Raw genomic sequence first — 60,948 nt, 5'->3', positions numbered from 1 at the left:
ATCCTGGAGAAATCAAAGGATAGATTGAATGGAAGTCCCTTAAAGGGAAATATAACCTCATTTTTATTTCCCAGCCCATTCATTGAAACATTCATATTACAAGCATGTGTAATGGATATCTACATTAGTACTTTTTATTTTCTGTTTAATTGAGGTATAACTGATGTACAACAAATTGCACATATTTAAAGTATACAACTTGATGAGTTTTGACCTGCCTATTAACTAGTGAAATCATCATCGCAATCAAGAACATGAACATATCCAAAACCCCCATAGCTTCCTCTTCCCTCTTTTGTAGTCTCTCTTCTGCTCATCTCCACTGCTCTTTCCATCTTCAAGAAACCACTGATGTGCTTTCTGTCACTATAAGTTAGTTTACATTTTCTAGAATTTTATATAAATGGAATTATACAGTACATATTTATTTTTGTCTGGCTTCTTTCACACAGTATAATTATTTTGAGACTCATTCATATTGCTTCGTGTATCAGTAGCTCATTATTTTTCATGCAGAATGGTATTCCACTGCATGGATATATCACAATTTGTTTATCCATTCACTAGTTAATGGACATTTGGGTTGTTTCAAGTTTTTGGCTGTTATAAATTAAGCCCCTATGAACACTTGTGTACAAATTCTTCTGTGTTTATATGCTCTCATTTTTCTTAAATACTTAGGTGTGGAATGACTAGATTGCAAGATAGATGTATGAGGAGACTTCAAAAAGTTTATAGAAAAATGGAATCAAAAGATAAAAACAAAGAATATAAGCTTTATTTCTCAACATAATCTCCATCAAGTTTAAGACAGTTTTGTAAGCTATTATACCAGCCATTTAGTTCATCCCTAAAGAACTGCAGTCTTTTTCACATTATCAAGTGAGGAAAAATGGGTACCCTTTAAAGATTTCTTAAGATTAGGAAACAAAAAGATGTCAGAAGGAGCCAAATCAGGACTGTAAGGTGGACGCCTAATGATGTCCCACTGAAACTCTGACAAGACTGTCCTTGTTTGATGAAAGGAACGAGCAGGAGCATTGTCCTGGTGGAGAAGGACTTCGTGGTGAAGCTTTCCTGGGTGTTTTTCCGCTAAAGCTTTGGCTAACTTTCTCTGTACACTCTCCCAGTAAGTAGATGTTATCATTCTTTGGCCCTCCAGAAAGTCAACAGGCATAATGCCTTGAGCATCCCCCCAAACGGTTGCCATGTCCTTTGCTCTTGATTGGTCTGCTTTTGCTTTGACTGGACCCTTCCACCTCTTGGTGGCCATGGCTTAGATTGTGCTTTGTCTTCAGGATGGTACTGGTAAGGCCATGTGTCATGACCTGCTAAAAGTCTTTGAAGAATTGCTTCAGGATCTTGATTCCACTTGCTTAAAATTTCCTTTGAAAGTCCTGCTCTTGTCTTTGGGTGATCCTGGTGCAACGGTTTTGGCACCCATGTAACAGGAAGTTTGCTCAACTTTAATTTTTCATTCAGAACTGTGTAAGCTGAACCAGTTGAGATGTCTGTGGTGCTGACTATTTTTTCCACTGTTAATCCTCAGTCCTCTTCAGTTAGTGCAGGAACAAGATTATTTTTTCCCTCACAAATGGATGTATTTGGCCTGTCACTGAAGGCTTTATCTTCATTGTTTCATTCCAGGTTAAAATGAGTTATCCATTTGTAAACTGCTGATTTATTTGAGCAATTGTCCCCATAAACTTTTCATAAAGAGTCATCATTCTTCCACCCAAGCTTCACCATAAATTTAGTGTTTGTTCTTGCTTTAATTTTAGTAGAATTCATGTTGCTCTGTTAAGGACTCTTTTCAAACTGATGTTTTATCCTTCTTAGTGACTCAAACTAGATACTCTTCATAATGGTATAACAAGTTAGTATGAGTTTATTTTGGTGCAAAAACATTTTGCAACCCATGTATAGTTTTTCTTAGCATGCATTTTCCACAAACTTTTTGAAGACCCCTCCTATGTTTGAAGAAACTTTCAATTTGTTTTCTATAGTAGTTGTACCATTTTACATTCCCATCAATGGTGTATGAGGGTTCCAATTGCTCCACATCTTTGCCAGAACTTGGAGTGATCAATCTTTTTAATTTTAACCATTCTAATATGTATACAGTGGCATCTGATTTTTGATTTTGATGTGCATCTCCCTGGTGACTAATGAGGTTGAGCATTGTAGTGGATTGAATTATGTTCCCCCAAAACTCATTGAAGCTTGAATTGTGTCCCCAAAGTTTTATGTATTAGAAACTTAGCCCCCACTGTGACTGTTAAAAGGGTGGAAAATCCTATTAAAATAATTGAAAGGTGCAACCTTGAAGAGGTGATCGGATTGTAGGACCCTGCAGTAGTGAATAGATTTAAAATGGTGGTCAGGGGCATGGTTCTGAGGGCTTTAAAAGAAGAGGAGAGTCTCTCTCTCTCTCTCTCTCTCTCTCTCTGCTCTGCCATTTTGTGATGTGATAATCTGCCATTACTGAAGTCACCACCAAAGAAAGCCTTCACCAGCTGTGTTCCTTGGACCGTGGACTTCCTAGCCTCTGAGACTGTAAGCAATAAATTTTGTTTTCTTACAAAGTACTCAGTTCCATGTATTTTGTTATAAGTGACAGAAACGGACTAATACAAGCACCTTTTTAAATGCTTAATTAGGGCCAGCCCATGGCTCACTCGGGAGAGTGTGGTGCTGATAACTCCAAGGCCACGGGTTTGGATCCCATATAGGGATGGCCGGTTCACTCACTGGGTGAGCGTGGTGCTGACAACACCAAGTCAAGGGTTAAGATCCCCTTACCAGTCATCTTAAAAAAAATAAAAAATAAATGCTTAATTAAAAGCTACATCTATATATGTTCTTTGGTTAAGTGTCTGTTCAAATCTTGTACCCATTTGTAATATATATGTATATATAATATTACATAATAATAATAATAAAATAATACATATATAAAAAATTCTCTCAAAAAATATAATTTTTTTTGCTAATTCACACTAGATCAATATGTTGAGGAGGATTACTACCTCCACCAACTTCTCTTCCCTACAGTTGCTAAATATACTTTATAAGCAGAAAATCTGAAAAAAATCTCAGCCTGTTTAAGAAGTAGGACAAAGAGTTCCAAAAGTTTCCATTACCTCAAGAATATTATAGTATGGAACTTAGATGGTCTTGGGGCAGGGGGTGGAAGAAGTCAACTGTTAGCTGTATACAGTTTCTAGGACCAGTATATGAAAGTGGCATCCAGAGAACTGAAAATCAAGGAGGTTAGAAAGTCAACCATTGTTTGTAAGTGGTTCTGGGATGGAGGGCAACATGAAGGTCTTTTGTTTTTGCCTGTGTTCTTTCCTTTGCTAACATGGCTCACAGGGGTATGCCACCTCTCATCTGGATGGCTGCACTGCATAGTAGCAGTGAGAGTCACATATGATTGATGATTGGGCCCCCAACAAATCCACTGGAGATTAAAGCCAGGGCTCCCCTGAGAATACCAATCTTAAAAGGATTCACAGAGGCCTAAAACTGAATAGATGGGCACACAGACTGGGAGGGGTGGTATGCTGGGAGAAAGGGGCTATGATTCAGTAGGTGTGATACTGCCCAGTGTGGCAGACAGAATTTTTCAAATATAGCTGCAATAACACTTTCAAACCATGTTTTCCTTAAATATGACCTTAATATTCCACCCATGAAGTAGTGGCTCTATATATCCTCTTGCCTTGAATTTGGGTGCACCGTTGTGATTGCCTTATCCAAGAAAATGCTGTAGAGGTGAAGTTGTGTGACTTCTAAGGCAAGATCATAAAAATGCCATCTTCAACTATACTCTCTTGGGGTGCTGGCCAGCTTGCTCAGCTGGTTATAACGTTGCCATGTAATGCCAAAGTCAAGGGTTCAGATCCCCATACTGATCAGCCACCAAAAAAACAATGTTGACAATTTTACTCTCTTGATTCTCAGAGACCATCTAACCCTACTATGAGAAATACTAAGCAATAATATGAAGAGTCTCCAATTATATTCCCACAAATAACATTATTTAAAAATGGAAAAATGAAAACCATACAGTGGGTAAACCCGGTGGACACCACCTTAACCAAGTTATCAACATTAACAACACTGATAATGGGGAAATAGATATCATGTGCCTCCTGACATGGTAAATTAAGATGAACACAGCATCACTTCTGTGGTATTTCTTTCAAAAATACAGACTAATAACAAGAAACATCAGATAAACACAAAGAGAAACACATTCTTAAAAAAAAAAAAAAAACTAGCCTATACTCTTCAAATGGTAAGGTCAAGAGGTCAAGAAAGACAGAGACAGGCTGAGGAATTGCTCCAGATTACAGTAGACTAAACAGACATCACAGGTAAGTGTAATACATGATCCTGGATTAGATCTGAAACTAGCAAAAACATTAGCTATGAAAAATGGTATTGGGATAGTTGTAGAAATTATAATATAGACTCTGGATTAGATAATGTATTATATAAATTTATCTCCTAACTTTGATAATTCTTTCTGGATATATCTGCATCTACATATCTCTCAGTTCTTAGGAAGTACACACTGAAATGTTTCCAATCTACTTTTAGCTGTTCAGGGAAAAAAATGTATATATGAATAATTGCTGAATCTGAGAAAAAGGTATACAATAGTTCTTCAAACTATCCTTGCAAGTGTTCTGAAAGTTTAAATTATATTAAAATAAAAAGTTTGCCCCAACCTCTTCTAAAAGAAGGTAAGGCCCTAAGCATTCATGGGATAGGGCTGGTTTGCACTCGGGCGATACTTGCTCCTAGAAGCTTCTCTGGATCTAGCGGTGCTCATAGGCTGGTTGTGTTTTGGAAAACAATGGGTGATTCTCAGGGGATGGGGATAAACTACAGAGAGATGTTATGGATATCTGGACAGGGGTTTGGACCAGCAAGAGTCTACCTGTAGCAGAGGTGGTCAATCTGCACAAGCTCTTCCTTCTGTGACACTTTTGGCAATAAAGAGCTATTGCAGACTTCAGTACCATAGCTGCCAGGATTGACGTTTGAACTCAGTCATCTCCCAGAGTTCTTGGACAATTTGGGAGAAAAGATGCTACAGAGGGGAGACTATGTTTTTATGAATATGGCATGTGAGTTTTCAAACTACAAATTAGAAAAATAAGAGATGTAACAATATTTGTTTCCTGAGTTTTTGAAGTAATGCCAACGATACCTCCTTATCTTTATATGCTCCTGTACAATTGTGTCAAAAACTATGCAACTGCTAAGAGAAGATGACAAAGTACCATTATGCAAGTTTTCCAGATGGATAAAGTACAATTGTAAAACAGTTAAGTAATAATCTCTACGCCTAATATGTGTTTTTTTAAAAGACAGAAATCAGCTCTACTAATAAGTGTTCTTGAAAAGCTGTGAGTAATTGAACTTTCATAATTGAAACCATATTTTCATTGTATCATGAGAAGAATTTAAGAGTATTATAAAATTTTGAAATGTGAAAACACACAAACTTCTTAGTGTTTTATTTATCCAAATTTTCAGTCTGAAAAAATAATGTTTTGCTTACAGTGCAGCACTCCTGCAAAGATATTTAGATAGGCAGACGCTAGTGATAAATCGTGTAAGCTTGAGAGCAGAATTCTGTTTTAAAATAGGAGACCACACATTAGAAAATGAAGGTGTGTATAGCTATTAAAATAATTTATTGATATGACTAGTGAATTTTTATTGTTTAGTTTTTATCTGTTCTATGTATTAATTAATAAAGGCTGTTTGGGTTTTAAGCGACAGAGATTCAAATCAACTAGTTGAAGCAGAAAATAGGAATTTATTGGCCCATATAACTGAGAAATCTAGAGGTAGTACTAGCCTTCAGGCATGGCTAGATTCAGAGGCTCAAATGTTATCTATCTAGCATTTATCACTTCTATACTTCCCTGTATATTTCTCTCTGTTGATCTTTGTACAAACAGGCCTCTCCTTAAGGCCAGGGAAGACAGCCAAGAGAAGATAGAATAAGTGTCTCCTATTTGCTCTATCAGCAATGCCTAGAAGGAATACTCTGGCTTAATTTGGTCTAATACTCTGGTCTAATTTGGAGCACATGCTTAGAATTAATTGGAGGATGGAGGCCATGTGATTTAACAACGCTACCAGGATCCTACGTTGGATGTACAGTTCAACTAAAGAACCAGAGGAAGAAGGAAGGAAAAAGAGAGATGTTAGACAGACAAAAACTATACTTAAAATTGTCCCCTAGGCTTCATAAAGGCACAGTTTTGTAATTCTAATGAACCTAAGCATAGTTAACTATATATCAAAAGCTTTTTAAAGTATATATTGAACAAATGCAAAAAGATGTAAATTTTTAAGGAAAACAGTTTATAAGAGCCAAATAATTTTTTAAAAAAATATAATAGGGTTAGTTTAAATAAATCTTACTTTATTCGTAAAATGGTTTTGCATTTATTTATATAGAAATTTATTATTAAAAGAGGAAAGGCAATTTAAAAACATATATTTGTAAGACAGTATATAAACAACAAGTCCCTATTTTTGTTTTATAATGCATTTTCTTACCTGCTTACTTAGATTCATATGTAATTAAGAAGTAGGAAAGCATATGCAACAAAATGTTATTAATGGCTGGGAAGAGATGTATGTAGATTATTTTTTCTTTTTGTCTATTTATATTTTCTTATTTTCCAATTAAATAACATAGAAAACAAAACTCACATTCTGTACAACTCAAAGTTATATGAATTCATCCTTAGTTACCAGTACTAATCCTTTTCAAACTAATGTGATGCTCGGTGGCAACAGGCAGGTGTCAGGCCCCACTAGCTTACATAGTTAACATGGACTAAATGATTCTGTTTGTAAGAGATCTTTGGCCAAATATCTCAGTGAAGCTGCATTGACCTGCAGAAAATGTTTGGATACCATGTGTTAGCAATGTTTCTCAGTGTGCGGCTCTTGGGCCACCTATATCATAATTACTTTGAGGAGCTTGTTAAAATGTAGATTCTCTGGTCTCATTCCAGATCTTCTGAATCAGAAATTCGAGGTGGGCTGAAGAACTAACATTTTCAATAAGTTCCCAGGGGATTTTTATGTACATTGAAGCATGAGAACTCCTGTTTCAGATTTCTTAAGATAGGAACAAGATAAGAAGAAAGTGATCGGGCTGCCAAGGGAGACTACTGTACATCGCAGTGCTCTTATATTGCAATCATTACTAACAGCACAGTTCTTTTGTCTAACATTTTGACTGTGAACACTAATCAGAAAATTGTCATTGTAAAATTGTCATTAAATATTTGAAAAAGAGAGTAATTTTATTACATGTAAGACTAACATTTTTTCCCAGTAGGATACACTCCAAATTTTTAGGGATCAAAATTCATAAAATTCACAAAATTTACATTATAGAAATATTCTAGGATCATATCTATGTTGTTAACAAAATAGTCTTGAAAGTACAAATCTGAAAGAAACAGGACAGGAAAGGAAGGAGGAAGGGAGAAGAAAGAAAAGAAAAATTCATCAGAATTTTGCTAAGCACAAAGGACAAGCATTTTTATAATCAAAAAATTCCATCAAGGTTATTTTCTAAATGATTTACTATATAATTTTAATATACTAAAGTTAAATTTACAAATTAACTTATGAGGAATCTACAATTTTAGGTGTTTCCTATTATCCTAAAATTTTAGTAGAATAATATAAAATGAAGAAATAAATGCAAGGTGAATAACTGACCTGCTTCAACTCTCTACCTAGCCAATGAGTGTTTGCAAGTACTGTAACAGAAAGCAGTGAGTAATAAAGGAAACAATTTAATAAAAATGTTTTGTTTAATAGAATAAAATGACTTCAGTTAAATTCTGTAAATCTTTATGATAAAGATACTGAATAACTTTCCATTGGGATGAGCAAAAATCATTATTGTCTGCTATAAGTAATTTTACAGTCTCTAGAAATACAGTGTAAAGGGAAATTCAGCAAAATATAAAAATTGAATTACTTATTCAGTTATTTCTGTCTTTAGTTTCTACGGTGTCCTAATAGTTGAAAGACAGCTTTAATATAGGAGACCTGTAGTGTACAGATTTCAGTTATGCAGCACACAGCATATTAAGTGTTAATATGATTCAGAGAAACAGAACCAATAGGATATGTATACATGTATGTACATATGTATATATGTGTTTGTGTGTATACATGTATACATTTATTTGTTTAATTATTTATTTTTTTAAAGGAATTGACTGGCCAGCCATCAAAAACAAACAAAAAAATAAAGGAATTAATTCACATGATTATGGAGGCTGGCACATCCAAAATCTGCAGGGTGAATTAGTATGCTGGAGACCCTGGAAAGAGCCAGTGTTATAGTTTATAAGTCCCAAAACTGTCTGCTGGCAGAATTCTCTCTTGCTAGGAGATCAGTCTTTTGTTCCAGTAAGGCCGTCAACTGATTGGATGAGGCCCACTGACATTATGGAGGACAATCTGCTTTACTCGATCTACAGATTCAGAAACACCCTCACAGACACACCCAGAATAATGTTTGACCAAATATCTGGGCACCCAGTGGCCCAGCTGAGTTGACACATAAAATTAACTACCACACAGAAACATCCAAAATACTGTCTTACTACATATCTGGGCACTGTTGCCCAGCCAAGTTGACACATAAAATTAAGTATCTCAGTGACCTAAACTGGATCTAATATCTATCAATAATGTTTCTTTACTTTATGCAGAAATTTTCTAGTTGAAAAATTTTTAAAAGGAATTAAATTTTCAAGTTATTTTATGAGAAGAAAGATAGGCCTTTCAGTATATTAAGACAGAGAAAACCATTATAGTTCATCATATCAGCCACTTGAATCAAGAGGCTGGACAACATCTCAACCCTCTTCTGTTTGGGCGGTCTTCCATTGGCATGTTAATAAAAGCTGGGTCCCATCTCCACCAAAAAGGCCAGTTGATTCCTGACAGCTGGAGCATATGACCTAAGAACTATTTATGGGATGCTCCTGCCCAGGACTTTTACCCTGAAATGAATGGCTGCATTGTTTGGCTCCCTCTTTCTATTCATATGTTGAAGCCATAGCCCCCCCCCCCATACTTCAGAATATGATTGTATTTGGAGATGCGACCCTTGAAGAGGTAATTAAGTTATAATGGAGTTGTTAAGGGTGGGTCTTGATCCAATGGAGTCCTTCAAAAAGAGATTAGGACACAGACAACAGAGACAGAGGAATGACCCTGTGAGAACACAGCAGTAAGGTGGCGAGCCAAGGAGGGAGGCCTTAGAAGAAACCAAACTTTCTGAAACCTTGATCTTGGACCTTTAGCCTCCAGATTTCTGAGAAAATAAATTTCTATCTACCAGAAATTCTGTCTACCCAGTCTGTGGTATTTTGTTATGGAAGCCTTAGCAAACTAACACACCTGTCTTCAGGGATTTTACAGTTTTGTAAAGGGAGACATTTATATGTGAATAAATATAAGAAAAAATATAGGTGCTAAAATATAAGTTGCATACAGGTTGGTAGAGGATAAATACAGAGAGTTAGGGAAGAGGGGTTAGGAAAATGCCATATAATTTGGATATTATTTATGTCTTATTTTTAGGTAAGATCTTTTCTTGAACCTCATAAATACTTGTTGTTTACCTTAAGAAGAAATGAAAATGTGTTTGGCTGATTAACCTACTGTCATGAATGAAAAGGAGATCTTTATACAGAATAAAAGCAAACTATCAAGCATCTGATGGGGGAAATAAGCCTCAACATCCTGCTTTTACAGTTTTATCTGAAAGATGCTTTCAAACATACTAATATACCAACAAATGTAAACATTTATTATGTCAACACAATATAAAACTAACGTCAAACTTTCCCCACAAAGCAAGGTGGCCAAATTATGGCGATACCAGGGCCATCACGAACATTCTGTGGAGAAAGATTGCTACTAGCACAAGTAGAGTCCACATTGAAAAGTTTAATGCCCTAGAAAGTACAAAAACTATGTTTTAGAAAAAAGAGTTAGTCGCACCAAAGAACACTCTAAAATTGTGCACACCTACACCTACGTAGAAGTTATTGTTTCCGAGATCTGATGAGATCGGGTGCGTTCAGGGTGGTATGGCCGTAGACAGAAGTTATTGTTATATTAAGGAAAGTATGGTAATCTCTGGGAGCACAGTCACAGAAAATTTGGATGAAAAGGAAAATAAGCTCAATTAGAAAAGAGAAAGTAGAAAAGGTCAGTTGGCATAGTCTAACCCCCACTGCTGCTGAGTAATATCTGTTCTGGAATATCAGTGTTCCCTGTCCATGTTCATATGAAAAAGATAACGTGCTTCCAATGAATACCTCAACTTTTTTTGTATTAACATTAGTACAAATGGGATGAGAGTATATCAGTTTTTCTCTGTTAACTACAAATCTGAAGTTTCCCAGTTAAACCTATCCAAAGCTTAAGTGCAATTTCCTAGAAATTTTGTTTTACATCCATGATCAGAAAGAATCTAGGATTCACTGGGTTGTATATAAAATATCTGTGTGTTCATGGTATAAGGAAAAATTTCTCAGTGTAAGCAGTGCTTTGGCATTATCTTGTCACGAACTGTGAAGCATTTTAGATTTTACTCTTCTTTCAAACTAATAAATTAATCTGCTACAGTTTCTTGGATACTGGCAGAAGTCATGAGAGCCCCAGGTCAGAGACAAAGTACTTCATTGTTCACAGCCCAGAAAGCAGCATGAGTATCAGCAGATGTGTGTCAGTTCTTGCCCCCAAGTCCCACAGGGAAAAGGGAATGGACCCAAATGACACCTGCACACTTTGTGGGCTGCATTGCAAAAAGAAACCCAGGTCCAACAGCCCAAACTTCTTAAGCAAGCAGCGAACAAGCTGATCTTCCTTACCCTGATAGTAAGCAGTTACATGATAGTCATGATAATCACCTTGACCTACTACTTGTTGTCTACATGTCTAACTACAGAAACTGCTCAGTTGCAGGAGACAAATAAGGCTTGCAGTCTGGCATACTCAGCAGGGACATTCAGAGTCAAGACAGATCTGCCACTTCTAACCATCAACCCCTCCACATTCTTGGCAGAAACCAAATTTTCACATGAACATGTGACTGTGGACCACTCCGATTAATCTGGCTGATGGAGATTTCATTCTGATTTCTCATATAGCACTTAATTAGGGCACTGACCTTGATTGTGACTTCCAGAGTTCTGAAATCCCATAAACCACCAGAGTCTACCTAGAAAGCCAGGGGCGTTCTCCTTAAGGCTCTCATTTGACCTTTCTGCTTGGTTTGCACCATTAATCCAGGAATAGCTGGATGTATTAAGTATGGTTCAGAATCTGCCATCTAGGGCGATTCTATCATCTAGAACAACTCTGGCCAGTGAATCACATGTGGAGCTGACTGTTTTCTAAGGCTCAGGTGGTATCACTGATCACTTTAGCTAAACTCAGCAACAAATTTCTTACCACCTTTTGTAATTAACTGACTCCCATCTTCAGACAAGCAACCACGCAGTGCATATAAATGAGTCACTTATCACTGTGGAGAGATCCTCCCAGTAACTAAGGGTGGCCCCATTTTGGAGAGATCTCCACAGTCATCTGAGGGCTAGGTGATCTATTTTGGGTTCCTTAAACACTTGAAAGTCTCTTAAGACCACACCTAGGGTATAAGTTACTGCGATCATGAAAGCAGAGATATTAATGCCTTGCTTTCTCACAGAGAAGTACAGTCCCGGGGGGTGAACAGGGTGTCCCTAGGAAGAAACTGTTCATTACAATTGTTGTAACTCCCTGGTGCGACCAACATAAGTCTGAAAGCACAGGTTGTAGTGCCTCCAACACAGGGAGAAAGTCCCTCCACCTGGAGGAGAGCTACAATAACCAGGACACTGTCTTTAAGCCCGCTTCCTAATACAGACTTCAAACTCCTCCCCAATTCCTCCTCAATAACAGGAAATAAAGTAGAGGACCATTTATTTTCCAGTTGCCCATAAAATATGGTCAACATGTTCCCTACCAATCCCCATGGCCTTCCCTCAAATTCTGTTAGCTGGTCGACAGAGCTCTCATTTTTCCTTTTTCAGATAGCCATGTCTCTGTTAGCATCCTATCCTTATTACCAAAAACTGCCAAGAGACATGAAGAGTCTGAAATTTTACTCTATTTGCAAGGTAACAAGCTAGCCAGCCACAGTGTCATCACGCTAGTATGACACAAGACTCCTGCATTAAAGACATACTTTATTAAAGAATAATTTATCACTCACAGCAACAGCAGTGACCCGAGTATCAGTATTACCTTTTGTGCTGCCATCCTGAACCCCAATTCCCATGGGCCAACATGAAGAGGGTCACATAATACCCGCACTTGCACTAGATTGCATTACAGGATATGTATTAGTTCATTTTCTATTTCTTATAACAGAATACCTGAAACTGGGTGATTTATAATAAAATGAAATTTATTTATCATAGTTTGAAGGCTGGGAAATCCATGGTCCAGGGGACACATTGGGTGAGGGGTTTCTTGGTGTGGACTTGTTGGAGTGAGCAGGACTGAAGCCACATTGGGACCTAAAACCACATAGGCTCTAAAAGATTTTTAAAGGACAGTTTTTTCCTTGGCATGCATTTCTCTGAGTTCCCTCTTTTCCCATGGTTATTTCATATTTTGAACCTTGGTTATGGGGCAAGATGACATTACTTACATAAGTATAAAGCTGTTTTCCAACCAGCCTGAAGCTGCAAACTTGCCACAAGCCACATACTATCCAGACCCTGAGATAACAGCAAGGGTGGGAGCAGAAACCAGATGGAGCCTTGGTGACACTTCACATCTGGCTCTTTGCATGGAGCCCTTACAGCTCATGTCTCCCCTGATCCTGCTTTTTCATTTCCCTCATTCCATTCTCTCAAGCCCCTCTTTAAAAACTTCTCAATAAATCTGAGTTTTTGATACAGCTTACGTCTGGCCATTCTCCTTCTGGTCTGCCAGAGAGATGGGATAGCCTAACATTCCTCCTCAGGTCACCCATATTCCTAAATAAAAGCTGATTTCCATTTTCACCTGACATTTGACTTTCAGTGGTTTACTTTTGAAAGAGGGAAGGCAGTGGGACCCACCTAGTAACAGACTCTCCAGAGTCCCATGGTGATGCAGGCAATCACATAACCAGAGTAGGGAGAGAGTGCTTGGTCACTTGCCCTCCTTATGAAGGCACCAGTCCACACCCATGATAACCCATTAAACCATTAATAGATTAATCCATTCATAAGAGCATATTTTGCATGATCCATTCACCTCTGAAAGGCCCTATATTTCAACACTGCCATGTTGAGAGTCAAGCTCCCACATGAGCTTTGGAAGGGACAAGCAATCATACCATAGTAGGAGAGGAACCTAGAACTTAGGGAAACTGACTTTTTTAATGGGTAGTAAGCATGCCTGCCCTTTGTTCCAGAGGGAGTTATTTTCTCTATCTTCCAAGGCTGTCCACTATACAAATATCCTTGAAAAGATAGTTTGGAACAAAGGGCAGTCAGTACCTCTGCTCTCATGATATTCAGAAACCCATGTCTACTAACAGAAACCTGTAGTTTCTTATTAGAAAATGCCACTAATTCATATTTTGCATTAATTAGGTTTGTATTCACCGGCATATAACAAAATCCCAACTACAGTGGTTTAACTAAATGTGTTTTTTGTTTGTTTCTTTTGTTTTTTTCCCTGCACATAATCAGATGTTTACAGGTGTACAGTAAGGTCTGGTACAGCTATAAATGAGGTCATCAAGGATCCAGGTCCCTATCCTTCTTCTCCACTCTTCTCAATCATTTGGCCTTCCACCTCAGGGTCAAAACACACATACTCTACTTCCATTTGTACAGTTCTGGTATAAGGTGGAGAGGAATGATCAGACTTAAAGGAAGGTTAAAAATATTGAGATCGGAAAGAGGAAGAATTAAGATACACATGTAAGGTGATTAGGAGACACTAAGAAGCTGATTTTCCCAGTCAATGTGGGTATAGGAATTTATTAGGAATTGTATACAAGTAGGTGGATTAGATCAAAGTGATAGTATGTCTTGAATGTCACAGTCAAAGCATTAATCAAATAACAAACTAACAGGAATGCCTTGGAAGGTTTAATGCAATTGAGTAACTTAGTAGATAAACTATGGTTCAAAAATACATTTTTAATGTAAATGGATAATCTGAAATTTTGTTACACAAATGCACAGTTCAAATAACATTATAATCTTTCAGTTTGGTGTTGCTGTTCAGGTTTATGAGTTATAGCTTGTAGCACTGTGTAAAAACAGGCACCATGCTTACAAGATCAGAATTTAGCTTGCGACTGTTATAGTTTGTTACAACACCCTAGTGTGCCACTATACTTTTCTACCTTCCGTATTACCATATGGAATTGCTACATAGAATTTAACACCAAGAAATCTAAATTTCCTTAGAGTAGAAATGAACTTATATAAATAACTTTCACAGCAACTAAAAATTAAAGTATCTGCTGCAGTTGTCAGCACAATCTTTAACTGTGCATTCTATGAACTATCCATTCTCTCAACTTGTTTCTTTCTACTGCTATTGTCTAAAACGTCCTATTTTAAAAGTTCGATAAGGACTAATTAGAATATGGTAATGAAGTTTGAAGCTTGTCAATGGGTTTCAATAACTGATTCTACTTTTAGCTCTGATTACCTAAAGTTCATCATAGATGTTTAGGGACATAATTCTCCCCGCCAGCTCTTATCACTGGAAAAAACTCCTTCTCCCTCCCCTTACTGGCCAGTTGCCAAAAAACCCAAACAAAAACAAAAACAAAAAACAACAAATAAACTTCTCCAATGCAGTTTCTAAGGGTAAAATAATTTGCTTCTATTAGTTTAAAATTGTTAAATAATGAATAATAAGCTCCTCAGGCAATCAAAAGATACATCCAGGCTCTTCTCACAAGTTCAAGGCTAAGTCCTGTGAATGCAAACAATAATAATCATCATTATTACCACTGTTATAACAGTAATAATAATAATCCCCTATGTTCATATAGTTCTTTGTTTTAAAACTATTCCATATTAATTTTCTTATTTGAACTTCTCAATATTCATACGAGAAATTACTCTCCAAGTAATACTGCCCTATCTTACAGATAAGGCAATTCAGACAAGAAAAAGTTTAAGTGACTTGCCAGAAGTCACATGCACTAGAGAAACAATTATGTGCAAGACAGACATGGTCCCTCCTCTTATGAAACTCTATTCCAGAGAGACATTCAGACAAGTTGTGGGCAACTGTAAGGCAGTAAGTGTTGAGCTAGAGCGTGGTACAAGCCATTACCACCAGACCTGGGGAGAGGGGGTCAGGGAAGTCTTCCTTAGGAAAATAAAGTCTTATTTCAGACTTCCTTGTATTGACTTTGGGGAAGAACATTAGTTTCTACTAAATTAACCTGTTCTGTTCTCAGAACCCTCCAAGTTGATTTTGGACTTGATAGAGCAAAATTTAGTCAATACCATGTAATTAACTTTACCTCTAGGCCAATGTTTCTACCACTGTGGTTCCTGTACCAACTGCAGTCACCTGGAGTCTTGTTAAAAATACAGATGGTGTTGGGGGTGCGGGAATTGGCACAGGCCAACCTGGACTGATTTTTTTCTAAATCTCTTGGGGGTGGGTCCAGGAAATTGCTGCTTTAACCATTAACAGCCTTGGAGATTTTGAAGTCAAATAGCAAATTAAAAAGGATATTTTTGGTAGTGTCTCTAAATGGTTTCTGCTTCATTATGCTGCCCCCCGGCCCCCGCCCCCTGCATTTTCTTTTGATGGGGGTGTGGGGGTGTGGTCATTTGGGGGGAACTGCAAATGATATAGTTGAGATAAGAGTGTTACATTACACACTGTCAGCCCCACCCCTCACCCGCAAGGTGTCTGGCTTATGGTAAGTGCTTGATAAATGGTGACTTATTGAACACAGGGACATAGGTATTTATATGCTTCTAACTGTTTTGAAAGTCCTTTCTCTTAGCTTCCTGCTCCAATCTTCCAGTATCTAGCCAGCAACAGAAGCAATATAGTGTCATAGCTAGGGTGCGTGGAGTTTAGAGAGAGATTTGAATTCAGCCCCCACAGATCATCAGTTAGTAGTTGATAGGACCAAGTTCCTTAATCTGATCCCATCTATAAAGAAGGAATAGAAATAGTACTTACATCCCATCGTTGCTGGGAGCCTTAAATAAGTATTTATTCTAAATAGATATCAATGAAATAGATTACGAGTATAAATGCAAATGCTTAGAGCGGTGCCTAATTCATAAATGAGTCCTATAAATGCTTATTCAAACCCAGGCCGTACACTTTCTCCCCTTAACAGGTTAGTACTTGCAGAGCAATTATCAGCAAAAAAAGACTACATGGAACAACCGAGAAAAAGAGGCAACCCCGCATGGGGGCAGTGGGCCGCAGCCGGGTGGTCTCGGGGACCAGAAAAGGGCGTAAGGGTGGGCTCGCACGGTACGGTTCGTGGCACGTGGTCGAGCCCGGCGGGAGCTTCGCGACAGTGGGGGAGGGGAACGCGTACGACGAGGCAGAGTGGTCCAGACGGCCAAGGCTACGGTTGAGGAGGCGCCGACTGCGCAGGCTCGGGATAGATGCAACCACTGTGCAAAGATCCGGGGGGGAGTGTCAACCAGGTTCCACGCTCCCTTTAACTACTTGGCGGAGCGAAAACTTGCCTTTTTTCTCATTTTAAGACTGTGTATGACGCCGCCCTCCGTTTGTTTTTTATCATTAGAAAGACTCTCATCCCAAGCTCCAAGCGGCCTCTTTCTCTAGTCATGCCCCTTCCTCCCCCGTGGAGGTGACAGTGGGCGCGCCCCACCTCCCCTCGGCCTCCGGAGGTGGTTTGGCGGCCCCCTCCCCCTCCCCAGTGTCGCGAGTTGGCGCCGCTGCCGCCCCCAGCTCCGCGCTCGCGGCCCTTCGGCCGGGCGGTACCGAGCCCTCTCGGCGCTCCCCTCCTGCCCTCCCTCCGACCTGCCCTTCCCCGCGGAACTGCTACCCCCACCTTTCCCCCCGTCCCCTTCCTCTCCCCGCCAAGTCGCGGCGGCAGCAGCAGCAGCAGCAGCAGCAGGAGGAGGAGCCGGAGCCGGGAGGCGGCGGTGGCCGGGGAGCCCATGGCGTACAGTCAAGGAGGCGGCAAGAAGAAAGTCTGCTACTACTACGACGGTGAGAACCCGGGCCGGCGGCAGGGTGGGCAGGAGGGCTGGGCCGCCAGGTTCCGCGGCCGCTGTCGCGAGTGGGCGCCGGTGCTGAGGGATGGGAAGGAGGAGGGACCGACGTTTGGCCGCATCTTAACCCATTCCCGTCCCGACACGGTCAGTGGGAGACCTTCCTTCCCGATCGGCTCCCGCCGACTCTGCGGGCAGGAATCGGGGGTCGCCCCCCTTGCCTCCTGCCTCTCTGCCTCCGGCCGCGCGGTCCTCCGCCACAGCGGTGGTGCCCTCCGGGGACGGCGTCGGCCTACCCGGCGAGGGGGTAGAGGGACGGCTCTCCCTCCCGCCTGCCACTCGTGGCAGCTCAGGTTCGGGGGTGCTCTGAGCCTGCCTCCGGCACCCGATTCCTACCCGCTGAGACAAAATTTTCCCCCGGCCCTGCCTCTACACAAAGCCCCGAGGCCGCGGGAGCTCCGCCCTCCAGCCCCCTCCGCTCCCCCATCCCCGCAGGCTCCCCTCCCCTCGGCCTAGGTCTTTCTGAGTGTCTTGGGTCTTTCTGAGTGTCTTCTTTCTCCTCTTCCAGTCTCACCCCGGCCCCCTGGAGCCGGGTCGGGGCTGGGCAGTAGTTGTGAGGGCGGCGGCCTTGGTCCGGCGGTGGCGCCCTCACACCCGTGTTTTGCGTGGACTCCATCTCTCCCCTTTGTTCGCTGGGCTCTTTGAGCGCCACTTTCTCAGGATTCAAATGGAAGGGCTTCGCTTCCTCAATAACAATTAGGGTTTTGGAGTTTGAGGTAGGTAGTCTTCGCGAGAAATAGGACGTGGAAGGGAAACGTGGATCTGTTGCTGCTTGTGTTGTAGATCAGACTCGATGGGTCCTGGCTTGCCTCTGTGGGAGGTGGTTACCAACCACTTCTTTGTTGCTCTTTGTTCGATCAGGAAATAGACCCTGGTTTGCAAGTTTAGGAGAGCGTTGGCATTTTGCTTGTGAAGGCTCTTCCTAGGTGGTGGGAGTCCTGGTGTAGGAAAACGTTGAGGACTAGTGCAGGAGTACTAAATATTCTCATCAGGTAAGCGTGAACCCACAGTACAGTGAATTACAAAAGTCAGATGACTTAATCTTAAGAGTTTTCTAATTTAGAGTATGAGCAGTAACATTAAATGTATGAATCCTTTTTCCTGTGCCAGTCTAAATTATACTCAATGGAGTAGTAACCTGTTTTACAGATTTCACGAAGACTTTAACTTCGTAAATAGTTTCTAGTAGGTTGCTCTTGAGAAAAGGAATTCCAGAATTTAGCAAAGAAGCTAGGCGCGATGACCTGAAAGTCCTATCTGATTTGTATGAAGTAATACATACTTTGGAAGCTGTTTCCTACATTTGAGGTATTGTGAATCACAATATCTTAGGTGGATAAGACCCTAGAAGACTAGGTCAAAATAAATCTGACTTCAACATGAAAATAGCTGTACTATTTCTTCTCAGTTAGCAAGGATTAGCCTTTATTGCCTTTTTATATAAAATAACCACCTGTGTCATTTGGGAAAAATCTCAAATCTAATAAAAGAAATCTAAATTGTCTGATCTGTGATAGCTAGGACAAAATAGTAACCGCCCTACTTAAAACATTTTTTTTAAGAGGACCACGTATATGTGTTTTATAAATTGATTTGAAATTATGCCATCGTGGAGGGGTGGAGATGGGAGTACATTTTAATTTTAACGTGAATTAGATCGTATAATTTTGGTTATAGGCAAAACCCTTGCCTTGCATTCCCTGATCTAATTGGAAAGGAAATAACCCTGTGTGTGAGCTAATATTTAAAATTATATTGTTTCTAAGGTTTGGAGATTCGTTCTTGTCAGGGCTTGGGGTTAGAGGGGAAAGTTTTAACAGGTTGGGGAAAATGGTGCTAAGGCTCTTCTTGCAGCTCTCAGTTGATGTTGGCAGTGATGGGCCCTGATGGAGTAAGCTGCTTGTCTTGTCACCAGGCTTGAACTGTGGAATCAGGAGGTACACTTGAGCAGCGCTTTTCTGAACAGCTGTTTGTTCATGGGCCCATTTATGATGAGCCTTTGTTGAGGGAGTGGAGGCAGGCACTGGTCCTGGGGCAAGATGCAGGCTTGATAGGTGGAGTGGAAATACCAAGAATCTCATGGTTGTGACTTAATACTTCATTATAGCCCATTCAGACTGCTTTACCTGATGGCCAACAAGCAGTTTGGAAATCTCTAGTGGGTTATCTGTCTTTTGTCTGTGGCTCTTATTTAACTTGTTTTTAAATGGAAGTTTTAGTTGCTTACATTTTGAATATTCTTTGGGTTTTTGTGGGAGGGAGCTAATAAAATATTTTGCAGAGATTATTAAGTTCATATAGGTATCATTATTACTAATTATGATGTGATAGCTGCTAAACTCTACACCATTAATTCCAACAATTTACATTTTTATTACCAAAAAACCCTGCTTTGTCAGCTTATGAAAGTAGCGATGATAATTTTTTCTTTCAGTTGTGATAAGAGAGGGTGCAAGTAAAGCAGCTTCTGCACCAAAGAATTGTAGGACTCTCGGGTATACAACACAGATTGGATCAGGAGTGGGGTATCAGTAGTAATAGTAATAGGGCCTGAATAATCTGCTAGCCTAAATCACCTCGTTTTAACTTGTTGGTAAAGGAAGTAGAGAGAAGAAAAGGAGGAAAGGAGTGAAGAAACAAATTTTATAACCACTGGAATCCTACCTTTAGGCTTACTGGGACCATTAGGTATACTGTAAGACTCGGCCACACAAGATACAATGTCTACCTTTGAGGCTGTGTGAGATTTTCCTATGCTTGAATCCTCTTCCCCCAATCTCAATGAAAGGGCCTTCTAAAGATATGTGTATTTGTATTAGTCCGTTAATGTTGCTTATAACAAAATACACGTAACTGGATGATTAATAAAGAAAATTAAATTTAGTGCTTATGGTTTCAGAGGCTGGGAAGTCCAGAATTCAGGGAACACAGCTGGTGAAGGCCTTGCCTTGGTGGTGGCGACAGTGATCCAGGTGTCTCACATTGCGAAAATCTCAGAGCAGAGAGACAGACAGACTCTTCTTGCTTCCCTTTTAAAGCCTGCAGAACTATACCCCTCAGCACCGTTATTAATTCATTCACTATGGCATGGTACTGCAATCTAATCACTTCTTTAAGTCCCCACTTTACAATGACCATAATAGGGTTCCCCACCCTGTTAACATTGTCACTTGGGGGTTAAGTTTTGGAGAGACACTTAATCCAAGACTATTGTCAGATTCTCTTAAACTTTATTTATAACAGCAGTACCAAAGTCTTTTGTTAGATAGCCTTTAATACAAGTGCATGGGTTCTTAGCTATATTATACATCTGTTATCCTTGAAACAGGTAATCATTTCTTTGGGGCATATCAGAGTGCTGAATGAATTACAGTAGCATTCATAAATAACAATGACATTAATTGCACATAGTTATTTAAATATAGTAGAATATAACTCTGAATAAGACTGAGATTTTCCTATGCTTGAAAACTCTTCTGCCAGAAATCCTTTATTCCTCACTTCCTTCAAATTTCATGTTTTCATAAAGGCTTTTCCCTATTACCTTAATCACCATTACTGCTTTATTTTTCTCCCTATCACTTGTTTTGTTTCTCTCCCCACTAGAATATAAGCTTCATGAGGACAGAGAGTCTGCTTTGCTTATGTATATAACTATCAAAATTTAAAGAACTTAAATAATTTTTGAACTATTGATGAATAAATGATTAATTCCTTATGTTTTTATAGATAGAACACTTTCATATAACATTCTTATTCTTACAACCACTTACATACAGGTAGGATAGGTGGCATTGTGTCTATATTATAGGTGAAAACAGATTAGTATTCGTGTTTGACTCAATCCACCACTTTTTCTTATTCACATTGACTCTAGTTTTAATGTCCAAGGAGGGGTCAGCACCCGGAATCTAAAGATTTTTCTTTTTTCGTTTCTATAGGGTTTTCTCTACTACCAAAAAAATAAAGGATTAGTAATTATTTTTTTTCCTTAATAAAAACTTTAAGTGCTTCTGTTGACAAATCCTTAAAGGAAAACAGTTGAAGGCGGGGGGAGGGGGGGCGTGGAACGAGTGGGTAATTTCTTAGAGAATGTCAAATAACATTGAAACATGAATGGGATCATATTTTAAAGTTCAAGTTTAAGGGTTTTGTCTGTACTGATTAATAAAGCTTACTCTTTTTCAATAGCAGTCTGCTTAAACTTGTTCATGAAGTCAGCTATGGGTTCAAAAGTATCAGATGGGCTTAAAGTGCCTCCTGTGTGCCAAGTAGACAAAAGATTTAAGTCCTAAAGACTGTATATTAAAGAGTTAAGAGAGGGGACCTTTGATAGTATAATCAGACAAGGGAAGGCCTTAAGGAAGAGATAATTAAGAGTTTCCTAATTAAGACATTGCAAACTGCAAAGGCCAGGTATAGTTAGAACAGACATGGGAGAACTATGTGGTGCTGGGCTGGATAGAAAGGCTGAGACCACATAAGACTTTGTAGTAAGAGAGTTTGACTTTATTCAGAGAGTGAAAAAGCCATTGAAGGTTTTTTAGGTAGAGAGCATTCTCTCAAAGAATTGATAAGGAGTGGTAGAATGTAGGCTGGAAGCAAGAATTGAATGCATATTGGTCTACATAAAATGTAATGGTTGCCTTTTAGATAGAAATGGACATATTTAAGAGGGGTTTGGGGAGTAAAACCAATAGAACTTGATTGATTAGAAATGGAGTTCTAGCTTTGGAGGAGTTGGTAAAGATTAAAGGATAACTACTAAATTTCTGGATTGAGCAGTTAGGTGGGGCATGGTACCACTCACTGAGATTGGGGAGACTAATATTTTGAACGTCTTATATTTGAGATCCTTACTGAGTGCAAATGAAAATACTGAGAAGAGAGTCAGCTCTGTGAGTCTGGAGCCCAAGGAGGAGAGACTAGACATAGAAATTTGGGATTCCTCTGCTTATAGCCGGCAGAGTACAATATTGAGACCACAAAAGAGACAGTGGAGATAGACAACAGGACTCAGGACTCATTCCTGAGTAAAGAGGATTTAAGGAAGAACTCTAATTTACTGAAGCACCCAAGCACCTAGAACAAGTGCCTGGCACACGGTAGGCTCTTGATTTGTTAAATGAATGAATGAATTTGGAAAAAACCCCTGAAATTTAAAGGTTGTTGGAGGAGTGGCCATGATGTAGGAGTAAAATCCAGAAGAATGGTATTATGGAAGCCAACACTCAAAACATTTGAAGGAGGAGTGACCAGTTGTGTTAAAAAGCTGCTAGTAGACTAGTAGTCTGTGGAAGACAAAAAAAAAAAAAAAAACCCAAAACAATAGCTTTTTCTTGCCTTTTTTCTTTTCTCCTGAATCTTTTTTATAGTCTTTAGAGGTAAAGGTACATTTCTCAGTCCTGAAATCCAAAATGATCTGAAAATTGAAAAAAAAATTTGTAACTCATTTGCAATCAGAAGCTTAACTTGAATTAATGTGGGGCTATTTATGATCTTTATTCCATGTATTATGAATATTCACACTTTTTTTGCTGCAGAATATTGTTTGATGATAGAATGTTTCCCAGACTGTAGGATATTACATAATATATGGCAGATGTACCCTATTACCTTTACAAAATCTGAAAAAGTCTAAAATTTGAAACTTACCTAGTTTAAGACTTTGTATAAGAGATTGTGGACCTTAGTAGTAACTTCCATGCTCACAGCTTCTTGAAGAGTGAGCAGTTACTAAAATTTTGCAGATAATTTTTATGGTAAGTTTTTCACATTGACAAAGTTTGTTGTGTTCAAGGAACCACCTTGAGATAATTTTTCTGGATGTTTCCTTGATTGGTAAAGTATTTTTAAGTAGTTTGATGAAAAGCAGTATAACATTTAAATTGCCCAAATTACATTACTGACCATTTAAATGAGAAAAATTAAAACTGTAGGTTCTTGAAACTAAGACATTTTATCTTTAGTAAAAAATGGATCTGTCTAGAGAATTGTGAGATATGGGATTAAGCAGGAATCCCTTTACATTTTGGAGGAATTCTTGACAAACCAAATAACTATCTGTAGCTTGGCCGCCCTTGTAGATGTGTCGTTTAAGTTGCATGCATGTTCTTGGTGGGACTGGGGCTGCTGAATTGTAGCAGAGAAACTTGTTGAAAGCTATGTGTATTTATATAAAATTTGAGGACCCTGTTAGTTAAAAAATAATTTACTTTGATTAATCAGGTAGTTAGTTTCTTGTGTTCATTTTCTTTAAAAAAAACAAAGAGTCTAAGCCTTTATTAAAAGTATTTGTATTGCATGGGACCTCCTTTTCTTGTTAGCCTTTCACCTACCATTTCCTTATAGTGACTATTAAGTGCCATTGCTCTCCTCCTACTACAGGGCATTGGCTGTGAGCTGCCCTGCCTGAGTCTGAGTCTAGCACCTCCACTTGGTAGCTGTGTGACTTTGGCAATATTACCTGACTTATCTGCATCTCACCCTTCACTGTCATGAAATAGGATTAATAGTGATAACACCTTACATCTTAGTGTTGTTGAAAAGATAAAGTGATAATACATGTGAAGTGCTTAGAATAGTGCCTTCTCATATACACTTCATAAATGTTAATTACTGCTGTCATTCTTTTTCTAATGCATTAGCTGAGAAATTGCCACATGGTCCCCTTTCTATAGATTATTGGGGCCTATGGCTTTCCAATGGATTTTCTGTATGCGCATAACTAGAATATAGTTGGCCCTCTGTATCTGTGAGTTACGTATCCATGGATTCAACCAACCATGGATTGAAAATATTCAAGGGGCCGAGCCCATGGCGCACTCGGGAGAGTGCAGCACTGTGAGCGCTGCAACGCTCCCGCCACAGGTTTGGATCCTATATAGGAATGGCCGGTGCACTCACTGGCTCACGAAAAAGACAAAAAAGAAAGAAAGAAAGAAAGAAAATATTCATGAAAAAAAATTGCATCTGTCCTGAACAGAGACTCTTTTTCTTGTCATTATTCCCTGAACAATACAATACAGTATGACTATTTATATAGCATTTACATTGTGTTAGGTATTAAAAGTAATCTAGAGATGATTTAAAGTATATGGGAGGATGTGCATAGGTTATATGCAAATACTACATCATTTTAAACCAGGGACTTGAGCATCCACAGATTTTAATATCCTCAGGAGTTCCTGGAACGAATCCTCCATGGATACAGAGGAATGACTGTGTTTGATCTTAAGATGTGGTAGTCATTGAGACATTTCATCTTGGTAATTCTTACACAGAGGCAGGTGGAAGTTTCGTAAGACTACACTTTATTTTTATTCTGATGATCTGCTTTGATAATTATGATAACTTAGAAATACCTTCCTTGCATTAACTTAGTTCATGATGCTTTGTATCTCTAGTGGGTTTTCCATATTTAAGAATTCAGTGAATTAGGCTGCTTTCAAGGAATTGTTATCATGTAGGTGTTGCTTTGCCTCACACTGGGCACCGTTTTGTTGCACTCTCTTTGCCCTCACATGGATTTGCCACCTCTCTCCCCTGGGTGACAGAGACGCAAAGGGATTACTCAAAGCCCATTTCCTCTGAGCAGTGAGACACCCCAAAGGGGTTAACTTCCCGGAACCCTCAAGAGAGAGGCATTCTTCCTTTGGGAAATTAACACTGAGCTGGGGTTCTGTCTCAGTATTTATTCTCCAGACCAGAAAGTTACAGAAAAACAACATGGATGGAGTTATGGCTAAGTATAGTTTAACAATAGAAGCTGGTAACATCAGTGAAATAACAAAGTGACATTCCATAATGCAATTTGCAAAAGGTTAAGTCAGTCCACCAACAAAAGCTTGTTCTTAGCAAATACTGTGTTTTCCTACAGCAGTTTCCTCAGTATTATTACATAACAATAAAGCATCTTTCTTAACATATTAATCAGTAGGTTAACCTGCTCTCAAGGACATCTGTCCTTGAGAGCCAGCAACTTTGCTGTGTTACAATTATATATCCACAACAGAGACTTTAGCCTGGGGAAAGTTTCTTGTCTTTTGTAAACTTAACATTTCTATATGTAATTTTAAAAGGTTAGGTTAAACCTGAAACTACAGGGCTTTGGAAACTAGGCCCTGTGAAATATATTTGCTTTATAAATGATAGTATACTCCACAGGTATGGCCAGAGCTTTATCCTTTCTTGATAGGTAGTTTGTTTTCTGCATTCATAGCCTTTCAGTTTTGAAACATGCAGAGAAATGTCAAATAATGCCGTAACCCTGCTTTGCTACTTGTCCGTATTTGTTTCCTCAGTTTTGTTGTTGGTGCCTGCATTTAAAAAGGTGGCCTTCCCTTTAAATGGCCATGTGCATATGAATTGTTTTCAGAAGAGAACTTGTGTTGAAAATGACATTAAAGTAAATTAGAGGTATGATACCAGCAAAATCAGGTATCTGTATTATTAAAAGCATGGATTTTATAAAAGTGAATGTTCATCCTGGACTATTATCAAATATATGGAAGAGAGAACAAAAGTTTTGGGGTTCTTGGTTTCCATTAAACATATCCCCCAAAAAGGTGTGTATTTAGGGAGGATTTTGAAATATTTATTGATCCTGAAGGTGGGTAAATGGCATTTTTTATCACAGCTTTTATTACATGAACCTACGCTGAAGTGATAGGCTTCAAGGCAGTAAAATCACCTTGACTGTCCTATCAAAATTTTGGAATTGTTTATTTAAACACTAGAATCAGTGCTAAAAGTAATTTCTAATTTGAAAAAGACTGTTGTAAACGATGCCTGTTACATTAGAAAAATACCATATGTTTAAGAGGCTTTCTTATTGTCACATTTTACTATAAGAAACACTGGAACTTTACTTAAAAGTGAAAGGACGAGTCGACACCAGTTGACGATCCACCGGAGAGAGCTCGTTTATTAGGTGGCACACACACACATATATAGGGCTTTTAGGGAAGGCTGATTGGCTTAAAATACAATCCCTACTTAGCATACCGCATGGGAGAAGGGCAACCAGCGCCATAATGGGGTGTGGCCGAGAATGACTTATGTGATCAGGGTGTGATCCCTTGGGGCATTTGGGTTCTTACAAAAAGTATTGATTTTATTGAAATTTGGTTGACAAAAATCTGTGATTTTGGCATTATTTGCTTATTTTAAAGTAAATCTTATGCCTAAATCTTAAGATATTGGGATATATGTCATTAAAAAAGATAGGCTATATGAATTTTAACTTTTTAGTCATAAAGAATGAGACAATATCCTCATTACCTTGAAAAATGTCATGAATATGTTTTAGCAGAGCAAAATTTTATTTAGCAACTAAATTTCAGTTACCAAAATGTCCCTGATAGACTGTGATATGGACACAGAACGTTTTAAACCCCATAATACCAATTAAAGAGGATTTTTGAGATTTCAGTAAATCATCTAAGAAGCAGTGTTTGCTGAAAAATTTTTAAATCATATCAGTAAAACTCAGAATTTAACTTACGTGAATTTGCCAGAGAATACTAAAAACAGGTATCACTTTAAGGAACAAAACTATTTTAAAAATTGGGGGGAGCTAAAAATCAGAAAAGATTACTTTCCTTAATTTACAAAATAAACGTAATGTAATAATGGAGTCATCAGCATGTGAAAGTATGCATAAGTATATTGGTTTTCTAATATAGTTTAAAAGTTTAAAAATAAATCTAACATCATGATTTGAGATTTTAGGTAAATCTTAGATTGTAAATGACTTCTAATGATGGACATGCATAAATTCAGATCATTTATGGAGATTCTCTTGTCTGTATTGTTTAGTTTGTCTTTTCTGTTTTAGGTGATATTGGAAATTACTATTATGGACAGGGTCATCCCATGAAACCTCATAGAATCCGCATGACCCATAACTTGCTGTTAAATTATGGCTTATACAGAAAAATGGAAATATATGTGAGTATACCTTTTGGTCAGTATTCAGAACTGATTTTTCTTTTTTTTTTTTAACTATGACTTTGAAGCTATGTTTATTCCCTTTTGGAGGGCATTTAGAAGATTAAAAGTTCTGGAAGAAAACAGAAAGTCCTTTTTTGTTTTATTCTTCTGAGAAAACAGATTGTGGGAGCTGTAGCTTTGTTTTTCCCTCTTTAACCATTTTTTAAAAGTTTCAGCTGGGGTTGGCTGATTACTGTTGGTTAGAGTGCAGTGTTATAACATCAAGGTTAAGGGTGACCCACATTGGCTAGTCGCCAAAAAGAAACAAACAAAAACAGTTTCTCCTACCAGGGGCTTTCACATTTCTGGAGAAAAACTCAGTCTAGCATATTAAATACAGTCAAGCACTGCCTATGATGTTTGATCAACAACAGACTGCATATATGGTGGTGGTCACATAAGATTATAATGGAGCTGAAAAATTCCTATTGCCTAATGACATTGTAACATAGTAAGGTTGTAGTGCAACACATTACATGTTTCTGATGATGCTGTTGTAAACAAACCTACTGCAGAATCTGTTGAAGAGTGCCTAGCTTATCCATAGGGTGACCCTGCCAAAGGGAGCTCAAACCTTTAAGATAGAAAGCCAAGCATTTGACATATCAGGTCTGACTCCAAGTGATAGGGCTGTCATCTACTTCAGAATTCTTGCATTTTTAAATGGTTCCCATTCATCCTCATAGCAAAACAATAGTTAATAACAGTCAGCTAACACTCAATGAGTGTTTCTTGAGTGCTAGGCACAATCTTACCTGTAACTTAATTTTTATAACTTGTGGGGGTTGTATGATTCTAATCCCCATTTCACAGATGAGGAAAGTGAGGCACAGAGAGACTTAGTCACATAGTTAGAGGTCCTATGCTCATGCAGCTTAGTGGCCAGTGCAGACAATAGGAAAATTCATTGCTGTTCCCTTTTATAATATACTTTGACACAAAGATAAAATCATCTGATGCATTTCTTAGAGTATATCTCCATCGTTAAATGGTGTTTGACTGTATTTTTGTTAGAATAATTGTTGACCTGCTTATGCTGCTGAAAAGAGTTGACCTGGGACTATTGCAAAAGAATTATGCAGAAAATAAAACAAAACAAAAAAAATTAAAATTAAAAAAAGAATTATGCAGAAATTAATCCTACAAATATTTATTGGGCATATAATATATATGGAATACTGTGTTAGTGGCTAAGCAGAGTACAAATAACGTGTAAGAAACAACAGCTGCCTTAAATGTTTTTGTAAATAAAGATGAGGGTCTATATAAACAAATATAGGACACAACAATTCCTATCTATTTTGGGAGAAAAGAAAGTCTTGAAGCAGTTAAAAGTGTTAGGCATTGTTAGGAATGTGAGAGTTATTTTCTTTCATATACAGACATTTAGAGAAGAGGAGGTGTTGGGTAAGACTCAGTCTGTGGAAGCTTTGTGGAAAGAATGTGTCATATATGAAATTGAACTCTTTGGAATAAAGAACATTAGGGTAGGCAAAGGAAAAGGAAGAGAGGTCATGAACAAAGACATGGAATTGAGAATGAGTCTGTTTCTGGGAGGTGGTTGATGAAATCACTGGATATAGAGCAGAAGGTTTATAATGGAAAGAGAGAGAAAATAAACTCTGTTATACTCTTTCTATTATAAACCTTCTGCTCTATATCCAGTGATTTCATCAACCACCTCCCAGAAAGAGAGAGTTTATGACATGGATTTGACTTTATACAGGTTGACCAGTTTCCACTAGAATATAAGGAGCTATTAATTCATAGTTGATATTAATACCTGTCTGATGCTTTTCAAGGAGTTTGAATTAGCTTTGTAATTGATTACTGTTTCCTAAAGCACACATGTATAAATTTGGATTCGTTTTGGAATTTTTCTGTTTTGTTCTGGTGGACCTAGTTCTTTTGAGGGGACTGTTAGGAGAAACTGTATATTTTGTTTGATAATTCTGATAAAATCAGTTTTAATTTCCTAATTATGACATTTATGTTTCTTTACAGAGGCCCCATAAAGCCACTGCTGAAGAAATGACAAAATACCACAGTGATGAGTATATCAAATTTCTTCGGTCAATAAGACCAGATAACATGTCTGAGTATAGTAAGCAGATGCAGAGATGTACGTTTCTATGTGAAAAGTATATTTTACTATTGTTAAGTATAACTGAGTGTTTTTTAGAAGCTTATAATTCAAGTTATCCAAATCTGGGTATTTTTTCCTGTTGGTCTAAAATGGTATTATAATTATTATTTATTGACTGACTTGAAAAGTCAATAAATACTAAAACTACTTAAATACTAACACTACTTAATAAATACTAAAACTACTAAAAAAATATAAAACTAAGAAAAAACCAAATATTTCTGAAGCTTATTAGTCTACCAAACTACTTTTTGAATGTTCCTCTACTCTTTATTTTTAGAATAATTATCATCCCATGATAATTTTGGGATGATGGATATTGTCCTTGCTTCAAAAAAAAAGAAAATTATCTTTTGATTAGCCTTAGCTTGGTGTATACCCCTTGTCTTCTATTTGTATGACTTAGTTAACCTGGACTGTAACATATATAATCTGTTTCTCCCCTTTGTTGGGATATTAGTGAGGCTTTTGATTCTCTTCTACATTCATGTTCTCTTTTACATGTTAAAAGTATTTCATTATTAGAGATTGGAAACAAATTGGCTTAAAGGTAGAGTGCAAAATGTCATCGTAAAATGATTGGAACAGTGTTCTTTAAAGCTTGATTTTGGAATTAATTCTCATCAATGTTTTTATTGATGGACTTCAATGATGATTATAATACTAAATTAAGTGTAGTTGCCAGACATCTCACATATTCATAGAACCTCATACCCATTTCCACCATAGATTATCTCATTTGATCAGTAAAATACTATGATATAAAGAGAACATATATTACTTATCCTTGTTTTCTCAGTGGGGATTCAGACTTATATTAAAAAGAGTCATAGGTAACCCTTGGACAAATGATTAGCAGGACTGATTTAAAACCTATGTAATATTGAGTTGTATTAAGATATTATCATATTTGAGCAGTAAGAAACTAAGATTTATTCTTTACAGTGCTTGTAACTTAAGAGTGTGCAAAGCTATATCGACCAATGACCCTTATTCTTAAAGAGGTTATAGTTTGGCGCACAAGGAGGGACTGAGAATGGGTTATACACATCTACTAGATCCCCTTTATTCTGTCATTACTAAGGAACTAAGTATATTATGATGTGTCATGTATCTGTATGTGTTGTTTCCTTGTTTTAAGTATACCTTTCTTCTATGTCATGGCTCCCATGAACCATTTTAATTCTTAACATTTTTCAAGATCAAGGCTAACCATAGGTATAGGCAACTAGCTATTAAATCTTTTTAGTGCCCACTAAAAGACATTGTGAAGTTATGGATATTGTGTGTATTTAAGGAATTTTGAAGAAAGTGAATCATAAAGCAATTGAAGTTACTTGTATTTTAGATCTTGGTTGTATATTTAAGGAGAAATCCTCAGAAATTTTAAGCCTGTGTTTTAATGAAATGAAAACTGATACCTTTTGTACTATAACATCTGTTGAGTTCCTGTTAATAAAGCAGAGATGTTCCACAAATAATTCGGATAAGATTTGTTGGTGATATCACATAACATTGTAATGACCATGGATAAAATAATAAATTACATTTTTAAATTGCAAATTTTATGTTACTGCTGTGAAGTGTACGTTTTATGATTGTATCAAACAGAAAAAGTATTTATAGGAAATCATTTTTCTAAGAAAGAGCTTTCAAAAATTTACAGAATGAGTTGAAATTAATGCAATTTATTTTCCACAGTTAATGTTGGAGAAGATTGTCCAGTGTTTGATGGACTCTTTGAGTTTTGTCAGCTCTCAACTGGTGGCTCAGTTGGTAAGTGTCTTGATTCAGTCAGATTTAAAAGTGGATCTAAACTTGGTATGTGTCTTTTGGGTTATTTGTTCAAAGCAGAAGTTTTAATGGTAGATTTTGATACAAAGAGGAATCAGTATATTTATAGTAGAAAATCATAGGATCATTATGACTTGAACATTTTTTTTACTTCTCATATTTTCATTTAGAGACTTCTAACTACCATTGTTACTACTACTTACCATATATTACCTTTATTTAATTAGGTCACAGCTATAGAAAATAAATATCTAAGGAGATACTGCAATTAGTGCCCTTAATCTAAGTGATCCTTATCTTTTGTGATTTAAACTCTTCTGCTTATGCATGGTATACTCTTTACCTATAGGGTTTTTGTCTAGTTATACTAATTTATTTTAAATATTTTTAAAGTCTACCTTATTTTGTTTCTACTTCATAGCTGGGGCTGTTAAGTTAAACCGACAACAAACTGATATGGCTGTTAACTGGGCTGGAGGATTACATCATGCCAAGAAATCAGAAGCATCAGGATTCTGTTATGTTAATGACATTGTACTTGCCATCCTTGAATTACTAAAGTAAGTTAATTTGTGTTTCTGTTTTTCAAATGATAAAATGTTTTAATTAAAACACAATAAAAATCTATGGCATTTTTAAAAAATAGCAAGTAAATAGTAGGTTGAAATAATGGTAAATCTTCTGTGAATTCATTACAAACCAATGTAGAAATACAGGAAATTTGCCCACTCCTTGGATTATTGAGTGAACAGTGTAAATAATGTCTAAAACTTCCATTAAATACTCTTTTTAAAAATATTAGAAGTATGGGCCGTCCTGTGGCTCACTTGGGAGAGTGTGGTGCTGATAATACCAAGGCCACGGGTTTGGATCCCATATAGGGATGGCCGGTTGGCTCACTGGGTGAGTGTGGTGCTGACAACACCAAGTCAAGGGTTAAGATCCCTTTACCAGTCATCATTAAAAATATATATATATATTAGAAGTAGTTTGCAATTTAAATTTGAGTTACAGTTTAAAGTAATGAATGACGGGATCTCAAAGTTTATGTTCTAACATTTTGTAAGTTTTAAATTGAAGGCAAAATTTAGAAACCTATGCTAAAGGAAATTTGCTATATCTATTTAGTGAGTCTAGCTAACTACCTAGCTTTCACATCTGAATGAGGCTTTGTGCTCTATTAATGGATATGCAGTTATCTCTAAGTTACTGAAGGAGTTATGTTAAAAGTTATCCTTGGCTGCAGTTTGAGAGAGGGATCTATAGAGGTACTTATGAATTTGGAGATTTACAAAGTTAGATGTTTTTTACAATCATCAATTATAACATCTTAGCAGATTTTACTTCAGATTGTATTGAATTAGTGTTTCTTAGCTTTGAAAATGTTCTTCCTTGTAGTTATTCCACACATACTATCCTTAGAGTCTAATTTTTCAATCACTTAAAACTTGGTATTGACTCCTGAAATAAATAGTAAATGTGTAGTGTCAGTGTAACATCACAAGCTAAGGAAAACTATTTTAAGTCATTTGCCTTGTTTTTAAATTGACTATTGATTTTGGTTCCAGTGTCCTCAACTGTGAGCAAGTTCTCACTCACTGGACTGATAGTCTTGAACAAGTTTAATTTCTCTGGGCACATTTTTTCAGCTGGTGCAGTCAAACATGATTTAATTAATTGACTTGGTAAACAAATATTATTGCTTGTCTAACATTCAGAAACTTACTTTGATCACAACCCTTTTTTTTTTTTTTGTCTTTTTTAAAGATGACCGGTAAGGGGATCTTAACCCTTGACTTGGTGTTGTCAGCACCATGCTCTCCCAAGTGAGCCAACCGGCCATCCCTATATAGGGATCCGAACCCGTGGCCTTGATGTTATCAGCACCACACTCTCCCAAGTGAGCCACGGGCCGGCCCTTGATCACATCCTTTTTTTAATTTTGTGAAGAAATTCTGCTATAATGAGATATATAGTTTTCAATTTTTGAAGTGTTCTGAATGTTGCTTTCCTATGAGTTGATAATATTCTTATGAGTGCTTCGTTTGGTAATGTCAGCTTACACTGTATTTTTAGCTCTGCTTATGGTTTCATTGCATAATAAACATAATGCCATCTAATGCAGTAACAAAATAATCTTCACTGTACTTTAAAACAGTAGCATTCGAAGTTCACTTTTTCTTGTTTTGACATGGATAGGCACTGGTAATAAAATATCACGATATGGTAATGCTCATGACGACTAAAATACATTGGAGTTATAACTGCAGCACTGTAATTTGTAGTGCTTCAAGCACCAATATGGGGTGATGAGAGTGCCACATGTGTTTTCTGTCACAGCTTCTCAACTCTGCAGTTGTATAACCAAAAAAGCCATAGACAGTACGTAAACTAATGAATGTAGCCAAGTGACAATAAAACTTTTCTTACAGATAACTGAGATTTGAATTCCATATAATTGTCACATGTCACAAAATATTCTTGTTTTGGATTTATTTTTCAATCATTCAAAAATGTTAAAACTATTTTTAGCTCAAAGTTGTAAAAAAGGGACAGTTGGCCAAATTTGGCCTATGGGTGGGTAGTTTGCCAACCCCATTTTATAACATTGAAGAATTTACTAGAAAGATGTTTTAAGGTGACTATTTTGAGTATGGTGTAATCTTTAGTTCTTAATATATAGAAACGTGCTTTGTTTTTAAAGCATGTAGAATAGGACACATTTCACAAAGAGTTTTCTCATCTACATTGGGCCCATGGCAGGGAGGGGACGGATTTAAAACTAACTGTAATTTCAGATGTTTGAATGGTCTCTTAAGCTGGAAGTAAAAAAGGAGTAAATCTGGAATGTAAGAGCTCAAAAATAAAGTTTCTGGATTCATGGTAGTTCTTTCCATCTTAGAACATTTAAAAATATATATAAAAAAAGATCTTATGGCTTTGTTTTCAGATACCATCAGAGAGTCTTATATATTGACATAGATATACATCATGGTGATGGTGTTGAAGAAGCTTTTTATACAACAGATCGTGTAATGACTGTATCATTCCATAAATATGGGGAATACTTTCCTGGCACAGGAGACTTGAGGGTAAGACCAAATTCTATCTAAATAAATAATATGAGGTTAACCTAGGAGGTTAGAGATCCTATACTTTGAACTAATATTTTTTCCTGAGTCACTAATCTGAAACTTGTATGCAGAATTTAATTTGCTTTATATGCTATAACATCTGCTAGAATTCACTCTTGCTGACAATAAGAACTTAAAGGACTTCTTTGCTCAGCTGTTTTCTTTGGTTTAATAATATTTTTGAACATCCACGAAGCTTGAAACACTTTTCCTGATGTTCAGTTTGAATTTTCAAAGTAGTGTATGTTGCTATTGACTGTGAAGATTGGTGGAATAAAATAAACTAGGTCTTTTTAGGTTCTTTTGCTACCCACCTATATGATTAGTCTTAGTAGGTCTAATTTTAATTTTTTTTCCCCCTTAGGCTTCTGAAATTTATAGTATATACAATTTAGGGAGAGAAAGAATGCCATAGTGTAGTCCTGTCTGCCTATTACATTAAGTGCATTTATTTCTGTTAGATTTCTGTTTAATTTTTTTCTATTAAGTTTTCTTATATTTTATGAATGTGAAAACCACTGGTCAAATCCTGTTTCTACAAACTATTGACGTTTTATTGTTTCACTAGAGTGTTTTGTGAACCAAACTACATGCATGTTGAAGTTATTCAGCAATTTAAACAGCTATTTTTAGTTCAGCCTGGATTTTCTCTTTTTAAAATCATTTTTCTTTTTAATGTCTAAAGTTTGTAGTGTAAGGGCCAGAGCTTCCTCCCAGACTCAATTTTATAAATTCTCTATTGGCCAGTAAGGCCAATAGGGATACTTCTGATTGTCCTACTTGGTTTCTGGGAAGACTTCACTCAAGTCCTCAATCAGCTCAAATGAGTTGTGTTCTTTATTTTCTCCAGCTGCTTCTCATATTCCTGAATGCTGGCCATTGAGAGATACAAAGTCAGCCCAACTTTTCACATCTTCTTTTTCCTCAGGCATCCACCCGAACAGTATATTTATACTCTAGCACAGGAACCTTCAGGGCATTAAACTTCTTCTCAAATTCATCAACCAATCCTGCCTTGGCCTCAACCAAGCCACATTGGTCTTGTAGTAAGCCCAGTCAGTAGCTGGTAGATTTTCAGGTAGAGTAGCGAATCTGGAGCTTAGGGTCTCATTCCAGGATTTCAGGAAGTTAGCAGTGACCTTTTGGTTTTGGGATATGATCTCTCCAGTAACTACCCAGTTGATGCCTTTTAGGGCAAGTTTTTGCCCAGCCATCTTGAGATCCTTCACTGACCCTGGTGGTACACAGTCCACATCAGCAAGTCAGCCTGGATTACATGGGAGATTTCTCTTAGCATGGCATTCAACATTAGTTCTAAATTATTTTAATAGGTTATTTTTTAAATCTATGGTATGTTGTCACAGTTTGGCAACCAGAGTTTAAAGAGTTGCCTTAAAGTATTCTTCTAATGTGTGACTTTTCTTTATTTAAGTATAGTATTCTTTTTGTAAAAGTTAAGATGGTAAAACCTTTCCTTACTTATTACCCATTTGAGTAGGAGGTCAAATGTTTAGTGTGAATTTAAATTGTTTGGTTTTAAAGTTGCAGATTTGTAATTTCTTTTCCTTGCCAGTTAGCTCCTTCAACGTCTCCATTTCCTGACTTGATCTTATAGACCAGTGGTTCTCAGAGAATGGTCTCTAAACTTGTGGGATCAGCATTACCTGAGAACTTGTTAGAAGTACATGTTCTCAGGCCCCTGAAACTCTGGGTAAATCTGCACATTAAACCCTTGAGAACCACCGCTCTAAACTAGTACAATGCATTTGTCTATAACCATGACATCCTGGTGGAAATTAAGCAAAAACCTTCCCAGCTTTAAGCTTAAACAGTGAGCATAGTTTCTTTGCAGTGTAATCTTGATTAATATCAGAAGTGGCAAATGGAGGCCTCTTTTTATTTCTAACAGTAGATAGATGCTACTGTGATCTCTTTTCAATTATTCATAATTCTTATGGTTGTTTGAAATTAGGAAATATTGGAGAATGCATGTTTTAGAAGAATTTGAGAATGGCTTTCAACATCTGTTTTCCTCACTTAAGATTTTACAATTACTATATGAAATGTCATTCTAAGAATAACATTTGGATATTTTTTGTGTCCACAAAATTTTCTAAGAAAACTATAGTCAATAATTACTTTAGACAATACTTCAAAAAGTTCGTAGAAAAATAGAATTAAAAGATAATATGAATCTTTCCATGAACTTTGTTTTTTTTTTTAATAAGCTCTTTTTTATTTGTTTATTTTTTTTGGCAGCTGTCCAGTACAGGGATCAAACCCTGGACCTTAGTGTTATCAGCACCGCGCTCTAACTAACTGAACTAACTGACCAGCCTTTCCGTGAACTTTTTGAAGTACCTTGTATGTGTACCTGAGCTTGGACTTTCTGTGAAACTCATGTTTATCTTTGGGTGTTAATTTAATAAACATTCCTTTTCATGCCTGGTAATTCATTCCAAAGCAGAAAAGCAGGCTACTCTGAGCTTAGCTCATTGTTAAAATTCTGCTTGCTTTAATTACAGTAGTCTAGGTGGAAGAAAGAAACAAATGGAAAAGACAAAGGGCCAACAAGGGCAGCAATCTGAGTTGCCAGTCTTTAGCTAGAGTGAGAATTTCCTGTCTTCTGAAATCTTAGGGTCAAACTATATTCCAGCTGTGTTTCAACTGTGCAGGAGTCTAGGGAATCATAATACTTTAGTTTATTCACATTTGTATAGTTTGTATTTAATTGTGTATAAAAATTTAGATTTAAGAAAAATTGTGGGAGGGGTATGTAATTTCACTTGCTTTCTTTTCATTGGAAGTTGGATTGTGTAACCCTAATATTGAAGGTAAACAGCTTTTGTGAGAAGGGATCAGAGCTAAAATCATTCCTTGAAAAATTTGGGAAGAACTTGTACAAGTGTTAGTAATCCTAAAGATTGATATATCTTGAGGCATTATAATTTAACACACGTAAGAATTAAGTACCCCAAGTTTTTATTAAAATACTACTTCATAGAAATGTGTATACAGTCTCTTCTAGAAACATGTATATTATGTACACACATACTTACATACACAGAGATACATACACATACATAAAAACATGCATAACATATACAAATAAATAAAATAAGTATATATAATATATGTGTATGTATTTTAAGTGTGCGTGTGGAGTTGGAACCCCGCTCTCACTTTCTTTCCTTTGCATCTTTTGGGAGGTATGAGTGCCTGGAGTGATACTCATTGAACATGTAGAAACAAAATTTATTTCAAGTTCAGTTGAAGAATAGATCTGATGCTTTAGCCTATAGGTGTTAAAACTTCAAGAAAGTCTGGGCCTTTTTTTCATCCTAAGTAAACTCACACCAGATTGTGAGCCACAAGAAGGATTCTACGTTACAGAGACAATTATCCTGTAAGGTTCTTTGGCTCAGAGTATATATTTTCCACAGGTATACTCAAAGTTGTTGCCTCCTCATCTTATATATTCTGCTTATGATGAATTTCTTGGATTAATGTAGTAGTGTAATTTCATGTTGCCTTTATCTGTTTGTATATTCTTTTCTCCTAAAAGTACTCATTACAGGTTAATTGGAAATGGTTCTTTTTGGCTTTATAAGCAATTTATAAACATTGGAACATGTATTTACTTATTCTTTATTATTTCTTTTCTCAATTTATATTGCTCATGTCTCTATATCTAAGATGAATTCAAAATTGGGTCTTGTTACTTGGCCTTTTAATATCTTAAAAATATTATAATGAACAAATATGTCAAACTTTTTATTATAAAATATTCTCTAAGGTTTATTTAACTATGTATTTTAGGATATTGGTGCTGGAAAAGGCAAATACTATGCTGTCAATTTCCCAATGAGAGATGGTATAGATGATGAGTCATATGGGCAGATATTCAAGCCAGTACGTATTATTATTTTAAAAATTGAAATGGAATTTTAAAATGTTATTAGAGGTATTAACACTTGTTATCTTGTGCATAGATTATCTCAAAAGTGATGGAGATGTATCAGCCTAGTGCTGTGGTATTACAGTGTGGTGCAGACTCATTATCTGGTGATAGGCTTGGCTGCTTCAATCTAACAGTCAAAGGTAAGCAATTTAAAGGGTGATATATTCAGAAAAAATGGTTTTTCTTCTTCCCAAATATTTGCCATAAAAATTCTCATTGTAGTTGTTTGCCTGCTGCTTTAACGCTGAACTTGTGCTTTGTATTTTTCTTGGGTGTTTGTCTGTTGTATATATGTTTTACTACAGTTAATCTTGTTTGAGTAAATTAAGTCTTTTTTTTGTTTGTTTTGGTAGCTGATCAGTACAGGTCTTTTTTAGTTTGTTAGATTTATATATACATTTATACGTAAGTAGTTTTATAAGGCTTGTTGCAGTCCCAACAGGGACAACAACTTTCCATGTTTTTGTTGATTCTTTTGATGCTTGCTTTTCTCCAGATAGCATGCATACTTTGTTACTTAATTGGATTTTTAATTTTAGCCTTACATATTCATTTCCCATCGTGGAAGAAGAGGATTTAGATTTTCTCACCACTTTGTTCCCAACATGCATGTACCCTTCCCATGTTTTCATTTTTACATATCAGAATTTTGGTTGTGTTATTAGTGTTTACAGCAGCAGCATCTTTAAAACACTTCTAAGCTATTCAGTTTTTGTTTTCTGCATAATTTGTTTTTTCTAAATTTTTTATTTGCTTAGTTTTCTCTTTGTTCATAACTAAACTACCAGTGTCTAAAATATTTTCATATGTTTAGATACATCTAATATTCTATCAGTTTTACTTTCTTGAAGTACTGCCTTCTGAGATACTACTGTTTGTACTGAGTATCTTCTGTAGACATGGCAGGACATAGAGCTGTTCTTTGCTTCTCTGTTGTATTGGATCCCCCCAATTGCTGTGTCCTCTATTTTCCTCTTAATTTTTCTCACATTTTGGTGGAGTACATTTTCAAGTAGCTTGCTAAGAAAAGTTATGTGGGAGATTGGGAGTACTGCACCAAATACTTACATTTTGATCAGGTGTTGAAATTAACATATGATTGAAGTCTAGGCCAAAGCACGATATTACCATTGTGGAATGAATTTCTAGGATTTAATAAGTTCTTAAAATTTATTTGTGGATCAGAAATGACTTACATGGATTTTGCATGTGATTTTGGAGTTTTTTTCCATGTGAACTTTAGGTAACAGGTTGATATTCTGCTTTGAATTCTCTCATAAGATGTGGAGAATTCTCAAATAGAACCTTTTTACAGAATGACTGCTGGCCTAAATAGAATTGAATAACTAAATATAGATATTAAAAGTTCCTTTATTCATTGTTATGGTTGCTGTTATACCAGCCAGCATTAAAATTATGGTATAATCTATTATTCTGCTTTGTATTTGTATTAAGTTGAACCATGTGAAATTAATTGTCTCTTTTCTTGATAGGTCAAAAATGGTCTAATAGCAGTTTCATATTTTTGAACTTAATGGGTTTAATAACTTTCTGTTACCCCAAAATGGATATGCGCTTCCTAAAATAATCTTCCTAATGTACTCTTAAAATGTGTATTAACTGTCAGTTTTCCTATTTAACTCTTTCAAAGTCCTTAATGTTTTTGTACTTAAAAGTAATAGCTTTCATAATAATAAACTGCAGCATTTTATTCATCACACTAATGTGAGAGTACTTCAGAAAGTCATGGAAACATTCGTATTATCTTTATTTATTTTTGCAGCTGGCCAGGATCTGAAATTTGTATTACCTTTTAATTCTGTTTTTTTCCACGAACTTCTTGAAATACCCTCATAAATCTACATTGTATTTCAACTGACTGATAGAATTTCAGTTGTATGAAGCATATAAGGATATTTGTAATTCCAGATCTTAAACTTGATTCTAAGCTTCTCCACTGCCAGCTTTAATTGAAATTTCTCAGGTCTGCTAAAGTTGGTTTCCTCCTGTTCGTCTTCTTTCTACCTTCATTTATGTTCCTCCTGTTGTGTTCTCTCCCATTCTTTATTTTTATGGATTTTAGCCTTTTAAAATTCCCTTTATAGTCTTTTTTTTTTTTTTTTTTTTTCCCCCTTTATAGTCATTTTTGTCAGGTATGGGGATGAAAGAAAAGTAAATATTTTTGTTTAGCCAGCTATCTTTACTTGGAAGTCTGAAAGTTAATTTTTACATTTATTTTATCTTCAAAAATATTTAAATGATTATAAGAAACTCATGTTTTTCTAGTAGCAGTAATAAAAATTGTGTTGTGTGAATCATGCAATGAAACTGTTGAAGAATACTTAATGAAAATGTTCACAGTATAGTTACATGAAGAGAACAAATAATTAAACTTTATAAAATTAACTAGGAATTGGAAGGGAATATTAAAAAACTATCTTTGTATGATGGGGTTTTAGATGGTTAGTTTTTTCTTTGTACCTTTTTGATTTTTTCTTAATATTCTTCCACATATATAAATATCCTTTATAATTGAGGGATTTTCTTTCTTTCTTTAAAGATTAAGTTATGTGCCCAAACAATATTATTCCAAGAAGTTACTGGTAATTTATAAATGATTATTGAACTGTGACATTTATCAAGAGGAAATATTTGGTTTTATATTAGGTTTATTTTTATATTCAAATTTCTATACATATAGCAAGCCTCCAGCGTGCTTAGGTCTGTGGTGACCTTATGCATTCCTACTGTGCTTGCCAGAAGAGTTTTGAAATAGTTTGAGGCCTTACTCTGCTCCATCCAGGGCAAGGTTATAGAAATTTCAGACAAATGCAGAAAACAAACAAATAAATAATAATAATGTCTATTCATAAAAGTTTGTTGAGGTTTTTTAAAAATAGTAATAGATATTAATTTTAAAATCTTTGATAAGTTAAGAAAATTATCCACAATACCATTGCTGTAAGATAACCCAATTAAACTTTGTTGTATAGCCTTCCATAGTTTTATTCTAACTCTCTATAGGGAGAAATGGTAACAAAAATCCATTTAAATTGTGCATAATGTTTCACTGTAACCTGATTTTTCCCCAGTGTTATCTCACATGAACATATTCCTATATTAATATAAATATGTGTGTATTTATATTTTAACCTTAATAAAGTTGTATATTTGATTTGTCTATCAGGAACACTTGCTAATAGCCAGTTATGTCTTGTTATGTTATGTGTTTCATTGTATGAAAAGTATATAAGGAGTTTTAGACTAGAAATTTCTTGAATTTTTATTCTTTCTTTTTAAAATACTTAGAAAATTCATTTTGGTTGAGTAAAATTGTGTTTGCCTTTATTTTCTATTTAAAATTAACTTTTCAAACTATTACAATGTGCAGGTTTTGTTGTTACCACAATTTTTTTTTTTTTTTTTTGGCTTAGGTCATGCTAAATGTGTAGAAGTTGTAAAAACCTTTAATTTACCATTACTGATGCTTGGGGGAGGTGGATACACAATCCGTAACGTTGCTCGATGTTGGACATATGAGACTGCGGTTGCGCTTGATTGTGAGATTCCCAACGGTAAGTGTACTTAGGATAACTTTATTGTATGAACTGTCAATATATGGAAATAGATGGGTGAATGATTAGAATACAAAACTATATAAATACGAGAACATTTACTTCATGTTCACTTTTAAACATTTTCTTTGGAAATATTTTACTACTTGAATGAATCTGAATTCTGTGTATGGATTTGTGTGAAAACTGAGTTTTCAATATGTACCTTTATTTTATTTTTAATAGAGTTGCCATATAATGATTATTTTGAGTATTTTGGACCAGACTTCAAACTGCATATTAGTCCTTCAAACATGACAAACCAGAACACTCCAGAATATATGGAAAAGATAAAGTAAGAAATCTTTGAATTGTTTTGATAAATATTTCTTCTTGACAAACTTTAGGAGACTGTAGAAAGCCAAGTGCAGTGGATCCTTTTAGCTTTATACATCAGATATTTCCTTTGTTTTTTTTTTTTGCAAAACGCTTTGAAACCTTAAGATTATTAATTTATTTTTTAAGTTAATGGAAATGTGTGAGCTTCATAGCTCAAAGATATTTTTATTTTCTATTAGTTGAAATGTATTTTTAAATTGCAAGGGGCAGCATAAGTACTCTTGCTTTACATTAAAGTGAAACTTGTTTTCATTGTCTGAAACACTTTGTTAAAGTTTTATCTCCAAGAACGGAGTGTTTAAACACTTTGTAGTACACAGGCAAGGTTTTGTGCCCTTTCTCTACACAAGCTAACTGTACGACATTAGACAAGTTCGTTTGCCTTTTGTGCTTTAGTTTCCTCATTGTGATGGGGGATAAAATAGTACTTACCTTGTAAGTTGTGAAGATTAAATGAGTTAATATAGATAAAAAATCAGTGCTATTATTTTAATTCATAGGTTAATAAACTAGATAAAAGATGAAATTTTTTGCATAATATTTCCTCTTGCATATAAGAGGAACGTCAAAAAAATTAAATTTTGTCTAATAAACTTTGCATGTGTAATTAGACAGCGTTTATTTGAAAATTTGCGCATGTTACCTCATGCACCTGGTGTCCAAATGCAAGCTATTCCAGAAGATGCTGTTCATGAAGACAGTGGGGATGAAGATGGAGAAGATCCAGACAAGAGAATTTCTAGTAAGATAATGCTTTGATGTATTCTGTTAATTTTTCTGGCTTATTAAAATGACATTTCAAATTGAAGGTTTTAGTGGCCCAATACCTTTACTATAGGTCATGGTTTGTGAGCATACTACTATCATTATTATTTTTTTCCCATTTTTAATCTTACATAGATTTAGCTTCCTGTTGTCTCAAAGCCTGATTTGAGTTTCATCAGTTTCAGTTTATATGACTGTACATTTATGATTGAAAGTTTCCAGAAATTAGCTATGTAAGTATATTTGGGATTAAATTGGAAAACCTCCTATTTATCCAAAGTAGTATGAGTTAAATAATATTAAGCACCCTCTATTTGATTTTACAGCATTAATATGATGGTTAAATTTATAGTATAATAGTATGCCTATTGGTAGAAACATTCTAACATATTTGGTATTAATGATTTTTAAAATTTTGTCTTACTTTCCCTCTCAGCTCTGAAATAAAAGGCTTTTGGTATATGGTGAAAGGTATGGGTCTAGTTTCATTCTCCTACATATGAGTATCCAGTTTTCCCAGCACCACTTGTTGAAAAGGCAGTCTCTTCCCAGTATGGAGATTTGCTGCCGTTGTCAAAGATCAGATGGCTGTAGGCATATGGATTGATTTTTGAGTTCTCTATTCTATTCCATTGATCTGTTTGTCTATTTTTATGCCAGTACCATGCTGTTTTGGTTATTATAGCTTTGTAATGTAGTTTAAAGTCAGGTAGTGTTATGCCTCCAGCTTTATTTCTTTTTGAAAGCACAGGCAGCCAAAGGAAAAATAAACAAATGGGATTAGATCAAACTGAGAAGCTTCTGCACAGCAAAAGAAACAGTCAACAGAGTAAAAAGACAACCAACAGAGTAGGAGAAAATATTTGCAAAATATACATCTGACAAAGGATTAATATCCAGAATATATAAGGAACTGAAACAACTCTACAGCAAAAAACAAATAACCCAATTAAAAAATGGGCAAAGGAGCTGAACAGGCATTTCTCAGGAAGATATATGAATGGCCAACAGACACATGAAAAAATGTTCAACCTTACTCAGCATCCGGGAAATGCAAATCAAGACCACTTTGAGATACCATCTCACTCCAGTTAGGATGGCTAACGTGCAAAAGACTGAGAATGATAAGTGTTAGAGAGGTTGTGGAGAAAAAGGAACTCTCATACACTGTTGGTGGGGCTGCAAAATGGTGCAGCCTTTATGGAAAATGGTATGGAGGTTCCTCAAACAATTGCAGATAGATCTACCATATGACCCAGCTATTCTGCTGCTGGGAGTATACCCAGAGGAATGGAAATCATTATGCCAAAGGGATAACTACTCCAGTATTTATTGCAGCTCTATTTACAATAGCCAAGAGTTGGAACCAGCCCAGATGTCCATCATCTGATGAGTGGATAAGTAAACTGTGGTATATCTATACAATGGAATACCACTCTGCTATAAAAAAGACCGAAATACTACCATTTGCAGCAACATGGATGGGCTTAGAGAAAATTATATTAAGTGAAACAAGTCAGGCACAGAAAGAGAAATACTACATGTTCTCACTTATTTGTGGGAGGTAAAAATAAATAAATAAACACAAATCAAGGGTGGGGGGGAAGAAGATAATAACCACAAAAATTCCTTGAACTATTTAACTCAAGTGAAACAGATATGATGTGGTGGGGGGTGGAGTGGAACGGGTAAAGGGGCATGAAAATCAACTACAATGTGTATTGAGAAGTAAAATAAAATAAAAAACTTCTTTTGGAATTAAAGAAAAAGTAAAGCTTCAGAAAAAACTAATTCACGTTTTCCACAAACAAAACATGGAAGAAAAAAATCTTCCACTGGTATCATTTGGTTTGTGCAGTACAGTATTCTTGAAAAGTTAACTGAAAAATGTATATATCAGAACAATTTTTCTGTTGAGTTTTCTTGTAGCAAAATAAAGCTTTATTGCCAGTGGCAGGGGGTGGGGGGTGATGAAATAAAAGGCTACTTTTAGGTAAAGACGTTACTCTCACCCACTATTAGCAAAACATAATTTTTTCCTCCCGAGTTTTGCCTTTTTAAAAAAAAGAAAGATCCACAATTTCAGATCAACTGTTTCTTTCTAGATCAAAGCTAAGTTTCTAGTTTTAGGCAAACCATTTATTGTTTAAGTCTTAAAATCATTAAGCATCCGTTGTCCTGTATATTTAAATGTGGTAACTGGTTAGTGCATTTGTATGAGTGTGCTGTAATGATTGTAAAATCTGTGACTATTTTTGTCAAAACTTATTAAAATCTTTTATATATCAGTTCGAGCATCAGACAAGCGAATAGCTTGTGATGAAGAATTCTCAGATTCTGAAGATGAAGGAGAAGGAGGTCGTAGAAATGTGGCTGATCATAAGAAAGGAGCAAAGAAAGCTAGAATCGAAGAAGACAAGAAGGAGACAGAGGACAAAAAAGCAGGTCAGATTTCTATTTTGGTAAATGTGTTATAATTGTGAGTTTTAAAAATAAAGCTACATTGCAAATTTTATTTGACCTTGAAGTTAATTACATAAGTATCAGAGTGGTGGGTGTGCTAGGTAGATGACTCTTTTCCCATTCAAGTGGTGGTTAGCTCTTAAATATCTTTCATGTAAAACTTTCTAAATGTTTTTACTAGCATTTGCTTTTATAATATAGGAAACATTACCTTTTCTTCATGACATAGATTTAAAATAGTGAGCATTGCACTGTGATATCATCAATTGGGTTAGAAAGAGAACAAAGTAGATATAAATCTATTTGTAGTCTGTGAGCAGAGCTGAAAGTCTAAGATGATTTTTAACTACCTAAAGTTTATTTAATGGGAATAAAACACAAGAGTTAAATTATTCTTAGACCAATTTCACCATTTTCAAAAAGGTCAGATAATGGACTTTGTTCAGATATTGAAAACATAAAAAATTTGAGACAAGATAAGAAGGGATTTAGGAGCTGGGCTAGGGAGGAGATAGTACTTTCTGATCTTAACTTACTTAAATATGCTATGTCAGCTTTAGGCAATTGAATTTGCTACCAGAATCTTGTATCTTTTATGAGTTCCAAGAACATTTCTACATCCCTCTGACATTTTATTTAACACATCATATTATAGCACCTTATTACAGGATTTTATGTCTTCCTGCTAGATTGAGCTGCCTGTGGCTAAGGAACATAATCTCTTAAATATTTGTATTCTCAGCAATTGGTGCATTTCCTAATTCATGGTGATGAGCACAAATTTTAGATGATGTATTAATTTTGATCATCTTGTAGCATGGGAGAAGCTGATTCAGAGATACTGGTCCAACATTCTTTTCTTATATCTATCAAATTAAAATTATGTGAGTAAACTGGCCTTTTTTAAAAAAAAGCAAAAAACCATCTTTTCTCTTACTGTCAGTATATCTTCTTAGCTAGTTTTTTTTGTTTGTTTTTTGCTTTTGGTGTTTCTAATCATTTTAAAAATTTTTATCTTTTCTGTGCTTTTTAATAAAAACTGCTTTATTTGGTAATGGGGCTCTTCTGATAGGTCCTTGCAATTCTTAAAATTTCTCAGCCTACAGAAAAAAGAAATATTACCCTAGAAGACTCTTTTAATTTTAACATTTGTATATATTTGTGGGGGGCATAATGTGTTGTTTCAGTGTATGCTTATACTGCACAATGATTCACTTAGGATAGATAACACGTTTTTGTATCCGTTATTCTACCACCTCTCCTCCCATACCACCTCCACTCCAAACCTCTGGTGACCATTCTACATGCTACCTTTTTTTTTAAAAAAGATTTCACATATGAGTGAGATCATTTGGTATTTGTCTTTCTGTGCCTGACTTATTACTTCACTTAACATGATCGTTTCCAGTTCCATCCATGTTGCTGCAAATCATTGGCAATCATTTCTTTTTGTAGCTGAATCGTACTCCATGGTGTATATTTACTCCACTTTTTTATCCATTTATTTGTTAATGAATCTATCAAAACCTATAGTGGGTGCCATTTTTTCTCTCTTCCTCCCCTCCCCTATCCTGCTTTGGCACTTTGAGTTAAGTTTACATAGTCAAAATTAAGTCACAAGTTGAAACAAACATAAAGTCTATGTTGTCAACATGTGTGTTTGTATTATAGGTCACACCAGTTCTCTGAAATGTCTGTGTAGAATACCTAATAATATTGATATTTTGCTATATCCTTATTATTAGGTCTTTGCCTCACAACTTTGGTTTGTGTGCTTATTTAAAGAAAAATTTCAACACATTTGGGATAACTTTTTTTTTTTTTTTGCAGTCTTGAGTTTATAGTTACTGCTATGTTTAATAAAAATAGTAAACTTTCAGTATTCAGTATTTATTTAGTGAGGGTTAAAAGCTAAAGGTATAAGCAAGCAGCAGGATTTAGCTGCTTGTGTCTCTGGGCTCATTGTGTTAGATCTAACTCTTCCCCTTTCTCAAAATACTCCAGCCATATTAGTCTTTCAGTTCTTTCTTCCATCCTGTCAGTTCGTTCTTGCCTCAAAAGTCCTTTAAATTTTTTGCAGTTCAAGATACTTCTTTTTCCCCACCCAAAATCTATTCATTCTTCAGGGCATCTATCAAATATCACTTCTTCTTGGTAGCCTTTTCTGACCACCCACAGTGTGCTGTGTTCATGTCTGCACTCTGAAGTTCTTCACAGCACCGGTCCCAACTAATAATGTGATCCCACAGAACCAAACGTTCACAAAGGGCAGGGATTATGTTATTATGTTGACACTTGAACCTCTATCATTTAGCACAGCATCTAACACAAAGCTTATTTAGTTATTGGATTCATGAATTCATGAACAGTAAGATTGCATATGACAACTCTTTATATTTTAAAAGTAAAGCATATTTTAAAATAGAATGTATGTATTTTTATTTCAGAGTTGATTGTAATCTTTTCTTAATCTTTGTTTTTAGATGTTAAGGAAGAAGATAAATCCAAGGACAATAGTGGCGAAAAAACAGATACCAAAGGGTAAATGATATTCCTTATCTAGAAATTTGTATATATTATAAAAATTATAACCACATTTATAAAAATAATAAACATACATTATTTGTACACACACACACACTCTCTCTCTCTCTCTCTCTCTCTTTCTCTCTCTCTCTCTCTCTCTCGAAGTAATGGACTAAACCTGAGAACAGCAGTAAGTTGTATGAAATGCACTGATTTTAGTCTGTTTTGGTGCATAAGACAACATAATGCCGTCTTAGCTATCAGTTTATGTCATCCATTTGACTGCTCATCTGTTATTTAAGTAGCTTGCCTTAAAACTACAAAGACTTGTACTCTTGTACATAATTTATCTGATGTCCTTTTTTGTTATTAACTGTTATATATACACTCATGGTTTTCAGGTCCTCTTATTTCTGTATTCATGTTTTTAAGTGTTGAGAGAGGTAAATTGAAGAAACGGGCTAAGAACACAATTGTTAACTAAAAACATAATTGACAGTTTTTTGTCAGAAAGCATGTAAATGTTCACACAATTTTGTGCTAGCCTTTGCAGAATAGTTGGGAATAGATTATAAAACCACTAGAAAAATTAAGGCATTTATTACTCCAAAAACACTTAAGGCATTATCAGCCAACATGTTTCTTAGCCTGAGCCTACAGGACCTGATCAGTAGAGTAGGGCAGTACACTCATACTGAGGTGGTTCCATTTTTAATATTTCACATTGCCTCTTTTAACAGAGCCAAATCAGAACAGCTCAGCAATCCTTGAATTTGAGAGAGTCATCAATTTCAGGAAACCTTTTAAAAAGTGAAAAATACTGGGAGAAAAAAATGTTTTCTTTTTGAAGACTTCTGGCTTCATTTTATACTACTATGGCATGGACTGTATTTATTTTCAAAATGGCTTTTTTCGTTTTTGTTTTTCTTGGCAGGTTTTATTGTGAGTTTTTCTAATTATGAAGCAAAATTTCTTTTCTCCACCATGCTTTATGTGATAGTATTTAAAATTGATGTGAGTTATTATGTCAAAAAACTGATCTATTAAAAAAGTAATTGGCCTTTCTGAGCTGATTTTTCCATCTTTTGTAATTATCTTTATTAAAAAATTGTACTTGGACTGTCTTTTGTCTGTTTATTACAATAAGAAATCTTGTTTTAGAGGCTAATTATGTGACTGTTTCTTTAGAATTATAATACATTGATTAAAACTTCAAATATTAGTTCTTATTACAAAAGAAATTCTACCACCTTGCCCTCTATAGCTTAGCTGGTTAATGTGGTGAAGACTGACATCTCATTGTAATTTATCACTGAAATTAATGGTACGGGCTGTGGAATTGAGATATAGAAACTGGAAATGGAAATTCTGAATTGAAAGAAGAAACCCATGGTCAGCAAAGGAAGCTGTAGCTTCCATGTTGAGCTATATGTGAGTCTTTTTTGCCACCCCACTATGGACCAAGCACACAAGGAATTGTATGGTTGTGTTTGATCACAACTTGCCTGTATAATATTGTCAATTTAAAATGAAACTGGCTATTTAACAGCTTTTACTGAATTTACCTGGCATCCAGATTTCGCTGTTACACCTAGGCTTCTAAGTCAAAGAAACAAATACTTAAATAAGTGATTTATCATTCAACAACTATTTGTTGAGTGACTACCCATTTTAAGACTTTGGAAATGCAACTGAACAGAACAGAAAAATGCATTCACCCACAGCTTACATTCTAGAGGTAGGAAGCAGACAAATGGGATGATTTGTACTACTGGGACAGGCAAAAGAGAAAATAAAATGTTTTAGGAGCTTGCCAAAATCAGGTGAAATCTCCCTCTTTGCCAGACCCAGATGGATTCTTTTGAGATAAAAATTATAGAATGCTAGAAGACAGTTCAGTCAAAAAATGTCTCTCTACAAACCTCTTGTTAAGTATTTCAGACATTTTGACAAAAGCACCTAGACTTTTAATAAACAGCTGTGTGTTTACCTCATGTAACAAATGTTTCACTTCTGCCATATTTTTTTTCTTCACTTATACAGAAATTGAAGCCCTTTTTATGCACTTTGCCATTTATAATTCCCCTCCCTTCCACTCTTCAGAAGCAACCACTCTTCTGAAGTGAGTGGATGTTTTATCCATGTTTTTCTACATGTTTGCTAGCAATCCATAAACATTTATGACATTAGGAACTAAGGAACTCATTCCCTTCATTAGGGGAATAATGAAATGTGTTTAGTGTTTGCGAATCTCATAAATGGTAGTACACTTACGTAACTTGCTATTTTTCATTCAGTATTATGATCTACCCATACATTGTTCACATGTAAGTATAGTTGATTTTAACTGCTGTTTATAGTGGTCCCTCAGTATTTGCAGAGGATTGGTTCCAGGACCTCCCAAGGATACTAAAATTCAAAAATGCTCATATCCCTTATGTAAAACGGCATAGTATTTGCATGTAACCTATGCACATCCTTCCATATACTTTAAATCATCTCTAAATTACTTAACATTACCTAATACAATGTAAATGTTATGTAAATAGACTATTTTAAATTTATTTTTTATTGTTTTTTCTCCCCAAATATTTTTTATCTGAAGTTGCTTGAATCCACAGATGTGGAACCTACGGATACAGAGGGCCAACTACAGTATGTTCTATTATATAGACATACTAAAGTGACCTTTAATACTGTAATGAATCTCCTTGTGTACATTTAGGAGGTTGTTTTCCTATTTATGAGTAGAAGCATTTATTATATAAGCTAAAATCTTGTATTAGTCCGTTTCTGTTGCTTATAATAAAATATGGACCTGGATAATTTATAAGAAAATGGAATGTATTGCTTAGAGTTTCAGAGGCTAGGAAGCTCAAAGTCCAGGGAATACATCCGGTGAAGGCTTTCTTTGGTGGTGACTTCGATTATGGCAGGGTATCACATCGCAAAAATGTTGAAGCAGAGCAAGAGACTAAAAGCTCCTCATTCTCTTTTTAATGCCCTCCAAACCACGCCCATGACCACCTTTATTAATCCATTCACTACAGCATGGTCCTACAATCTAATCACCTTTTCAAGACTCCACCTTTAATTGCCATAATAGAATTTCCTGCCCTAAACAATTACAGTGGGGATTTAAGCTTCAATGAGGTTGGGGGATGGGGGAGGAATCCAAGCTACAGCAAATCTCAGGAGATCTATCTGAAACAAGCGATTCCAGCCAGGTCATTTGCAGAAACTAGTAACTATTATATCCTCAAACAACAACCAGATCTGTTGAAAGAACGAGGACCCCTTTTAAAATAGCAGTAACAAAAATTTCTAGATAGAATGTGTAAAGAAGCTATGGTTCTGGTATATAATGAGTAAGATACGTGTAGTAGGATGTCAAAATAAATGTCCCAATATGTTTGGGTACTTATACAGGATAAAAATGAAATTTGGAATTGGTGAGATAAGAGATTATTCTGTAAGTGGTGTTGGGGTAGTAGGTAGCCAAATAGGAAAAAGTGGGGTCTTATGCCTTCCACCAGAAGAAGAAGATTTAAATTGGAAAAGAAAAATGAAACTAACTACTAAAAACCATAAAAGATTTATTAAGAAGTAATTGAAGTGAAGAAGGCCTAAGTGTGACACCAAATCCAAATTGTAAAAGAAGGGAAAATTTTGACGGCAGTAAAGGTTCTGCAGGCCCAAAAAAAGTTATAAGCCAAGTCAAAATGACAAAAGGGGGAATGGGAAGTAGAATTGTACATCGTCATACTTCAAAAGGCTAATATCTGAAGATGAAATTTCTAAAAAATGTATGAAGGATGTGAACTGAGGAAGAAATATAAATAGTTCTTTAATATGAAAAGATATTTAAACCTCAGGAAATGCAAATTAAAAGCTATGGATATACCTGTTTTTTAACCTAATTTTTTAAACCTATCATGTTAAAAATTCAAAAAAGCAATTGTTGGCAGGAGTTTTAGAAAACTGGTTTCAGGGTGTGTCAATCAGCACAACCTCTTTAGTTTAACTTGACATTCTGTATCAAAATTACAAATACAGGCTGGCCAGTTAGCTCAGTTGGTTAGAGTTTAGTGTTGATAACACCGAGGTCAAGGGTTTGGATACCCATACTGTCCAGCTGCCAGAAAAACAATTACAAATAAAAATTATCTGATTTTAAATGGAATTTTGAGAAATTTAACAGTTTACATGTAAATGACTTTCCGAAGACTTATTATGCAACACTTTATGATTAAAAAGTAATCATTCAATGGGATGAGTTAAGTGATATTGAAAGAATACTGTGTATCCATAGCAAACATGAGATAATGCAAAGGTCAAGGTACATCGCAGTGGAAAAAGCAAGGAAGATGGGGGACACATGACATGACATACTATCTTTTGTGTAAAAAGAATGAAATACACAGAATTACTTGATTATACAAGTAATATCTTGGAAAGATAATCATGAAACTGGTAGCATTGGAGCAGTGGCTGCTTTCATGAGGATTTGAATGCTAAAGCATGTGGATATTATATCATTACAAAGTTTTTTAGTAAGTGCAAGCAGATAATTCCTGGTCAAAGAGAGATTTTATACAAACTTAAAGCTTCTTTTTCATTATCTCAGATGATCTCTTGAAATAACTCAGGTTCATGCAGTTCAGGGTTGCTGGAACAATAGTCACTATCCATCCTAGTTTCATTTCTTCCCAGGAGAGGTAACACTAGCCATGTAGCTGAAAGCCCTACTGCCAAAGATAAGATTATATAAAGGTCATCTGGAGGAGTCATGCAAAACGGGAAAAGTAGCTATCAACTATCACTGTCATTTCATGTTTTAAAATGACGTTTTTAAAACTAAGACTTCAACTAAAGAAGTCCTTTAATTCATTTAATGAAGTTGTTGCTGTATTGTCCCTTAATGTTTCTCGTTTCCACATGGCATGGGTTAATGCTATTTTAAATCTCAATTGGTACCGTAATAAGGTAGTTATATAACTAATCTTTGCCCTTCTACCAAAGCTGCTAGCATCCTGTCAATGGGCAACTCTTCGAAGTTCTTACATTGTCATTCACCTGCATCTTCTGGTTTCTATGGCTTCAGTACAGAAATACTGCTGAAGTTTCTCTGATATTCTGGGATTCATAACATTTATTTATCTTGTGATATAAATGATACGTGTTTTCAAGGTTTTAAATGAAAACTTCAATTTGTGTATTATCACAAGTAGTAACCATTTCGACAGCTTAAGATCCCTTTTTCTTCACCATTACCATAGTCTTGTGCAAGTTACTAACTTCTCTGCCTCAGTTGCTTCATAATTTAAAATGAGGAAGATGTTGGTAAGAGGGTGGTGTTATAACACCAAGGTCAAGAGTTCACATCCTCATATTAGCCAGCCTCCAAAAAAAATGTAGCTGATAGTCTCTACCACGTAGGTCTGTTGTGAAGACTGAGTTAATAATGCTCAGTAGTGTTAGTCAGTTATCATTGTTCTTGCAAGGTAAAGGGGGTAAATAAAACTCAGATGGTGCAGCAGGGAAGTCTTAAATCAGGTTTTCTTGTAGATATCGAATGGGTTGCATTTGAGCCTTTTGTTGCAGTTTGATGCCTACTAGTATCAAACTAGTAGGTGATGGTGGATAGAGAAGCAATTTTTTTTGAGACCTAATTTTAGCAAGGAAGCTATTAATTTGGCAAATTTAAGGGGATCTTAATGCCTCTATAGTTTACTCAAGGATAATCTCAAGCAAAGGGTTGTGAATGGATTTTGAAAAAATAAGACTATTATTATTCTTGGCTATTCACGTGAGTAGCTATGTTATTGTGGGAAAATAATGGTTAGGAAGGTTACAATATTTAGAAGCTACCCAGCAATTGCTGCATTTCCCCACCTCACCACAAGATGGCAGGTCCTCCTTTAAAATTTTTTTTCCCATACTTATTTGTGCATTTTCTCCTGTAATCACTTGTTGGTCCATTTAACTAGCAGAGTAACAAGTATTAACAGATTCTTTTGAATGCAATATTGAATTAAAAACTATTTGAATTAAACTACAACTTTGTGTACTGATTGAGGTTTTTCTATAAGTAGAACAATTATAACGCTAATTCCTGAACTTTACATCCGTAAAACACAGTAGAGTGTTATCTGGTAGTAACTGGTTACTTGTGACTTTTCTAGTCAAAAGTAGAATGACTGACTGTTAGAGCCAGAATAATTTTCTATTTTGGCTGGGGGTGGAATCAATTAATATGTATAATGGAAAAGGAGAATTGAAATTTATTTCTATGAGTGTAGCTTAATATAGTGAAGTAAACATTCAGGGGCACTGGATTCTTGTTCCACAACTTCTGTTACTGAATTAAGTACTTAACCCCTTTGATCTCTGAACACTTTACAGAGTTCTGATTAGCATTACTAATGAAAAAAAAAACTTGGTACAATATATGTTAAGAGAGAGCAGCCTCTGATTAAATTCTATTATTTGCTCTTTATTTAATAATTTAAAAATATTTTATTCTAAATGTTGAAAAAATGTATATAAAGTAATTATTTCTAAGATAAAAATTCTAGCAGAATTCTGAATAGGTAAAATTTTTGGCCAGGCCCACCTTGTAACGAGTGGTTTGTGATTAGGAATGAGTTGAACAAGGTTATGATTGCAGTCGAAGATTGTAATCTCTCTGGGTTGTGAATTTTGCGTTCTATTCATAAAACAAGCTTCCAGCTTCTCTCATATATCATCTAACTAGTCATCTTTTTTTTTGTTTCTTTGGAAATCAACATTTCAAGGATCATTTCCAGTCATGCGGCATATACTTAACAGGGTGATGTGCAGGTAAAACTTTTCAGTAAGTAGGAAAGTACAGAGAGGCAGTTCCAAAAGTAAGAGAACATTATCAAAGCCGCTTCTGCTTAGGAAATACCAACAAAAGGTCATCATATTTCTGGCAGTCAATAAACTAAATGTTTGGTTTGAAGAGGCAAGAATAATCTCTACTTTTGCTATGTGTGTTTTTTTTTTTTATTGCACTTACACTATGTCTTTAAGTGAGAAAGGTACTTCAAAAATCTCTGTATTCTGAAGTCTAGCAGGAAAGTTCAAACTTGTGTTGACTTGGACTAGATTCTAGGGGAGACAGGTTACTCTTGTGTGCTCCAGTGGTGGATAACAGCCCTTCAGGTGCAAGGACGGGAGACCTACATCTCATCAGTATTTCAGGAGTTATATGCTTATTCAAAAGGCTGGATTTCTTATTTCCATATATCAGGTATCTCATTTTCCACTCAGCATCTGGAAAATAAGGTTTGGGCAAATAGGTGCAAAAACTTTGTTCTAATACCTTAACAGGGCATTCAGTATTTTCTAGGAAAAACTTTTCTCTGTAATCCAAAGTCCAAACCATTATTAGCTATTATTCTCCCTATCAATCAAATGTAAAGATAAAAATTCTTTTTGGTGAATTAAAAAAGGAAGTATTGTTATTTTCAAACGCATTTATTTGTATAATTTAATGTTTACACGTAATAGGCTTAGGTACAATTTCTGTGCTATTCTCTTTTGAAATCTATTTTGTTTGAAATCCAAATTAAAATATATCTTTAAGTAAATGGTAAAGTATTAGGCTTTCTTAATTTAATGACTCTTCCATCATCCTATTTCTAGAGTTAGGCAGAAAACTCAAGTTCATTTTATTTCAGGTCTATTTGTGGCTATAGTGGGCAATAAATCTGATTTCCCAGGTATGTACACCTGGACTCTAATAGTTAGGTACAGGAAACACCTCATCTTAAAAATTTGTTTGTGCTTCTTATCTGACCTTCTCAGAACACCATCATCACTTAGAGCAGCAACATGTAAAGAACAGTGCACTGGAGATTATAAATATGAATCTAGTCCCAGCCTCTGCATAGATATTTTTGCTTTGGGCAAGTCATTTAAATCTCTGTGCTTTGGTGTACTAATCTGTAATACTGGTTAGGTAACAGCTGACAAATAACCAGCTTTTGCTGCACTCTCTGTCTTTTACCTATACCAGACATCATAAATTGACCATTCCTTTATGACCTTAAAATTCATATCAACCCAGATAGCCATTACAATTAATGAGTTGGCATTAAAAATGAATGCAAGGTCTTTAAGGTCCAAAATCAACAGTGTGCTTATATATCTTTATGCCTAATAGGTTTGCAATATATTTCTTGGTTGTTGATTGTAATACACTTTTTTAATGTCAACCTTTTTCTCATATCTAAACATTTACCCCTAGAAATTTATTTTTTGGAAGTTATTCAGTTCATTTTACCAAGCACTGTTATTGGAAAACTATCATAACGGTCACAGAGACCAGAGTTTACCTGCATCAGGGTCCAATCAGAAGGCAGGAACCACACAATAGCTTGAACATGAAAAGTTTAATATAATCATTAATTATACCAGGATGTTCAACATCATTAATCGTTAGGGAAATGCAAATCAAAACCACAGTGAGATACAATTTCATATGTGAATTGTGGAGGGAGGAAAAATATATAATATAAATATGAAAGACTTGAAGAAAATACTCCTAAATGTTCACGGGAATGCCGGGATCGTGAATAAGTTTTATTTGACCTTGTATGTTTGCCGATTTTTTCAAATTTTCGGCCATAAGCATATATTATGTATAACAAATCAAAACTTAAAGAGCATGTCTGACAATTTTTTGCCTTTTTACTAAATTTACTTTGTAAGCTTCTGCTAAGGCAAGCTTGGGGAAGAGGCATGGACCATACAATTCTTTGAAGAATTGCTTTATGATCGTGATCCCACTTGTTTAAAATTTCCATTGAAAACTCTTCTCTTTTCTACAGCTGATCTGGGAACAACGGTTCTGGCACCACTGAAACAGAAAGTTGTCTCAACTGTAGTTTTTCGGTGAACCAGTTGAGGTGTCTTTGGTGTTGGCTATTGTTTCTGCTGTTAATCAGTCCTCTTCAATTAGGTCACAAACAAGATTCATCTTTTTCCTCGAAAATTGATGTGCATGGTCTGCTGTTGTGGGTTTCATCTTCAACATTGCCTCATCCCTTCTTAAAATGAGTTATCCCTATGTAAACGACTGATTTCTTTGGGACATTTTCCCCATACACTTTTTGTAAAGCATCAATGATTTCATCATTTACTGTAAATTTGATGCTTGTTCTTGCTCAATTTTAGCAGAATTCATGTTGCTCTGAAAAGAGCTCTTTTCAAATGATGTCTTATCTCCCTTAGTGCCTCAGGCTAGGTCCTGTTCAGACACCTTATAATAAGTTTGTACAAATTTATTTTGGTGCAAAAACATTTTGAAATCCATGCATAGTTTTTTCATAACACACGTTTTCCATAAACCTTTTGAAGACCCCTTGTAGTCTGGAAGTGATTGGGCTGAGATTTAAATCCAACTCTGACTCTAAAGTCCATGCCTTTCCCAGAAGCACGTGCTGTTTTCTAATTCTATTGTAATGACCTTCCTCATTTTCTTTATGGACGATGGCAACGGCCTCCTAGTTTGTTTTTCCTCCTTCCAATCTCTGCTTCAATCCACTCTCTTTGCCGTATCTCTGCTGCCAGATTTTCCCTTAAACACGTATATCCCAAAGATCTAGGCCCCGAAAAGCTTTTTATTGAATCTGGCAGGGAGAGAGCTGTGAGGTGCCAGTGGCTTCACTGAACTTCAACTGTGGGAAAACTTCTGCTCCCATTAAAATTTTTAAGGAAAAAAAGAAAGTTAGAATTTGTCAGAGAGGACGAGACAGTTAAAATCTTCAAGAGTCCTTGAATGACCCTCCAGTCAGATGAAATCTAGAGAGGAACAGGATATGGAGAAGGAATAAGCCAAGGGTCCGGATATTCCTCCTTTCCCCCCTGCTCCTTCCAACACACCAAGGGGACACGGGTCCCTCTCCAAGCACAGGAGACACAGGTTTCTGGGAAACCTACCAACAATCCATGGTGGAAACTGGAAAAGGAAACTGATGTTTTGATTAAGTGAATATTTGAAATTATTTCATTCCAAAGAGAAATATCCCAATTAAAGTGCCAAGCATTCAATATTCATAAACAGAAAACAGATGCAACATGTGTTCAGTTTGAAACTGACTTGAGAATAACTTTCCTGAAACTGAGTGAGGACATATTTAAACAACGTAATTCATAACAGAGCTTTGGAGAGGTTTCTTAGAGGAGACAAAGGGGTACTATACACACATTTAGTTATCCCTAGAGTATGTGCATGTACCAAATGTAATAAATACATGTCTGCTATTTAGCTCTGCAATCTCCACATGCTTTTTAAATGACTGAATTACTGATTACATAAGACAGTAAAATCTTTTTTAGAAATATATACTGGTAATGTTTTTAGAACCAAATTATAAAAACAATTAACCAGTGGAAAATATTTTTTTCTACTTCCCTAGTTCAAGGCTTTCCTGAAAAAAAATTTTCTGTTTCTTGATTTGAAAAATGAATTTGGAGCCAAGATTTACTTTCTCTTAGAAAGGAAGTTTCAACAAAGTTTTTCCGTCCTTTGATCCTCTTAGAAAAATGAGGCTTATCACTCTTCAGAAAACAAAATTATCTGATAATTTCTTGCATTCCTCTTACATTAAAGTAAAAGTACTTTTAGAGTGCAAATGTAGGATCATAGTTTTAAAAATAGTTGGTATCAGGATGGCCAAATTTTAGCCAATCTTTCATCCAAGTAGATCAAAAAGTTTTAGTAGGCCCATAAAATGCTTCCACATGTTTCTAAACAGAAAACTGATGGATACCAAGTCGTGACATTTTATAGTTAATACTGTCATTTTATAGTTAATACTGGTATTGTATATATATTTTTTATTGTTACTGTTCTTGGTTTCAACAAATGAAATTTCTCACATTTTGAATGTGTTGTTTATGCAACAGTTCTCATGTTCAAAATAAATTCGTGTAGAATCTATTCAGCAAATATATATTGAATGCTTGCTATGTAGAAAACACTATACTAAGCTATTCTGAACTTTCGATTTTTTGAATTAAACATTTATATTAGTCAATTTATGTGTTAATTTTATTGACTGATTTTTAGAAGCAAATTTTCAATGTGATTTTTTTATTCTAGTTTCTCACTATCATACTATGCAATCGACTATGTACCTCTGTAGTCCCGTTTAATAAAAATAGTGGATTTAATATGCATCTGATAAAATAAAAATTATGAATTCTGTTAAAATATGGTATAAGGTTAAATGTTACGTAAAATTAGAAATATACAGATATAGTTTGTGTTCTAAGACTGTTGCATGTAAACATTTGTATGAATCTAAGGTACTATGATAGATCACATCATTGACCCCAATTCTCTTGCCCGCTCTCCCTTCCCCATATCAATACTCTTTACCATGCCCCTTTGCAATGTTCTCCCACAGTAGGCAGGGCATAATTATCTACCTTGGCATTCTCATGTGAATTGCTTTGGCCAATAGGATGAGACAGAAGTGATAGCATGCTAGCTCCAAGATTAGGCCTCAAGAGGTTTTGCATGTTTCCACTTTCTATCTTGTGTTCCTGCCATCCATGAGGAAGATATGCCAGGGACAGTCCACAGATGTCCCAGAAGAAGACATTTAGACATGTGGAGGTGAGTTGCATCAGCTAAAATACCCTACACAAAGCCGGTCTAGAGCAGAACTCCCAGTCAACCTGGAGCTTGAACTCAGCAGATACCAGCTGTATTAATTTGCCAGGGCTGCCCTAACAAATTACCACAGACGAGGTGAGTCAAACAACAGAAATTTATTTCTCACCGTTCTGGAGGCTAAAAGTCCTAGATCAAGGTGTTGACAGGTTTATTGTTTTCTAAGGACTTTTTTTGGCTTGTAGATGACTATCTTCATATTCACATGACATTCCCCCTCTCCTCCATGAATGTCTGTGTCCAAATTTCATCTTCTTATCAGGACATGGGTCATATTGGATCAGGAACCACCCTAATAGCCTCATTTTAACCTAATTACTTATTTAAAGAATCTATCTTCAAATACAATCACATTGTGAGGTACTGAGGATTAGGGGTTTCCACATATGAATTTGCAGTTGGGGCACAACTCTGCCTATAGCATTAGCCAAGCTCTGCCTCGAGCAGTCAATCCTCAGGTGTCCTGCAGACTCCTGGGCTATAACAATAATTACTATTTTAAGGCACTGCATTTTGAAATGCTTTGTTACAAAACGTTAGCTAACCAATATACGCAGTATGAAAAGATATTTAAATAATTATTGGGTGATGAGATTTTCGGTAATTTAAAAATATTTTCTTTAGGATTGTTGCTACATATTCTTTTAAACTAGCTGTTTTTTTCCCAAATGTAAAGAAATGCTTTTCCATTATTATAAAAACAGAAAATATAGTAATACATAAACAATTTTTTAAAAATCACTTATAATTTGCCCCCCCACCCATGGAAGACCAGGTTAAAAACTTTCCAATTATTTTTCTATTTATACACACACACACACACACATTTTTACACATACATTTAACATGTTTTTGCAAAAAGGCATTATATTATACACATTTTTAACTGCTTTTACTTTTTAATATGAAATATTCAAAGGATAGCATTCTGTGTTAATATAGAGTTACATCATAATTTTAATGACCACACAGCCATTTTCTCAATTATCATAATTTACAAACTTTTTATTGACTATTATTTAAATTGCACTTATTTTCATAATTACCTTGATTTTTTAATTAAAAAAATGCAATATTATTTCTTCCTAAAATGCTCTGAGAAGTGGAGTTGCAAAAAATAAAATACATGTG

General features: G+C 35.7%; 1 protein-coding gene, 1 non-coding gene and 1 pseudogene across 3 annotated transcripts; 2 read left to right on the top strand and 1 right to left on the bottom strand.

The window, feature by feature from the left end:
• The first annotated feature begins 17,005 nt into the window (after positions 1-17,005).
• HDAC2 (histone deacetylase 2) lies at positions 17,006-49,119 on the top strand. 2 transcript variants are annotated; one of them, XM_063096957.1, is made up of 14 exons: positions 17,006-17,310; positions 27,211-27,323; positions 29,370-29,487; positions 31,213-31,287; positions 31,727-31,865; positions 34,256-34,397; positions 38,259-38,351; positions 38,432-38,540; positions 41,835-41,975; positions 42,201-42,309; positions 42,965-43,095; positions 45,408-45,563; positions 48,065-48,122; positions 48,848-49,117. In XM_063096957.1, the coding sequence occupies exons 1-14, from the start codon at positions 17,259-17,261 to the stop codon at positions 48,876-48,878; spliced, it is 1,467 nt and encodes a 488-aa protein (XP_062953027.1). In that variant the 5' UTR covers positions 17,006-17,258; the 3' UTR covers positions 48,879-49,117. The 2 variants fall into 2 exon arrangements, with proteins under 2 accessions (XP_062953027.1, XP_062953026.1); XM_063096956.1 differs by lacking the exon at positions 38,259-38,351 and having other exon boundaries at positions 17,156-17,310; positions 48,848-49,119.
• On the bottom strand, positions 35,165-35,653 carry LOC134377590 (ATP synthase subunit d, mitochondrial-like; annotated as a pseudogene).
• Positions 41,099-41,231, top strand: LOC134379380 (small nucleolar RNA SNORA9). Its single transcript, XR_010023779.1, has one exon. It is a non-coding gene; the product is annotated as a small nucleolar RNA SNORA9 (small nucleolar RNA).
• Positions 49,120-60,948: the final 11,829 nt, after the last annotated feature.

Source organism: Cynocephalus volans, chromosome 5 (assembly GCF_027409185.1).
Source record: "Cynocephalus volans isolate mCynVol1 chromosome 5, mCynVol1.pri, whole genome shotgun sequence".
Taxonomy (NCBI): Eukaryota; Metazoa; Chordata; class Mammalia; order Dermoptera; family Cynocephalidae; genus Cynocephalus; species Cynocephalus volans.
This window is presented reverse-complemented; position numbering and strand designations above follow the sequence as displayed.

Coding starts and splice junctions, on each gene's coding strand:
- HDAC2 (XM_063096957.1), top strand. CDS start 17,259: ATGGCGTACAGTCAAGGAGGCGGCAAGAAGAAAGTCTGCTACTACTAC. Junction 31,866..34,255: donor GCCATCCTTGAATTACTAAA/GTAAGTTAATTT, acceptor CTTTGTTTTCAG/ATACCATCAGAGAGTCTTAT. Junction 38,352..38,431: donor ATGGGCAGATATTCAAGCCA/GTACGTATTATT, acceptor TCTTGTGCATAG/ATTATCTCAAAAGTGATGGA.